The sequence below is a fragment of the Bos mutus genome, chromosome 13, assembly GCF_027580195.1.
Source record: "Bos mutus isolate GX-2022 chromosome 13, NWIPB_WYAK_1.1, whole genome shotgun sequence".
NCBI lineage: Eukaryota > Metazoa > Chordata > Mammalia > Artiodactyla > Bovidae > Bos > Bos mutus.
This window is the reverse complement of record NC_091629.1, coordinates 43,988,934-44,059,528: the sequence shown is the minus strand read 5'-3', so window position 1 is coordinate 44,059,528 and position 70,595 is coordinate 43,988,934. Positions and strand designations below refer to the sequence as shown.

At 44.2% G+C, this 70,595-nt stretch overlaps 3 protein-coding genes and 1 long non-coding RNA gene across 7 annotated transcripts in view; 2 read left to right on the top strand and 2 right to left on the bottom strand.

Annotated features, from left to right (window-relative positions):
• Nucleotides 1–11,577, bottom strand: part of AURKA (aurora kinase A) — a 15,860-nt gene extending 4,283 nt beyond the window's left edge. The window contains exons 1-6 of the mRNA XM_005887966.3: nucleotides 11,438–11,577; nucleotides 8,315–8,358; nucleotides 7,058–7,337; nucleotides 5,589–5,643; nucleotides 4,398–4,589; nucleotides 3,483–3,621 (exon numbers count right to left, since the gene is read on the bottom strand). Coding sequence (XP_005888028.1) covers nucleotides 3,483–3,621; nucleotides 4,398–4,589; nucleotides 5,589–5,643; nucleotides 7,058–7,337; nucleotides 8,315–8,353 — 705 coding nt within the window. The 5' untranslated portion in view covers nucleotides 8,354–8,358; nucleotides 11,438–11,577. The remainder of the gene's footprint in view (nucleotides 1–3,482; nucleotides 3,622–4,397; nucleotides 4,590–5,588; nucleotides 5,644–7,057; nucleotides 7,338–8,314; nucleotides 8,359–11,437) is intronic.
• Nucleotides 11,578–11,658: 81 nt separating this feature from the next.
• On the top strand, nucleotides 11,659–25,594 carry CSTF1 (cleavage stimulation factor subunit 1). Of its 4 annotated transcripts, XM_070381515.1 has the most exons (7): nucleotides 11,938–12,001; nucleotides 12,520–12,831; nucleotides 17,373–17,573; nucleotides 18,965–19,242; nucleotides 19,346–19,543; nucleotides 20,651–21,041; nucleotides 23,410–25,594. In XM_070381515.1, the coding sequence occupies exons 3-7, from the start codon at nucleotides 17,405–17,407 to the stop codon at nucleotides 23,667–23,669; spliced, it is 1,296 nt and encodes a 431-aa protein (XP_070237616.1). In that variant the 5' UTR covers nucleotides 11,938–12,001; nucleotides 12,520–12,831; nucleotides 17,373–17,404; the 3' UTR covers nucleotides 23,670–25,594. The 4 variants fall into 4 exon arrangements, with proteins under 4 accessions (XP_070237615.1, XP_070237617.1, XP_005888030.1 ...); XM_070381514.1 differs by lacking the exons at nucleotides 11,938–12,001; nucleotides 12,520–12,831 and adding an exon at nucleotides 11,659–11,796; XM_070381516.1 differs by lacking the exons at nucleotides 11,938–12,001; nucleotides 12,520–12,831 and adding an exon at nucleotides 11,803–11,821.
• A 5,801-nt stretch (nucleotides 25,595–31,395) lies between these two features.
• On the top strand, nucleotides 31,396–68,786 carry CASS4 (Cas scaffold protein family member 4). Its single transcript, XM_070381513.1, has 7 exons — nucleotides 31,396–32,002; nucleotides 51,412–51,828; nucleotides 56,946–57,047; nucleotides 58,792–58,872; nucleotides 59,984–61,294; nucleotides 62,170–62,247; nucleotides 65,565–68,786. The coding sequence occupies exons 1-7, from the start codon at nucleotides 31,967–31,969 to the stop codon at nucleotides 65,973–65,975; spliced, it is 2,436 nt and encodes an 811-aa protein (XP_070237614.1). The 5' UTR covers nucleotides 31,396–31,966; the 3' UTR covers nucleotides 65,976–68,786.
• On the bottom strand, nucleotides 31,891–36,916 carry LOC138990446 (uncharacterized). The gene is made up of 3 exons (XR_011466571.1): nucleotides 36,765–36,916; nucleotides 34,377–34,506; nucleotides 31,891–32,019 (listed from the first exon to the last, which is right to left on the bottom strand). It is a non-coding gene; the product is annotated as an uncharacterized lncRNA (long non-coding RNA).
• Nucleotides 68,787–70,595: the final 1,809 nt, after the last annotated feature.

The window sequence follows — 70,595 nt, the reverse complement described above, 5'->3', positions numbered from 1 at the left end:
ACTCCACTGGATTGAAGAAAACTGAGTACAAACATTACTTGCCAATTAAAGAAGAAACTAGCTTGCCTAGTTAATATTTAAAAAGCAAATAAAATAGATTTTTACTTATCCAAAGGGCAAATATTTAAGTTGAAATAGTATGTCCTCATTGCACAGACAGAACCAAAGCGGTCATTCACCAACAGTGCTGTGATTTCAGTAGAAGATAAAAGTAAAACCACTCCAATTTAATGCCATTTAGATCAAGGCCAAAAAGATAAGTGAACATACTACCCAGAGACCTCCACCAAGAAACAGAACAAAGTAACCACCATTCTATAGGCCCTTCATCTGCTAATTCAACAAAAAACAGTCCAAATTAAGACTTCTTCAAACAATTTTCACATTAATAAAGAAGAGTACAATCCATGAAAAAAAAAAAAAAGCAAAAACAAAAACCTGATATGTTGGATTTTAAGATTAAAAATGTCTGCCCATGAAAGACACAGTTAAGAGAAGGAAAGCACAAGCCACAGAAGGGGAGAAAATGTTTGTAAAACACATGATAAAGAACTCATATCACAAATACACGTGGATTCTTAAAACTCAGTAAGGCAACAACAAAAAAATTCTTAATGGGCCAAAGGTCTGAACCTGGGTTCGATCCCTGGGTTGGGAAGATCCCCTGGAGAAGGGAAGGCTACCCACTCCAGTATTCTGGCCTGGAGAATTCCATGGACTGTACAGTCTACTATACTGTAGTATACTGTATACTATACAGTACTATATATACTGTACAGTACTACACTGTAGTATACTGTATACTGTATACTATACTATATTGTACTGTACTGTACTACAGTACAGTCTACTATACTGTATAGTCCATGGAGTCGCAAAGAGTTGGACATGACTGAGCAACTTTCACTTTCAAAGGTCTGAACAGACCTCAAAGATGCTACAGAGATGGAAAATAAACACCTGAAAAGATGCTCAACCTTGCATGTCATTAGAGAACTGCAAATTAAAGCAATGAGACACCACTGTACACCTACTGGGAAGACTGAAATTGAAAAAGCACGACAGCACCACTTGCGGGTGGGGAGCCACAGGCACGCTCATGCGTGGGTGGGAATGCACAGATGGTAGGCATATCCACTGCAGAAGACTGCTGACAGTTTCCACAAAGCTAAATGTAGACTTACCATACAAGCCAGCAAGCACACCCCTAGGTATCTACCCAGCAGATAAGAAAACTTGTGTCCCACAAAAAGCCACATGCAACTGTTTATAGCAGCTTTACTCGTAATCAAAGACTACAAGCAACCAAGATACCCTTCAACAAATGAAGCAATAAACCAAGGTAGAGCCATATGATGGAGTATTATTCAGCAATAAAGAGAAATGAACCATCAAACCCTGAGAGGATACAGATGAACCTCAAATGCATACGGTTGTTCCCCACGAGGGTAACTGGTTAACAATTCTGACACCACTACACATGAACACTGGAATTGGATAAAAGGATAGCCGAAGCTGGAATCCAAGTTTCTCAGCGTTGGAGTGGAGGTTACAATAAGCAAGGGAGGAGGGTAAAATGATCCATGTGATAAGGGACTCATGTTTACTATAGATACAGGTGGATAATTATAAATGCTTTTAGATACATGCAAATACTGAGATTACAATACACACATCTCAATGCTCTCTTTCAGCTGAAAGCCCAGAAGTAGTAACAGTAGCAATGAGCACATCCAGCACCCAGATCAAGGCTTCTAATAACATTTTCCAATAAAAGGAAGCAAAGCTCCTGAGAGAAATAATGAATTCTAAGGCTTAGAAAATGTATAAGACGAAGCTGGAGCACCTTATAGCACCGACAAACAGAAAGTGCTTTTAAAAAAAACACAGGCCCACACTCCCCACAATGATGGGGACAAGTCAGAAGGACACAGGCACTGTGTAAAAGAGCAGCCGGTGGCCAAATCTGGAACAAGCAATGAGAGCAAAGTGCTATTAGATTAACAGCACCTCAAAGTATCAAGCATCTGAGTCCATACTCAGAAATATTTAAGTAAATCAATAAGGGAGAAAAGACAGCTGTGTGGTACAGAATTCCAAATAATTTATGTCGATACCCTGCCCTGTAGGAGAAGAGCTGTTCCTCTGAAAAGGGAGAGAGAGTAACTCTACAGAGGAGAAGCCTGACAAACACTACCCCAGCCGGGTGGTCAAGACCAACTCCTGGGGATGAGTCAGGTCAGTAGCTTGTATCCTTAGAGAATGCATTTCACCTCTGACCTCCCTCCCAAAACCCATGACCCTAATCTAAAGTTATGACCAACCTAGATAGCATATTCAAAAGCAGAGACATTACTTTGCCAACAAAGGTCCGTCTAATCAAGGCTATGGTTTTTCCAGTGGTCATGTATGGATGTGAGAGTTGGACTATAAAGAAAGCTGAGAGCCGAAGAATTGATGCTTTTGAACTGTGGTGTTGGAGAAGACTCTTCAGAGTCCCTTGGGCTGCAAGGAGATCCAACCAGTCCATCCTAAAGGAGATCAGTCCTGGGTCTTCATTGGAAGGACTGATGCTGAAGCTGAAACTTCAATACTTTGGCCACCTGATGCAAAGAGCTGACTCATTTGAAAAGACCCTGATGCTGGGAAAGATTGAGGGCAGGAGCAGAAGGGGACGACAGAGGATGAGATAGTTGCATGGCATCATCGACATGGGTTTGGGTGGACTCCAGGAGTTGGTGATGGACAGGGAGGCCTGGCGTGCTGCAGTTCATGGGGTCACGAAGAGTCAAACACGACTGAAAGATTGAACTGAACTGAATCTATTCATGAGAAACAAAGGAAATCTGAATCTAAGTGTGGATTTCAGTCAGTAGTTATGTACTAGTGGTCCATTAGTTATAACAGTTGTACCACACAGATATAAAGTAGTAATAGAAGTCAGATGTGCATGGAAAAAGTCAGTCTGCACTATCTTCAATTGTTCTGTAAATCTAAAACTAATCAAAAATACATTCTTCTCTTTTTTAAACAGGGTAACTATTTATATATATTTCCACAGAAACAGCTGTGGAAACCAACCACAAGATTTCATTTGGTATTTGGTTTTATCTGTATATAAGGTACACCTAAGCTACTCTGATTTTCCCATTTCCCATACTTGATCCTATTAAGCCAGTGGTCCCCAACCTTTTTGGCACCAGGGACCAATTTTGTGGAAGAGAACTTTTCCACAGACCTGGGGTAGGGCAGATGGTTTCGGGATGACTCAAGTGCATTACATTTATTGTGTGCTTTATTTCTATTATTACATCAGCCTGACCCCAGATCATCAGGCATTAGATCCCAGAGGTTAGGGACCCCTGTATTAAGCTAGCTTTCCATGAAACAAAGCCCCCTCTATTACATAATGAAAGGTACGGCGCTATGTAGGACAGGCATAGAGTAAACAGAATTAGTCCGGACAGTAAATGAAAACTCACTGTGGCAGTTCTCTGCTCATCAAACTTTGACAGTTTCTGAAGTTCTCTATAGACAGCTCCGAGGGGTGCATATTCCAAAATTAAGTAGACTCTGGTAGCGTCGTGGAAATAACCATACAGTCTGAGGATGTTTGGATGCCTGCAATGAAAGATGGACACTGGTATGGGGGGTCATCTGTACTGAGTATCAGACCCCTCATGTGACACCAGTGGTGAGAACTGCTGTTGGTCGCAGATCCCACCTTCTACTCCCCTTGAAAATGTGAAGCTATGAACCCACTGTAAGAAAAAGACGTACACTGCTATCAATTTACATGCATTTCAAGGTATTAAACCTGGACCTCAGGTTTAGTTAAGACTATTTCCTTCCTTCGGGAACCATCTGTATTCTTAGGGGGAAAGAATTCAGCTAAATATTAAGTCTCCGAAAATTTAAAAAAAAAAAAAAAAAAAAAAAGATGTGCCATTCCCACAGTAGTTTGAAACTCAAATACCATGAGACAGACAACGCAGACCATGTTCAATAACGGCAGCAGATGTGCTGTGGAGGACTTTGGACAGCTGAGCACAGGCTAGCTGAGAGTTTTTTTAATTCAATGAAAACAAAAAGATCCACTGGCCAAAGTCAACCTGTAGGCTACCAGTGTGCAACCTGAACTCAAAATAAGAGGTATCATTCCTTTAATCATCCACCAAAACAAAACAAAACTCATCCAGTAAATTACTCCATTAACAAAACAAACCTTCAAGCAATTTTTCCAAACCACAGCAGTTAAGTCTAGATAAATCTTTGAAAAAGTGATGAATTTAGTCATTCTTTGCAGTACTATGAAGCCAGCCTTCTACAAAGAAGTTCATAAACATTGAAGTCTAAGTTCTGTATGCCACTCTCCCGGACATCATCTGAAGACTTACCTGAGATGTGACTGTATTTCTACTTCTCTTCTCAGCTGATGCTCAACGCCTGCCTTCTCCAGCTGAGCTTTGAATAATACTTTAAGAGCCAGAATAAACTTGCTTTGTTTTTCTCTTGCCAAATAAACATTACCAAACTTTCCTTTACCCAGCGGGCGACCAATTTCAAAATCTTCCAAAGCCCATTGCCTTCTGGGGAAGAATTGAACATTTTAAAATGTAAAGAAAACACATCCTTTCTAATGAGATATATTAATGAGTAGCAGACATCCCAGTCCTATAAATAATTCTATACTCAAAGTTGTATTCAGCACGTATCCTCGGCAAGAACCAAACCACAGCCTCCTCTGAATGAGTCTGGACTTCTGGAGCTGACGCACTTGCTGGGAAGTGTCCTGAGACAGTACTATGCTCTGAGCACAGACCTATTAGCAATGATGCTAAGACCATAGGAGGATTAGAGAAGGAACTGGAGAAGGAAGAAGGCTCCAGAAACAACTGGGAGCCTCTTTCAAATGGACTCCTCTAGCCGTGGAGACGCCACCACTCTCTGGGGTGGAGAACCACTCTGGGAAAGCAAACAGGATGGAGCCTACAGGACAGTGGGCTGGGAACCACTGGATGAGACTCTCAGAAAGTTTCTGGTAGGCAGCTAGAGCAAAAAAGGCTGTGGGTTTATTCCTGTCACCTTCTATTACATGCTAGAGTCTAGACGGTTCAGAGACTGAGAGCAAGGGAAAATACAGCCAAGACCAATACAGTAATTGTATCAATGCTTTCAAAATACTCTACAGTCAAGTATTTGTCCATAGGGCTGCAAGAGGACCACATTTTGTTGTTTAACTTCCACCTCTTTATTAGAAGTAGTAGAGAAGCATACATAAACTGTAGGCAGTAGTTACTTCTGAGGGTAGAGAGGAAGTTTCACTTGATTTCTGTAACAGATTCTAAGTCAAATATGTCTTTTCTAAATGTGAAAAGCAGTAAGAAAAACTCGAGTCTCTCATAAACATCATTAAAATCCCTTCTCTCTTTGAAGATCTAGAAAATATAGATGTTTCAAATTTCCAAGTAAAAGTACAAAGGTCTATTTTTAACAGGCCGGTTCCTATAACTAAATTTGCAATTAAATGACTGAGTATGTTCTAGTAGAATGATGGTACAGAACTTTGTACATAAGATAAAACTTACTTTTTTGATTCTTCATTTTTTTGTTTTGATGCCACTTCCTTCTCAGGATTATTTCCTAAATAGAATAAGTTAACAGTCTTTGATTAGAGATGAATCGAAGAGTGGTCACCAAAATATCAGTGGTATGCCCAGAATTACAGATCTCGACTATTTTTGGTTTTATTTTAAAAAGGAAAAAGATAACTACACTGTAACCTGACTCCTGCCATTTGAAGTCTGTATAAAGCTTTGAGAGTAAAGATAAGCAGATACATCATAGGCCCTCAGATAATCTAAAAATTCAAGGCTGTGTAGATTCTCCCTGGAGCTTCGGTTTCTAAATGAAGAGCTTCTAAACAGAGTTACCAGTCTTCCCATCCATAACAACTCATCACCTCTTCCCCAGGAGGTGGGTCAGCATCAGACAATGTGCAACAAAACATGAGCCCGCCAGCACCCTCCTTCCACTGTGTTAGCAGCCGAGGGGAAATTACGCTGGACATTCCTACTTGCGTATTTCCAGCATGTCAACCTCCAACAGCAGCAGTTTGCTCTGGTGAGATATTTGAATTCAGGTCTAAACTGTCGTCTTTCCCTCGACATGATCTCGGTTTAGTGGTTTAATGCCAGCGGTATAACCACCATCCCCATGTCTGGCTTACCGCCCAATTCCGTCAAGTTGGCATCCTAAGTGAGCTCTCAGATCTGTCTCAGTCACTCTGCCCTGGTTGTGTCTGAGTAAGTTAATGCTTCGAAGTCTTAGCTTCCTCCTCCACAAAATCGAGGTAGAAACTATGGTTGCCTCTGTAGAGTGCTTACGAGGACATAATGACACAATGTGGATGAAGGAAGCCTGCTATGGAGCACTCAACAACTGGTAAATAGTAACTATTAACACCGACCCAGCTCAGGCCCCTGCAATACTGGAGCCAAACCCCAGTGGCCTCCCTCCTACCTGCTACCCCTGGGTCCAGCATTGCTATTCTTCAATTCATCCCACATATCCAGATAAGCTTTCTCTAAGAGGCAAGGCAGCCCCTCCTCTGCTCAAAAACCTATCAGCAGCTTCCCAGTACATAGGGGACAAAGCCCTGCTGAGGCTGACAGTGCCCACCCCGACCTCGCCCCGCCTGCCTCAGTCCACTCACTCCCCCAACCCCCAGCACTTCTCTCCACACTCCAGAACCTTGGAATTTTTCAGTTCTAAGTGTACTTGCTAAAAGAATCCCCTCTGCCCCAGTAAGCAATCCAAAGAACACGGGGCTGCTGTTGTGTCTTCCCTGGCTGCCCACCTCTTTAGAAGGGTGGGGGTCAGGCCTGGCCCACAGTAGACTTGTTACTCCACCCCGACATCAGATGCTGTCCCCATCCTCAGTAGAAATGACGTAAAAGCTAGGGTTCCAAATAGTAAACACACATCTGTATATGTGGTAGTTTTTTTTTAGCAAATAAAAGAATGGCTCTCCAGTGAGCCTAAGAAGACTGCTTACCAGGCGCTGGTGGCTGGGGTTGTTTGCTCTTCTGGGTGTTACTTGGCGGCCTGGTGACAGGACGAGGGGCACTGGCTGCCTGTGGTGGCTTCTGCTTCAGGGTCTGTACTGGTTTCTGGATGGAGACTAGCTTCTGTGCTTGTGAAGGAACACGCTGCGAGGAATTTGTGGGACACAGGACACGCTGAGCCTGGCCGCTGTTTACAGACACCGGATTCTGAGAGGGAAACTGCTGAGCTACTGGAACACGTTTTGGGCCATCACTAAGTGGAACTGCAGTCTAGATGGGGGAGGAAAAAGGAATGTGATGGTCTTCATAAAGGAAAGCTGAGTATCTTGAGAGTATTCCAAAGGTCTGTCTTCTAATACAGCAATATAATGACTGTCACTGGAGAAGGAAATGGCAACCCACTCCAGTATTCTTGCCTGGAGAACCCCAGGGACAGAGGAGCCTGGTGGGCTGCCATCTATGGGGTCACACAGTGTCGGACACGACTGAAGCAACTTAGCAGCAGCAGCAGCAATGATAACAGATGGACAGGGAAACCGACTGGAATCAGCACTTGCAGAGGATACACTTAGTATAGGGCTGAAATACCTGAATGACACCTCCTACCCGCTCCCCAACACCCTACCCCTAAAAGTCATGTCCCCATTAAAAAAATGTTCATTAACTAAACTTTTATCTAAAAAGTGAGTCATTAAACACTTTCTAAGAATTCTCAGTGACTTGGGAATTATTCTTTAGCAAGAAGCTACAATTCAGAAACTTTATACTAAAATCCCAATTCCACTGAAATTTCTTCAACAATACTTGTATTTTTTCAGTCTTTTCTCTAAACATATCAAATATTCAATAGTGATTATCTTTGCGTGAAGTTTTGTATTTGCCACATGTTCCACAAAAAGCTAATTATATAATTTTTTTAATAGTGATGAGCACAGTTTTAATGTCCCCAAAGCTAATTACTATTGATTTACTAGTGTTTCAGTTTCCAAGTACTCACAAAACGGATCTGAGGCAAAAGAGGAAACAAACATAGGCTCTTCAAAAACTTAGAGCAAAATAAAAGTTACACTGAGAGAAGCAACAGAGCCTTGATGAATGCTGAGAAAAGCAACGAGTTCCCACCCAGGGACATGGTGGAGGAACCACAGTCACATCTCAAAGGAAAGGTGAAAACAACTCTAGACTTGAACCCAGCTTCCCTTTGGGTTTTACAAAAGGGATCTGAGATTCCTGATTATTCAATTTACCTTAGGCCCTGAGATGCAGTTTTCTTTACATCTGTCCATGATGCCTGAAAAGAAAAAAGAACCACCTTTAATTTGTAAAAATCCATCTGCTTCAAAGTGTCACACTGGATCAGGGTTAAAAATCCTGATGAAAAAAAAAGCCTCAGCATCACCCAGAATTTTACATGATTTGTTGTCCAATGAAGGCCGATAAGGGAGCAGCATTTTCTCTTGTGATAGAGCATAAGTATGGGGCTTACATCAGGTTCAGGTGTGGGGCCTTTCTCTCCCCTCACTCACTGCATCCCATCCTCTCCCCTCCCTGGTACTCCAACCCCACTCCTGAACTGCGTTGTCCCTTTCTCCCATCATCTCTCTAATGAATCCCTTCCATCAGTCAACAGGCCGGCTTCCTTAAGTGCTGCCTTAAAAAAAAAAAAGTCCTCTTTACCCTTAAATTGACTCAAACTATGACCACATCTCTGGCTTCCCCTTTCAGCAGCAGAACTGGGCAACAGTTGTCTCAATCACTTCCCTCACCAGGCTGCAGGCTCCCTCCCACAGGGTTTTCATCCCCACCTGGCTCCAGGCTGACCCCACTGTTGCCAGATCCAAAGGTCAATTCTCAGCCTTCCCCTCAGAAGCATTCCCAGCATTCCAGGGGGTCCTGCACTCTATTCCTGCACAGACTTGTCTACTAGCTGTCCCAAAGCAAACACCTTTGCTGATGATCCTCACCTGTGCCACCAATCTCAGTGTCTAGGGTAACCGTGGAAGGGATTCCCCACTCTCTGTCTACACCTTCCTAGGGCCCCAGGGCTCTAAACATCTCTATTAGGAGAATGCAAATTGGTGCCTTCTGCCCTCTCCTCTCCTGCCAGGCTCTCTATCACCTGCTAAGCATGCCCCAGGAAAGCCTGCCAGGCATCTCAACCCAACACACCAAATGAAATCTCTTTTTCCCCCGGCTTTCAATACCACCCATAGGCTGAGGACCCCCAAATTTCCATCTCGAGCCCAAAGCTCTCCTCTGAACTCCTACCACCTGGTAATCTGAGTGGCATCTCAATCTTAACCTGTCCCCAAATGACGTCCTGCTTCCTCCCAATCCCCATTCCCCTTAACCTGCTCTCTCCATCCTGCCAGTTGCTCAAGTCTAAAGTCCTATAATCTTTTACATGGTTCTCCCTCAAACCCTGTATCTAAGCCATCAGCGTATCCTACAGGCTCTATTTTGAAAATCACTGCTCACAACATTTCCTACTCCCACCTGGTCAAACCACAATTTTCTCTCCCTTCAATTATTTGCAAAAAGCTCCCAGTGGTTACTCTGCTTTCACCTTTGCCCCATTATGGTCCATTTGCAACACCGAGCCCAGTGATCCCTCTAACAAGTCAGATATACGGATCCTTGGGCCAGAGAAACCTTTATCCATTTCTCTTGCTCCCTAAATTCTAGAATCCAGTCAGAAAGCACTCTTCAGACCCCACTTTCACATCTACTTTATAAGCAAATAAATAACTCCACCTGCAAGAGGAGACCAGACTAAAGAATCTGGAGTCCTTATATCAAACAGCCATTCAGAAATAGGCAAGAAAAGGAAATACATTCTCCTATCATGTGAACCATAATTTCACCCACGCTGTGGTGCCTTCTTCACTCTCCCTGACAGTTACAAGCAGCTGACTCATGAGATCACATAGCTCTACAGACACTAGTTTTATAGAAGCTATCAATGTTCATTCGCTCCAGGTAATACACTTTTCCTTCTCAGGAAGAATAACGGAACAGAATGGACTAAGTCTCTGATTCAGAATTCCGCAGAGAGCCACAGAAGACAGTGTCTCAGGTGATTCTGGACTCCAGCCAAGTTCGAGAGTCTCATGTCCAGACAACCTGCATAAGATCCCTGCACTTCAAACTGGAGATCCTACTAGTCTACATAGAAAAGCAGATTTAATAGCACTGTGGGTGGAGACTTTTCCTTCCTTCATCAAACCTGCAAATTACCCGCACATATGAAGGAGAGTGGAGAGGAAATGAGTATGCTCTGAAACACGTTTAATTCAAACAACAAGGAAGGTTAAGGATGAAAAGAAAACCGTGAAAGTCAAGGATGGTAGCCACATGTACATCAGGAGGACAACTGTTAGAAATGGAGACTTTGGAGCCCAACTCTAGACCTAACAAATTAAGACCCTGCGTTTCAAAGACATCCCCAGATGACCAGTATTCACCGGGCATACACCAGTTCTCAATGAAACATCAGAATCACCTGCAGAGCTTGATAAAAATACAAACACCTGAGTCCAACGCCCAAGCACTTCTGATCCCTTGCCTGCATGGGTCGAGTCTAACTCTGTGCAACCCTATGGACTGTAGCTCACCAGACTTCTCTGTCTATGGGATTCTCCAGGCAAGAATACTGGAGTGGGTTGCCATGCCCTCCTCCAGGGAGGGCCAGGGATCGAACCTGAGTCGCTTCCATCTCCTGAGGGTTCTTTACTACTAGCGCCACCTGGGAAGCCCCTCTTATCCCTTAGGTGGGTTTATATTTTTAACTAGAACGCTCAAGTAACCCCTATAAAGGTAATCAGGGTCTACGGTTTGAGAAACACTGGCTTCCAGGTTTATTTATTCACCCACTCATCCATGCTACCCGGACAAGGGCCTTTCCTGGCTAGTCTATTCAAACTAGCCCACTTCCTAGTACTCATCCCTACCGGAAGTTATCTTGCTAGTTTACCGTCTGTCTCCTCACCCCCCACCCCTAGAACGTAAATTCCAAGACGGCAAAAAACATTCTGCATTCTTTCCTACCCAGGTGCTCACTTAACATGAGAATCCCATCAGAAAGCACCCCCCCCACCCCCACAACCCCATTCACTCCGGGTGTTCAATAAACACCAGGCGGCATGTTACAAGGCATATCGGTATCCAAGCACAGAAGGGAGGGTGCAGGGAAAGCACGGGGGGCGGGGGAGGGGGTTGGGGAGAAGGAAGCTCTGTCGCCCCGACCTCCCCTCGTTGACCCAGCGATCCCCAAGACCGCTTCCCTCCCACCAAACCACAAAGGCCACCCTGGGTCCGCCCGCCCGCCTGCCTGCCAGCCAGCCGCAGAGAAATGCCCCAGGTCTACGCACCTGTGGACTCCCACCTCCGACCCAAAGAAACCAAGTCCTCCCGAGAGCTCAGCCGTTAAGATTCAAAGTCTTCATTTTAAATAAGAGTTAAACCCTCTATTCCGAATGCTGATTGGTCGGGGCTAGAGAGGCGCTGCCTTTTCATTGGTTCTAAGCCAACTCTACAGCTTGTGTCACGCGCAGGCGGAGAAGGCGCGCAGGCGCACTTGCTGCGTAAGGCCCCGGAAGTGGTGGAGCCAACGGCCCGACACACCCGTGGCCGTTCTAGCGCCCGCGGTGTTCTCTGGATCTGACATTTATCCATAAAGCACCAGTTACTTGGCGTCAGGGTTCTCGCGGAGTAGATAAAGTTGAAGTAGGTGAGCGAGTCTTTCGATCGTGCCCGTAAGTAAGATGGCGAGAAGGGCAGGAACAAGTTGAGGCGTGCGGATCGATAGCGCAGAGCTCAGCGCGACGCCCTTTGCGCGTGCGCAGTGAACGTGCGCACGGAGCGATTGATCTTGCAGGATTCGCGCCTCCATTTTTCTAGGAGAGAGCGGGAGACGGAGAGAGCGGGACCAGCGGGTATGGGGAGCCAGGGTTGCGTGGAGAGTGTTGGTGCGGTCGGCTGGGACCCTTGGGGGACCATCGGGAGGACTAGGGCGGGACGGGAAGGGTCATTAGTGAGCGAGGTGGCGTGCGCCCTGAGTTGCTGGGCTCGGCCTGCACTGTCCCTTCTTTTCCTTAATGGACTTGCTCCCACTCTCCCTTCCATACTTCGTTGGCCTCTAGGTCGGGGTCATAGCGGAGCGTTCGGTGAGGGGGCGTCTGTGTTCTCGCCCTGGTCCTTCTTCCAGCTCCAGGTACAACTTGTCCTGCACTGGGGTCTTCCTGCCCTCGGGCTGTAGCCCCTTCATCTGCCAATTTGAGGATGGTAATTACCTGCTTACTAGCCCAGCGAGTGAACGTTCTATGGGAGTTAAGCGGGGTTCGTCCTGTCTTATTTAATCTCTTGGTACGCCGGTTGATGGGCCTAACATAAGTGAAGAGACAGGATGACAAAGCCACATTTTCCTTGCAGTGATCACTGATTTCTTTGACAGGCTTCATCATGTCTGTTGTGTCCTAGTGTTTACACAAGCATGGATTTACATGTCTGGAAAATCCCATGGACGGAGGAGCCTGTTGGACTGCAGTCCATTGGGTCGCTAAGAGTCGGACACGACTGAGCGACTTCCCTTTCACTTTTCACTTTCATGCGTTGGAGAAGGAAATGGCAACCCACTCCAGTGTTCTTGCCTGGAGAATCCCAGGGATGGGGGAGCCTGGTGGGCTGCCGTCTGTGGGGTCGCACAGAGTTGGACACGGCTGAAGTGACTTAGCAGCAGCAGCTCAACCCCCGTCAGAACAGCACGGTAAGAGCACAGGCTCTGGGTTAGGATCCAGGCTCCGCCGTTTACAACCTGTTGAATCCTGGGTGAGTTAACCTTTCTGGGCCTCCAGTTGCCCAGCTCTAAAATGAGATTAAATGAGGGTTGAATGAGGTATGCATATTTGTTGTTTACACACAAATATGTGTATTACGTACTATGGCTTGGCGAGCATGCTCAGTCACGTTGGACTCTTGTGATCCCATGGACTGTAGCCTGCCAGGCTCCTCTGTCAATGGGATTTCCCAGGCAAGAATACTGGAGTAGGTTGTCATTTCCTCCTCTAGGGGATCTTCCCCACTCCAGGATCCAACCTGGCAGGTGGATTCCTTACCTCTGTGCCACCTCATTATATGTTGTACTGAATGTCTAATGGATTTTCGGTTCAGTTCAGTCGCTCAGTCGTGTCCGACTCTTTGCGACCCCATGAATCGCAGCACACCAGGCCTCCCTGTCCATCATCAACTCCCGGAGTTCACTCAGACTCACGTCCATCGAATCAGCGATGCCATCCAGCCATCTCATCCTTTCTCATCCCCTTCTCCTCCTGCCCCCAATCCCTCCCAGCATCAGAGTCTTTTCCATTGAGTCAACTCTTTGCATGAGGTGGCTAAAGTACTGGAGTTTCAGTTTTAGCATCATTCCTTCCAAAGAAATCCCAGGGCTGATCTCCTTCAGAATGGACTGGTTGGATCTCCTTGCAGTCCAAGGGACTCTCAAGAGTCTTCTCCAACACCACAGTTCAAAAGCATCAATTCTTCGGCCCTCAGCTTCCTTCACAGTCCAACTTTCACATCCATACATGACCACAGGAAAAACCATAGCCTTGACTAGACGGACCTTTGTTGGCAAAGTAATGTCTCTGCTTTTCAATATGCTATCTAGGTTGGTCATAACTTTTCTTCCAGAGAGTAAGCGTCGTTGAATTTCATGGCTGCAGTCACCATCTGTAGTGATTTTGGAGCCCAGAAAATAAAGTCAGCCACTGTTTCCACTTTCCCCGTCTATTTGTCATGAAGTGATGGGACCAGATGCCATGATCTTCGTTTTCTGAATGTTGAGTTTTAAGCCAACTTTTTCACTCTCCTCTTTCACCTTCATCAAGAGGCTTTTGAGTTCCTCTTCACTTTCTGCCATAAGGGTGGTGTCATCTGCATATCTGAGGTTATTGATATTTATCCTGGCAATCTTGATTCCAGCTTGTGCTTCTTCCAGCCCAGCGTTTCTCATGATGTACTCTGCATATAAGTTAAATAAACAGGGTGACAATATACAGCCTTGATGTACTCCTTTTCCTGTTTGGAACCAGTCTGTTGTTCCATGTCCAGTTCTAACTGTTGCTTCCTGACCTGCATATAGATTTCTCAAGAGGCAGGTCAGGTGGTCTGGTATTCCCATCTCCTTCAGAATTTTCCACAGTTTATTGTGATCCACACAGTCAAAGGCTTTGGCATAGTCAATAAAGCAGAAATAGATGTTTTTCTGGAACTCTCTTGCTTTGTCCATGATCCAGAGGATGTTGGCAATTTGATCTCTGGTTCCTCTACCTTTTCTAAAACCAGCTTGAACATCAGGAAGTTCACGGTTCACATATTGCTGAAGCCTGGCTTGGAAAATTTTGATCATTACTCTACTAGCGTGTGAGATGAGTGCAATTGTGCGGTAGTTTGAGCATTCTTTGGCATTGCCTTTCTTTGCGATTGGAATGAAAACTGACCTTTTCCAGTCCTGTGGCCACTGCTGAGTTTTCCAAATTTGTTGGCATATTGAGTGCAGCACTTTCACAGCATCGTCTTTCAGGATTTGAAATAGCTCCACTGGAATTCCATCACCTCCACTAGCTTTGTTCATAGTGATGCTTTCTAAGGCCCACTTGACTTCACATTCCAGGATATCTGGCTCTAGGTCAGTGATCACACCATCATGATTATCTGGGTCGTGAAGATCTTTTTTGTACAGTTCTTCTGTGTATTTTTGCCATCTGTTCTTAATATCTTCTGCTTCTGTTAGGTCCATAGCATTTCTGTCCTTTATCGAGCCCATCTTTGCATGAAATGTTCCTTTGTTATCTCTGATTTTCTTGAAGAGATCTCTAGTCTTTTCCCAATCTGTTGTTTTCCTCTATTTCTTTGCATTGATCGCTGAAGAAGGCTTTCTTATCTCTTCTTGCTATTCTTTGGAACTCTGCATTCAAATGGGTACATCTTTCCTTTTCTCCTTTGCTTTTTGCTTCTCTTCTTTTCACAGCTATTTGTATGGCCTCCCCAGACAGCCATTTTGCTTTTTTGCATTTCTTTTCCATGGGAATGGTCTTGATCCCTGTCTCTTGTACAATGTCACGAACCTCATTCCATAGTTCATCAGGCACTCTATCTATCAGATCTAGCCCCTTAAATCTATTTCTCACTTCCACTGTATAATCATAAGGGGTTTGATTTAGGTCATACTTGAATGGTCTAGTGGTTTTCCCTACTTTCTTCAATTTAAGTCTGAATTTGGCAATAAGGAATTCATGGTCTGAGCCACAGTCAGCTCCTGGTCTTGTTTTTGCTAACTGTATAGAGCTTCTCCATCTTTGGCTGCAAAGAATATAATCAGTCTGATTTCGGTGTTGACCATCTGGTGATCTCCATGTATAGAGTCTTCTCTTGTGTTGTTGGAAGAGGGTGTTTGCTATGACCAGTGCATTTTCTTGGCAAAACTCTATTAGTCTTTGCCCTGCTTCATTCCGTATTCGAAGGCCAAATTTGTCTGTTACTCCAGGTGTTTTTTTACTTCCTACTTTTGCATTCCAGTCCCCTATAATGAAAAGGACATCTGTTGGGTGTTAGTTCTAGAAGGTCTTGTAGGTCTTCATAGAACCATTCAACTTCAGCTTCTTCAGCGTTACTGGTTGGGGCATAGACTTGGATTACTGTGATATTGAATGGTTTGCCTTGGAAACGAACAGAGATCATTCTGTCGTTTTTGAGATTGCATCCAAGTACTGCATTTCGGATTCTTTTGTTGACCATGATGGCCACTCCATTTCTTCTGAGGGATTCCTGCCTGCAGTAGTAGATATAATGGTCATCTGAGTTAAATTCACCCATTCCAGTCCATTTCAGTTCACTGATTCCTAGAATGTCGACATTCACTCTCGCCATCTATTGTTTGACCACTTCCAATTTGCCTTGATTCATGGACCTGACATTCCAGGTTCCTATGCAATATTGCTTTTTACAGCATCGGACCTTGCTTCTATCACCAGTCACATCCACAGCTGGGTATTCTTTTTGCTTTGGCTCCATCCCTTCCTTCTTTCTGGAGTTATTTCTCCTCTGATCTCCAGTAGCATATTGGGCACCTACTGACCTGGGGAGTTTCTCTTTCAGTATCCTATCATTTTGCCTTTTCATACTGTTCATGGGGTCAGTACCCAGTAAATGTTAACTGTTCTTATGATCAGTAGCCTCAGTAATTCTGCAGAGGGCATTGTGTAGTTAAAGACATTATCCCCACCCCTTTACTACAATCTCCCACTTTCAGAATTAGTAGTGCAGCAGTACCAGGAGGTACTGGTGTTAATAGGCTGTTGACCACCCTTCTTATATTCTCTCTCCTGTGGTCTGTCTTTTAGTTTTCTTCTCTGCCACAGCCACTTGTCTGCCAGTGACTTATTCTTTATTGTTGTTTCCCATCTCTGGTGTCTGTACAGACCTACACATATGTACAGAGGTTGATATTTGTAATCAGATTATCTAATCATGTTCACCAGTTGGAGTTCTTTTTTTTTCCCCATAAACTCAAAAACTAACAATTATTTACAATTTTCTCTTTTGCTTTCTGAGACTGAGAACTTGTAAATCAAAGTGCACAGTCCTTCCAATTTTTCCATTTTTTTAAGTAGTTGTTTCCGCCATATCCTGTTCACAAATATTTTATTAAGCAGTGCTTTCCAAAGTGTTCAACTTGACTTAGTTTTCATTACATGATAGCTTTTTTGCCCTGATGTTTTGATTTACTGTGTAATTAAATTATGTAACATAACAAGCTCCATTGTCTTAAAAGGTGTTTTAAGAATAACCATAACTGACCTTAGTAAACGTAACAGCTTAGGCTGGTGGAAACAGTAATGTCTGGGCATCTACAATAGCAGCTCTCTTACCTATTACAACATTACCAGTGTTTTATTAGCAGAACAAATGGAAGATTCTGGGGATTGCAGTGAAAAATTAAAGTCGCAGGTGGCTAATTTGGCAAAGAAACAACGATGAAGAGAGGTCTAGCTGTAGATGTTGGCTGACATATTTTGAGCTGTCTGTGTGCCAGTGTGCACAAAAGAATCTACATGCACCATCATATTTAACCTTCACTGACTTTTGAGAGCTGAGGGCCCTGATCTCAGAGAAACATAGTTGCCAACCAAAGAGAATGCTGGTAGAGCTGGGATTTAAACCCTGGAAAGTCTGACCAGATTCCTGTGTTGCTTCTGTGGTTTACTCCTGCCTTTGCCCTTCATTATCACCTGTTTTCTCTTCTTACAGCTGGCAGAAAAATTATCTTCCTCTTCTCCAAGATGTACAGAACCAAAGTGGGCTTGAAGGACCGCCAGCAGCTGTACAAGCTGATCATTAGCCAGCTGCTCTATGATGGCTATATCAGCATTGCCAATGGCCTCATCAATGAGATCAAGCCGCAATCTGTGTGTGCACCCTCGGAGCAGCTCCTGCATCTCATCAAACTTGGTAATTTGTGAATGCAAGTTCTTCATTGAGCCCATGACAGTTTCAGATGTTTTTCAAGATGATTGCCCTTTCGTTTCAGTGCTAGTATGTATCAAGTACAGTGCTAGATACTGGAGGAGTAAACAAAGTCCAGATTGTGAAGGTTTTGAGCTGATTCTGTCTAGCCTCTGGATCTTTATATGAATTATCTGGTGCTTTCTGCTGTTCTGTTTATTATTGCTTCAAATCTCAACTCAAATGTCATCTCAGAGTCTTCCTCATCTCTTCTAAAATAACTTGAACATCTTCCCCATATTTCCCCATTTGCTCTGAAACAACAGTCCTATTTCCTTCATTATAGAATCACTGTCTGAAATTTTCTTTATTGTTTAGAGTTGTCATTTCCCTCACAATCCTTACCACCCACTGGAAGACTGAAAGTTTAATGAAAACCTTGAACCTTGTCTTGTTCAACAGTGTATCCTGGTGCTTGCCTGTGTCATAGGAAGCAATAAGAATTACCATACATGTGTGTACCCTTTGACTTGGCAATGTAAATTGTGAGATTAGCCTGGGGAAATAGAATGATTTCCACTGAAATGCCCAGCAATATGGAATTGGTTATAAAGGTTCTCGTATCCATAAAATTGGGTCCAATGGTGTGATGTGGATGAACATTTATTAAACTGACCAGGTGTTTATTCTGTATGGTTAAATGACCAAGTAAGTTACCATGTTATATGGTGTGGTTTTATTTTTAAGAAATGAAACAACTGTGTGCATGGAGAAAGGCTCAGAAGAATTCATATCACCACGTTAGCAGTAATTATCTCTGGGTGATATATATCATACAAGATTATGTTTTTTTGTTCATCTGCATTTCTGATTTTTTCTATACTAATCAACATTGTTTGTACAATGTCAAGGTATTTTTCAATTCAAAATGAATATTCTTGATTGACTTTATTCACAGCTTAACACTTTTTCAAAGGTGTTTCACTAGTGCTACTACTAACACTATGTCTGACTTAATGAGCTCCAAAGCTGCTAATGACAGATCTCGACATGCAAAGTATTAAAGTTCAGCACGGGAAAAAGTGAGCGATTTAACTACAGAAGTGCTTTTTTTCAGCTTGTATAGTTGTGGTTAAAGTAGAACATTTCGGAGACAAGTATCTGGGGAGAGGACTTCACCTAGTGGAGCCTAAGCTCCCACAACCCACATTGCCTTACAGTCTCGTCACTGTGTGCCCCCAGCTCAACATACGTGATTCTGTACAGTAGTAGTGTCATGTGGCTCCAAGAACTAATGCATTGACATTGGCAAACAGCATTCCCAGTTTGGATCAAGAACTTTGCCTTGTCCTTTTAAAATACTGTTTTTCCACGCCTTTCATTTTTACTGCTTTCAGGAATGGAAAATGACGACAGTGCAGTTCAGTACGCAATTGGTCGGTCAGACACAGTTGCCCCTGGCACAGGAATTGACCTGGAGTTTGATGCAGATGTCCAGACCATGTCCCCAGAAGCATCAGAGTACGAAACCTGCTACGTCACATCCCACAAAGGACCCTGTCGCGTAGCTACCTATAGTAGAGATGGGCAGCTAATAGCTACTGGATCTGCTGACGCGTCCATAAAAATCCTAGACACAGAAAGAATGCTGGCCAAAAGTGCCATGCCGATCGAGGTGAAGATCCCAGTCACATCTTACCGTTTATCTTCTGTTGTCCCTTCTTGGAAGAATCAGAGTGAGTACACTTAGAGTTTCTCTTCTGTCCTTGTTGGCCTAGGTCATGATGAATGAGACCGCACAGCAGAACATGGAAAACCACCCAGTGATTCGAACTCTTTACGACCACGTGGATGAAGTCACGTGTCTCGCCTTCCACCCAACAGAACAGATCCTCGCCTCTGGTTCAAGGGATTATACTCTTAAATTATTTGATTATTCCAAACCGTCTGCAAAAAGAGCCTTCAAATACATCCAGGTGAGGAATGTTTGGAAAGGAGCTTCTTTTTTTTTTTCTTAAATACAGTGAGCTGATGTGTGACTCTTCTCTTTCTAAAAGTTGTCTCAGTGGTCATCCTATAAACAACAAGGAGGATGCACTGCCTGCCACAGATGGCACGGTTCTCATGCTGTCAGGCACCAACTTCCTCTGGCCACTCAGGACAGCTGGTGGTCAGAGAGATGGTTCAGAATTCACATCACTCTTTAAAGGTTGCAGATTCTTGCTTAAAGCCAAAATATAACCAACTTCTCCACAGTGTAACTTATGAGAATTACAAAATTATTTAGTTGAGACACTCAGGTATTTGCCGAAAAAGCAACATTTGGTTGCCTTATTCTGAATACGCAGTTCAGACGTTCTGGTGTTTTTGTAGTGGCTTCCACCTCAGTATTTGGAGCCCTGGGACAAAGAAGCTATTCTTTTTGGGGTGGATCTTAGTTCCCTGACAAGGGATCAAATCTGTGCCCCCTGCAGTGGAAGCAGAGAGTCTTAACCACTGGACTGCTAGGGAAGTCCTAAGGAGCTATTCTTAAAGTACAGTTGTTTATCTTTATTGACTAATTGTATATGAAGGTATCATGTGTGTGTGTTAGTGTCTCGGTCATGTCCATTTCTTTGCAACCCCATGGATTGTAAATATAACCCGTCAGGGTCCTCTGTCCATGGAATTCTCTAGGCAAGAGTGCTGGAGTAGGTTGCCATTCCCTTCTTCGGGAGATCTTCCCGACCCAGGGATTGAACATGGGTCTCCCGCATCGCAGGCAGATTCTTTACGGTCTGAGTCACCAGGGAAGCCCCACAAATGTATCATAGAATGATAATATTCCATTCTGAGTTCACCCATTGTTTATTTGAAAATAGTGAAGCTCACTTCTATGTTCTTTGGAATAATCGTACAAGTAAATAGTTTTGGAAATCTTTGTTTAAATGATTCTCTCATTAAGTTCTTGTTCTTCTCGTGCCTGTGTAATATCTGGTCATTGTTTTATGGATTCTCTGCATTGGCCAGATATTCTGTGCATTTCGTCTAGGTTTAATAGTGGTTTCTCCCCCCAACCCGTTCCTCACCCCCTCTCCTGACAGGAGGCTGAAATGTTGCGCTCCATCTCCTTTCATCCTTCGGGAGACTTTATACTTGTGGGGACTCAGCATCCAACACTTCGACTTTATGACATCAACACATTTCAGTGCTTTGTCTCTTGCAACCCTCAAGATCAGCACACTGATGCCATATGTTCAGTGAATTACAATCCTAGTGCCAACATGTACGTGACTGGTAGCAAGGATGGCTGCATCAAATTATGGGATGGCGTCTCAAATCGATGCATCACAACGTTCGAGAAAGCACATGATGGCGCGGAAGTTTGTTCTGCCATCTTTTCAAAAAATTCTAAATACATTCTGTCAAGTGGAAAAGACTCTGTAGCTAAACTTTGGGAAATATCAACAGGACGAACGCTGGTCAGATACACAGGTATGTAAGAGGTTGATATCAATTCACGTTTCTGAGATGTTTTAGTTTCCAGACCTCTCGAAACAGATCCACACAATAAATCCATGTGAGTCAAACAAGAGGCAGAGCTGGAAGTAGAAGCCACAGTTTCTTAACTTGGCTCATCTCAGTATGTTAACAACTAAAATTAGATCTGATTCCACGCAAGTAACACTTGAGAGTTTGGAGGTTCATTTGTTTACCCACGGCCTGCCTATTGCCCACAAAACATGGACGTAGTGCAGAGAAAGCCCTCAGTGAGTGAGAGGGAAGGTCTTGGCGTGTGCCTGAAGAGAGGAAGCCCCCAGAAGAGACCCCAAGTGTTCTGGCCCTATATAAATACACGATGATGTTAGTCTGATTGTCTGATTAATTCACATTGGTCTCTGGTTGTAACAGTTGTCCCAGAGCTCTTTTTACGAGATCCATTTAAATGGATCCTAACCCTAGCAGTCAGTGTTCAGATTTAACTATTTGATAGTAAGTGTTAAAATATTGTGTTTCATCCTTTTGATCCTCGTAGCAGCAAAGGCTGTTTGGTAGAAAACCAGCTGGTTTCCTCTGTTGTGAGCTGTTTGTGTCACACACTGAAATTACTGTGACCAGAACTTAAAACTCAAAAGAAAACAACACTATCGTAAGGGCTGTCCTGGGGTGCTAGTAAGTGAAGATTGGAGAGTTAGTGACCTGGGAACCGCTAGGGTGCAGCATAACCTACCTTAGGATTATCTCGTGGTGACCAGCGTCAGCTTCCTTCTCGGCTTCCTCTGTAGCTGGTGCAGCACGGAGGAGTCATTTTTGTTTTAGGAATGTTTGGAACATTTTTGTAGTTACATGTGGTTGATTGGTTGGTTTTGCTGGAGAATTTGGATTTGGTTTTTAAATGAGATAATACTGAATTAATATGCAAATTCCCTTTTTTCCTAATTCACAGTTTAAGATCCCTTCATGTCAGCACTTTTGGATCTGTTTTTCCAGTTTTAATGTTTAGTTAGAATTCAAAGGGCTCTTGAAATAATGAAAGAGAAGGGAAAACTATCAAGTAAATATTAGACATTTTGATATTAGAAGTTAACTTAAAACACTGTAAACAAAATTAAAATGCTGGACTTCGGAGGAAACATCCATAGCATATGTAATAAACATGTCAGATATTGGTCAGTGAACCCAAGAAAAGGTGGCCAACTTCACCAAAAAACCTAAGAAACAAAAATGGAAGTATCCTTTTCTTGTTCATCAGATTTTAGGAATTTCAAAGATTGGTATTGTCTAGTATCAATAAACATTTTGGGAAATCACGTATTGTTCGGAATATCGATTGGTAAAATATTTCTGAAGGGCAGCTTGGTGTCATAGATCAAAATTTTAAATATACATATATTTTTGACCTGCTATACCCACTGTTAGAAATTTAAGAAGAGTCTTGGGAAGCATGCACACACACTCAGTAATGTTTGTTGAACACTGAGCCTGCCAAGTGGACTGGACATCATACCTCCTTTTAATCCCCGCAGCATCCTGAGGACAGGTGCTCTGATTATCCCCACAAAACAGATGAGGCCTGGGGAATGTTAAGTCATTTTTTGCAGGGTCATGTCCAGAATAAGTACTGAGTCCAGATCCAATACCACAGTGTGTATTTTTACCCATTGAACTATATTCCCCTCTTTGTAGGTCACCACATGTAGTAGGCTCTGACTTATATAAATTAGAAATGAGTATACAGTGCACAGAGATATTTGGAAAAGTTGCTTATCAAAATGTTAACCCTGGGTATAAGGTTATCAGACAGATTTTTTTTTTTGGTAATAGTTTATGTAATACTTTAAACATAAAATACGGTTTTTTATTCATGGTCATTATAAAGCATTAAACTTCCTTCTGGAGAGTGGCTGCTCATACATCCCAGTGCTTCTAGTGCTGGGAATTTAATCGCAAAGAAATAATGTATTCTCCACCAAGGATGTTTATCTCAGTATCGCTATTGGATACAAAGTGAATGCGTGGCAAGAAAAGGATCGTTAAGTAATGGTGCTTCCAAACAGTGGGCTACTTTGCAGCTAGGAAAAAAGCATGGAGAAGTGTACCCAACGTGAAGTTAGATAATGTGGCACCACTTGTATATTCTTTTCCTTTTTAAGGTGTTTTTAAGAGTTTCCAAAATTGAACAATAAATGTATTACTTCAACAATTAATACTGTGTTTATATCAGTACAGCTAATAACAAAAGTAGAACTGGTGTCTAAGTCTGGTGTCTAAGTCAAAAGTAGAACTGGTGTCTAAGTTCCAGATGTGAACTTGGAAAGCTGGCCCTGGCACCCAGGCCCCTAACCTCTCGGTCTCTGCTCAGGCGCTGGCTTGAGCGGGCGGCAGGTGCACCGGACGCAGGCTGTCTTCAACCACACAGAGGACTACGTGCTGCTGCCCGACGAGAGGACCATCAGCCTGTGCTGCTGGGACTCGCGCACGGCCGAGCGCCGGAACCTGCTCTCCCTGGGCCACAACAACATCGTGCGCTGCATTGTGCACTCGCCCACCAACCCCGGCTTCATGACCTGCAGCGATGACTTCCGGGCACGATTTTGGTACCGGAGGTCAACCACAGACTAGAGCTGCCTGTGCTCAACAGGGTTCTTTTCTCAAGGACTCTGCCCTCTTCTCCACCAACCCCCTCCTTGTCCATCACCAGCCTCAGTAGTAAGTCATCGCTCCCTCTCCGGCGGTTGTGCTGCCACCTCTACATCCTTCCGGGATTTGTATGAAAGAATCTTTTTTTACCTTGATGGAGAATCATGGTGGAAAAAGTTGGAAACACAGATCTGTGCGGTTGTTCTGCGCTCACTGATTATTACAGTGTGATTTTCATCAGTTTTGTAAATACAGGACTGGCTATTTCTCTAGACTCTTGATCACTTGAAGGATAGGGTATTAAAGTGCTTTCTGGATCCCACGTGGATCTGTCATGAGGAATGTGCATCCGGATATTTTTGTCAGCTTCTGTGCCTGTTCTGCATCCTCCTTGTATATTTCCAAAATACATTTTGGCAGATATATAGGCATACAGCTCTGAGAATCAAGGGTTTTATGCCATATAAAGTTCATTTTAGAAAATCTATCAATTCTATCCTAAAATGCCGTCATTCTGATAATAAAGCTCAGACCTGCAACTTTACTGTCAACACACGTTTCACTTCAGTGAAATGAGCGGCCAGCTTTTTTCTGAAGATTCGTAGGAGGTGTGTGTCCCAGCACACTTCCCTCATAGTCCTTGCACAACCTAAAACGCTTATCTTCAGTAAGATAACCTTGTTACCCTTTGATGGGAAACATGGACAGTATAGTCGATCTAATCAAAATTAGGTGAACCGCCTCCTGCTGTCAGGTGTTGCTCATCATCAGGAATGATCTCTATCAACTGACTTTCTCCTCACGTGATTTCAAATCTTAGCTTTCAGTTCCCTGCAGCATGTACCATGACTACTCATCTTGGATGCGCCCAGCAGCGGTGTTCTCAGAAGTTTTTTCCTTTTTTTTTTTAATTCAATTAACCAAATAATACAGGTTTTCTTATTCTTAGAATTTTTTATATAGCAACAGTACTTCTCTGGATTCAATTCTAGCCTCATCAGAGAGCACTGAGCTGCTCTTACCAGATAGATGTTCTGGTTTATCCTTATCCCCCAATACAGATACCTCATGATCTGAGTAGGAGTACCTAGAAATACAATCCGGGATCATTTGATAAAGATACTAAATAGACTGATTGTTTTATGTTATAGAAATTAATTTATAGTCTTCTGAAGTTTACTGTTTAAAACTTCTGCTTTAGACGTTATCCTTAAGGATCATTTTAACTCTTTGATCTATAAAACTATTTTCATGTTAAGTCACAGGTTATAGTTTAGGTTTCCAAAGAGCTATATTTTTGGGTCCATAGTGAGTTTAAATTTATTTTGTTTCTTGATTCTCCAATATTTGAGCTTGGCCATCTGTGGGTGCCGTTTTTATAAGACTGAAAGAAGCCTGCTGAGCAGAATAAAGGATAACCAGTTCTACCCCAGAAATTACCAACCAAAACTACCCACATTTTGCGACTTTGAGCCTTCGAAACGGTGAAGTCGAGGTCTGAGTTTTCTGCTGCTCTCTGGGAGGCACTAGGATGGGCACACTACACTCTTGATGCTGGTTCCATTGGACCTTTTTAAGTGCTCACGAAATGATAATGCCCACTTTTTTTCAGCTTTTGGAATGGTCTCAGCAGTGTGTCTGTAGTTTCAGGACTTCTGTTTACAAGATCAAGATGCTTCCACGTGTGTTTCCAAAATAACTTCTTTTTAAAATTTTTCTTCTTTTAAAACTCACATTCATGTTTCGAACTAGTGTAAAGGGACTTGGTTTCCTCACATCCTTAATTATACCACAGAACACCTTGACATGCAGAGGGTGAGTAACATTCAGTCAAGATCAGAACTTAAAACTTCAATGTTATTTTTTTTAAAGATATGTGATTTCTAAAATAAACTTTTTATATATAATGATCATTTAAAGCTAGTTTGTTTTTTGGGGGGAGTTCTCTTGCATGTTTCTGTGTTACAACATAAGGTCTTCAACAGCCATTGTGAGTTTGGATTGATACCTCTCTCGGTTTCTCTAGTGTTTTGTTCTGGAAACCAGACTTAATCACCTGTAGATGTGTATCTTTGCTCTTTTATGAATTTAAAATTTTGAGTATAATCTGTTCCTTTGATCATTCAGAGGAATCTACCTTTTGTCTTAAGTTTTGGTTTCCCTTGCATGCATGCCTACATTCTCAGTTGCTCAGTCATGCCCAACTCTTTGGGACCCCATGGACTGTAGCCCGCCAGGCTCCTCTGTCCATGGGATTTTCCAGGCAAGAATATTGGAGTGGGTTGCCATTTCCTTCTCCGGGGGATCTTCCCAACCCAGGGATCAAACTCAAGTCTCCTACATTAGCAGGCAGATTCCTTATCACTGAACCACCCCAAAGAAGAGATTGTTGGGGGGAATCCCAAGTCTCAGCTCGCTTAAGGAAAATCATTTCCCTTCCAGGCAACAGTTTCCTTTTCTGTGATTGAAGAGCTTATCAAAGTCATCCCCAACATGCACTTCCATCAGTGAAGCTCCTTTTCTAAAAACACATCGTGATATAAACAGAATTGGGGGAGGGGGAAGACACTGATTTCTGAGGGGAAACCTGCTTTTGAAAGAAACAGCGGGTCAGGATCCTCTGAGAACCCCTTTCACTACAAACCTGAACAGATTTCATTTTTAATCACTAAGTAGATAGGTGAGCTGGCAAGAGAGCATGGGAGTTCCTGAGGCAGACCCCACCACACAGCCCACATCCAGAGCACTGATAGTGACAGCTGCTGGTAACACCATGGACATTGGGAGTCCCTTGTAGCCTAGACTCCTTGCGCTCTTGAGTCTTCACAAGGTAGGAACTTTGATCAAGACCCAGAAAGAAAACCCAGAACCCAAAAGGTGCTTCCCCCCACAGCTAAAAGGTGATGTTGACAAAATTCCCACCTCAGAAAGAGGAATCCCACCTACAGCACTGGCTCAGGTTTGTGGAAGAGGGTCTGTGGTGTACCAACACAGGAGAAGGCTGTTGAGAATCCCCTGTCCACAAGCTGTTGGCTCCTTGAGCAAGGCTAGAACAAGTCATACTGCTTAGTGGTTTAGAAAAACCTCTGTGTGGTTTCAAGCTGAGAATTTAAAACAGCTCCAGCTGGTAGTGGAGTGTCAGGCTTGCACCTCTGTACAGCTGGGGTCCCCAAACTCCAGGATCTAATGCCTGATCTGAGGTGGAGCTGATGTAATAATAATAAAGTGTACAATAAATGTAATGCACTTGAATCATCCTGAAACCACCCCCCCACCCCCACCCCAGTTCACAGAAAAATTGTCTTCCATGAAACCCATCCCTGATGCCAAAAAGGTTGGGGACTGCTGCTCTTCAGAAGAGCACATCTTAGCCCCAGGCCTCAATAACTTCTCCCAGAGAAACTGTAAGAATTGTTTTCAGGGGCTTCCCTGGTGTCTCAGTGGTAAGGAATCCACCGGCCAATGCAGGAGACTTGGGTTCGATCCCTGGTCCAGGGAGATCCCATGTGCAGCCGGGCAACTAAGCCCATGTGCCACAACTACTGAAGCCCAAGTGCCTAGAGCCCATGTTCCACAAGAGAAACCACTGCGACGAGAAGACCCCACACCGCAACTGGAGAGCTGCTCCCACTCGCAACGAGAGCAAGGCCATGCGCAGCGATGAAAACCCAGTGCAACCAAAAACATGAGTAAATGAATCTTTAAAAAGATAATCACGTGTTCTCGAGTGTAAGAAGCAGCCATGGTGATGAGAATCAGCAGAAACGAGTCAGACAGTGGAATTAGCAGGTGCATGATAGCTAAGCATTGTGTAGAATACGTCTGAAAAACTAAAACAATAAAATGGGGTCAAGGATCAAGAGACTTTAACCGAGTAGATTTGAACAACAACAACAAAATGAGAAAAACTTTCAGCATTTTCGTAGCTTTCATACCTCTTGTCTGGAGAGGGCAATGGCACCCCACTCCAGTACTCTCGCCTGGAAAATCCCATGGATGGAGGGGCCTGGTGGGCTGCAGTCCATGGGGTCGCTAAGAGTCAGACATGACTGAGCGACTTCACTTTCACTTTTCCTTTCACGCTTTGGAGAAGGAAATGGCAACCCACTCCAGTGTTCTTGCCTGGAGAATCCCAGGGATGGGGGAGCCTGGTGGGCTGCCGTCTATGGGGTCACACAGAGTCGGACACGACTGAAGCGACTTAACAGCAGCAGCAGCAGTACCTCTTGTCTTTGCCCTGTGCCTTTGTCTTCCTTTTCCCTTTAGTAGGTGTTATCATCTATGAAGACTCTTTCCCAGTCATTTTCTGGCCAATTGTCTCTTCCCTTCCTGGTTGCACCTCCATAATGACTACTGGCTTGTGGCATCATTTTCTGCATTCAGCCTTGCCCTCCAGCTTTACAGACCTTTCTCCACCTGTAGCATTTCCTCTACAGTGTCCTTTTTTTCAAGTCTTGCTCTGATTCCTTTTTCCTGTCAACCTTGGGATCAAAATTCAGGCTAGTAAGCTGAGCTATCGCTAATTATAATACCTTCAGTATTTCAGTCTTCCCCGTATTATTCCTATACTCGGGTTTTTAGATGAATTTGTTGGCAATTTATGAAATCCTACTTTGACCAAAGGAGCTCTTTTGAGTTACCTTCTTGAGGTTATAATCTGCCGATAATCAGGTGATTTTAAAGCAGCACAGGGGATTCCCTGGCAGTCCAGTGGTTAAGACTTTGACTCCCAATGCAGGGGGTTCGGGTTCAATCCCTGGTCAACGAGCTAGGATACCACATGCCTCCTGGCCAAAGAACCAAAACATAAAACAGAAACAATATTGTAGCAAAACCAATAAAGACTTCTAAAAAAATAAAGCAGCACAGTCTGAAATGTCCTGCCAGGACTTTAATGCTCTGGACATTCTGAGTCTGGTGTTCAGCTGGACTTTAATGTCAGGTATTGAACTGATACTCATACAGCCGAGTGGCTGAAAGTCCACACGAAAACAGTATAAAAAAGCATATGAAAAAGAGCTCAGTACACAAAACAATATGCCTTCCTGCACATTTTTTAGGAGTTATGAAAATGATCAGACTCCCTAAGTTCTGAAAAGAAACTCAACTCAAAATTCTGTTCTCGGGGACTTTGCTGGTGGTGCAGTGACTAAGACTTCACACTGTCACTTGCAGGAGGCCTGGGTTTGATCCCTGGTCAGGAAACTAGATCCCACATGCCACAACTAAAGATCTGGCATGCCTCAATGAAGATCGAAGGTCCTGTGTGCCTCAACTAAGGCCCGGCACATCCAAATAAATAATAAAAATAAACAAAAAACACTGTTCTTAGCAGCACATTACTTAAGAGAAGGGGAGATTATCTTATTAGAAGCTTTCTCACTTAGTTCTCTTAATTCTAGCTGTTTCAGCCTTTGGTCTGTGGGATATTGCGAAAACAACCCAGTTTCCTAGAATAATCAACTCTCGCAATGTTGAGTTAAAATGTAAATATGAATGGACCGCAGCAAAATGTCTACAGCTTTCCATTCAGAAAAATTCTAGCTGATCAAACAGGAGTCAGAGAGAATGAGGAGTCAAGCCCCTCATTTAATACCACACTGAATATCTATGCAGGGGTGAGTATTTAATTTAGGGTCAAATCCTATTAGTTTTGTTTTTTGGTTCAGACTATTTTTCCTTGAAAAAGACATGCAAATGACATCATTCTAATCTGCATAGGGACCTTCAGGGTCATCCCTTCAGTACTGGGAAGAATTGCTGTCTGGAATTCGCCAAGGTGATGGGAACCATCCAAACTTGAACTGGCGTGAAATCTATCTGTTGTCTTTTCCCGGAGACTTGGGTTCAGAGTCTGTATCTGTTCATCACTTGAGCAAGTTTGTCCAGCCTTTCTACCTTTTTTCAATACAACAGAAAACAGTGGTTGTAAGTGTGGAGAGGAGAAAAAGGAGTGACTGCTGATAGGTATTGTCTTTCTCATTGGGGTGATGAAGAAGTTCTGAAATTAAATAGTGGTGATGGATGCACAACTCTAAATATACTAAAAAAAACGCTGAATCGTACTTCTGTGGTACCTTAGAGTCAGGTAGTGAAAGTGTTAGTTGCTTCAGTCAAGTCCGACCCCTTGCGATTTCATAGACTGTAGCCCATTAGGCTCCTCCATCCATGGAATTCTTCAGGCAAGAATACTAGAGTGGGTTGTCATTCCCTTCTCCGAGGGGTCTATGTGAATTATGTGCTAATAAAGCTGTTACTTTTTAAAATTCAATACAGCAGTACTGTACAATGAATCCACATGGATCCATGACTCAGACTCCCCAATTTTCAGCTCATGGCCAGTATTGTTCTAATTACCTCTATCCACTTTCCCCTTGAATTATTTTGAATTTTCAAATTTTGTCTGTAAATATTTCCTCTCTGAGAGATAAGGGCTTTTAAAAATGCAATCATAACATCATTCCATTTCTGTACATAAGAGGCATCAGAGTTTGGTTCCTTAGATTCCCTCTTTAGCTGGACAGCGCTTGCCTCTTCCTTATAAGGTGCTCCATGACCTGAGGTCACCGACACAGAGGAGCTGGTAAAGCCAGAAGAAAGCAGGAGCAAACGGGTACACCTGAGAGAAATGTCCAGATTCATATTTAAAATCATCTGCTATTTTTTAGTGGCCTTTGCCTCACAAATATCACCTGCAGTAGTACCATTTTAACGATTTGTCTCATCTGTAGAGACAAACAGGATAAACAGGATAAGTACCTGTAAAAGATAAACAGGTACATCTGTTAGTCCAGGCTCTACACTGACCTGCCCCTGCTTCTCATACCTTGCCTTCCATGTGAAGACTTTCCTAGATTATTCCCTCTTCTCCTGTCTCTGCCCTCCTCTCTATGGATCTCCACCTTAAGCTTGTTGCTCAGTCGTTTTGTGACGGTTCTGTGTGATCTTTGTTCCTTCCCTCTTATTTGCTCTCATCTATAACATGTCAACCACTTGGCCAGGGAAGTTCCAACAAAGGTAACAATTTAGAATATAGATTGTCTCCCACTGGAAATCAGTGAGCTCTTTCCACCCATAAATCCTTCCTGGTGCTCAGACAGGACAACCAGCAGATAAGACAGTAAGTGCTGTAATCACAGGATGGGAAGAGAGAGAGAGCTCATTGGAGACGGAACCTGAGCCCGGCTGGAAGGATGGACACCAGTTTGTTTATGTGAAATAAAAATGCCAACAAGCCTAGCAAGCCATTTGCGTCCCTGTAGGTCCTCTCTGGATATTTAGTCTGAATTTAAGGAAAGTGGAAAGAATCTGCCTGCAATGCAGGAGCCACAGGAAACTCAGGTTCGATTCTTGGATGGGGAAGATCCCCTGGAGAAGGAAATGGCAACCCTCTCCAGTATTCTTGCCTGGGACATCCCATAAACAGAGGAGCCTGGTGGGCTACAGCTCAAAGGGTTGCAAAGAACTGGACATGACTGAGCAACTAAACACGCGTGCTCACAACAAAAGTGGAGCAATTTAGCAAGTTGTCCTGAATTGCATGATGAACTAGCATTGTGGCTTCAAGTTCAGATGGTGGGTGGGTGAGATTTGAGAGATAATATACTTGTATTGACAAGTGCTCAGCATAGCCCTGCTGCAGAGACAGCACCCAAAGACCAGGGGGTGGGCAGTGGGGGTTGGAGCAGGGGGAAGTGTGTGCCTGACCCAGAAAGATGTGGGAGGAGGTCTCCTGGATACCGCTCCCCCATCCCCGGACTCGTTTTCTCTGGCTGTTGCAGGGCAAGTTTTAAGGGGCGAGAAGGAAGAAACACTGACCACTATCAGAAATTTGTCCTGGCGGCCTCTAATCAGAGAAATAAGTTTGATCTGTCCAGTGGGAGTTGTTCCACAGCGTTCAGGGAATGAGACTGCCGTGCGTTCATACACTCAGCTTTTCAAAGTAGGAACTTCACCCTATAAAGGAGAAGACTATTTTTTTCCCCTTTTGCGGTTTCTCAGAGCAAATGTGTGACAGTCTCTACTCATAGACGTTAGGCATTGAGGAGTGAGGGTGGCCTTGATTTCTTATCTTCCCTCCTTCATTTCTTTTCTTCTCCTCCTTTCCAGAAAGTCTGCCTTCTGGGAGAACCATTCTGACAATTTCCTGTGCTGTCAGATAGCTCCATAGAATTCAGTTTCTGAGAACCAGCCAGAGGCATGCAGTGACATTGCGTAACCGCTTCTGAAGTCAGAGATATTAGCCGCCGGGCTCAGAGGAGCTGGTTCACACGAGCAACATGAAAGGAGCAGGCATCCTGGACGGAGCGCCCAAGGTGAGTGGCCGGGCGGTCTGCAGGGGCAGAAGTTGGAGGAGTCTGGGTTAAGGACAGCGGCTGATTTCAGTGCTGAGTTTCTGATGAAGTAAAAAATGTAACAGTAACATGTAAGCTCTAGAGGAGAAAGTTTCATGGGAGTTTAAGTGCAGAAAATATATGTGCTATAAAGCTCCTTACCAGTCTGACTCAGAGATGGATGCAAATTATTTTCTAGCAAAACTCAGTGTACATGACTGATAACACAACCCACCTCTTTGTGCCCATTCACCTTCTAACACATTTCTGAGCAAGACATAGGTCTCTGCTCTGGCCCTGAGCCCTCAGCAGGCTTTCCTATGCTGTTTTCATGCTGTTTTCATGATACCTTCTGTACTGATTATTCCTGAGCAGAGCTCAAGTCTGTGGCAGGGATCAAAAAGGTTTTGCTATTTAGAAAGTTGAAATAACTGCTTAAAAAAGAAAACAAAAAGACTGCTCAGACACAAGGAAAGTGAAGGTCAGGGTTATTTTGCTACATCTTTTTAAAAATTCTAAGTAGAACAGGAAAAAGAAATGAAGCAATTATGAAATGGGAAGCTTGCTTATATGATTAAATATGTGATATTTATTATTATAATAATAATCATAGGTGTCATTAGTGAAAGTTACAGCTGAAAAACCCATGACAGCCTCTCTAATGTATATTAGCTATCCTAGAATTTTGTACTCAACTATTTTCTTTGAAAAAAATTTAAAGCACTGGTAAAACAGAAAAAAAAAAAAATGCAGTAAACTTGTGCATTATCCTTTACCTAGATTCACTGATTCCAGGCACTTTATCACATTTGTGATCTATTTATATATTTTTTATATATAAACCTATATATATTTAGACACAGGCTACATTCACATTTTCCAGAAATCCAAAAATATCCTTTCTATCTTTTTTGGCTATTACTATGTCTTTGTGTATGTGTGTGTTTGTTTTTCTAACCCCAAACTCATTCCAGGATCACACATTTTGTTTGTTAGGTCTCTGTCAACCTTAATCTAGAACAATCCACTACTTTTTATTTCTTTCATAACATTGACATTTTCTATGAATATCCAGATTTTTTTATAATTTAGACTTATTTTTATTTATGGGCCGCTAAATCTGCCCAGTTTCTACAGCACTTTGTAGCATGTGATTAACATATATATACATGCGTGTAACATATATTTGATAGTCTCAGCAGTCCCATAAAATTCTATTATCGATATTATACAGATAGTAACAGCTGACCCTTACTGACTGTCCATCTGCCAGGCCTGGTGCTGAGTTTTCTGCTTGCTTTTCATTATATCCTCTCGACATCTCCATGAGGTAGGTGTGTTACTCTTATCCTCATTTTACAGATGAGGAAAGTAGACCAGATGACCTTGAAACAACTTGACAAGGTCATTTGCTAGTTAGTAGAATGCCAGGTACCAACCAGGCAGACTGACCCAAGCCCCAGCTCTTAACCACCTCACTATATCCTGATCCTTAGGCAAGAGGTCCACACTCTTTTCATAAAGAGCCAGATAGTGTTTTATGCTCTGTGGGCCACCTCTGATCTCCAGTGCATATTCTTGTTTGTTTTTACAACCCTTTAAAAATATGAAATCATTCTTAACTCTTGGACCGGTCATGCAGATTTGGTCTAAAGGCCCTAGATTGCCGACCCAAGTCTTAGATGAATGACATGTGAACTTGTTCAAATGCCCCCACCCAGTAAGGGCAGTCCCAGGGCAAGAACCCAAGTCTTCCACTCCCAGTCCTAAGGCAGCCTCACCTCACGGCTTCCCCAGCATTCCTATAAAACCACCAATACACAAAGAAAATAATATACTTTTTAAAATGGCTTTACAAGAGCGGGAGCAGTAACTGAATATCTGTGGGGCTTCTTGTCTTTCACAGTGAAAATTATGTATTAGAATGCTGTCTGTTTTAGCACTGTTGATCTACCTCAGTATTTTTAATGCCTACATTGCTGTTTAGGTGCTTCTGATTTGATGGTAACACAGTACGTGAAGGGGTCATGCCATGGGAGTGGTCCCCCGCATCGGGGCATCTGACTTTAAAGCAACCCTGCTTTTCACTTGGGTGACCCGAGTGTTTCCCCAACGCCTCTCATGTCCCGATGTCTGCCTGTGCACGTCGGGAGGCGAGCAGAGCCCTCCCAGGCTGTTCCCCAGTGTTGCTGCTTAACAGCCAACCTGGACTTCCTCGTCACTAGAATTTCACCTGTGTGCACAGCAGGCTCTGTGTAATTGTCTGACTTTTATTAAGTTTCCCCAAACTGTCTTATTAAATGAAGAGAAAAACTGAAAAATAAACGTGATAAAATTAGAGCTAGGAAACACTGACCTCAAACAGTGTGACTGCAGCAAAAATAGAGACCATGATGCGTTGGCAAGTTGGTAAATCCAGCCTCTCAGTGGACTGTAGCTGACGGGCTCCATGTTCAACTCATTCAAGAAAAGCTAGAAAATCAGGTCTAAAAGACAAGATGAATAAGTGGTTTTATTAAATGTAATGCAAATTGTGTTTACTTCTGAGTGTGTGTGTGTGTGTGTGCGTGTGCGTGCACACGTCCACACACTTAGAAGTGATACTGAAAATAGCATCTTTGTCTCCCTGGAGTGAATGTCCAGAAATCGAAAGAGGAATCCTGGGTCAAATAAGCATGGTGGTTATTTTCCATCATTTTCTGAGAATCTCGACTATTTGAAAACCTACTTTCTGTAGTATTTTCTCTACAGTCTAGACGTTCTCTCTTATGAGTAGAGCTATAGGCTGTTTGCTCACTTGGTTTTCTGAAGGGAATTTTCAGACAAGTGTCTTCATTGTGTTACTGAAAGGTGGATGGTCCAGAGAACTGACTTAAATCATGTTTATGTTTTAAGAACTTTTAAATGTCCTGAAATGTTCTCAGCATTTCAGATTTCAGCTTCAATTGAAAAGCAAATGGTCCTGCTTCATTGCACCTCTAAGTGAAATGGTTCCAGAATCAGTCAAGCAGGGTCTATAGTGAAGACTTTGAATTGTTTTTTTAAAAAAACCACCAACATTCCCAGGGTTGGTTTAGACCCTGATAGACTAGGGTGGCATCAGAGTGTCCACCGGTTGCTGAGACTCTCCTGCTCTGGTGCTTCTGGGCAAGAATGCTCACTGAGGCTTTGTTTGTGAGTGGGGAACAATTTCAGGCTCTCCTTATACCTTTAGAAGCTCTGAAGTATAATGATCCACTCCCACCAGCTCCCCCACTGGAGCTGAATTCTTCCCTGAACGAATTCCTTCCCCTTCTCCCCTGCCATTCCTGGCCTGGCATGCTTCTCTCTTCCTGTGGCTGGACCACTGGGTACTCCTATCAAGCATCTCGCCAGCCAAAGGCCTCTCTGCACCACCCTGTCTAAACCGCCTCCCTTTAGACACCCACTGCATCATCTCACCATCCATCTCAGCCTCTCTTATCAAGATGGGAGATTGATTGTTTCCTGCTCTGGAAAGTCAACTCCATTAAGGATAGATCTGGGCTTTCTCATTCGGCGCTACAACTTTATGTATTTATTTATAGCTGTGCTGGATCTTCATGGCTGCACAAGGACTTTCTCTAGTTGCAGAGAATGGTGGGGGTACTCTCTAGTTGTGGAGTGCAGGTTCCTCGTTATGGTGCTTTCTCTTCTTGCAGAGCGGGGGCTGTAGGTGCACGGGCTGCAGTAGTTATGGCTCCCAGGCTCTAGGCTCAATAGTTGTGGCGCACAGGCTATGTTGTCCGTGGCTTGTGGGATCTTCCCGATCAGGGGCGGAACCTGTGTTTCCTACATTGGCAGGTGGATTCTTTACCACTGAGCCACCAGGGAAACCCTCAGTGCTGCATCTTTAGTGCCTACACACAGTAGGTATTCAAGAAATACCTAGGTGTATGTGTGTGTGAATGAATGGGAGGTTGACAGGCGTGCAGAGCCCTTGCAAAACAGCCTTGAGGACAGGAACGGTACTTCCTGCTTACAGATGTCTGGGAACAGAGGTCATCCCTGACTCTCAGCTCTCCTAAGCCCTCCCTGGCCCCAACCTGACCCACCTCTTAACCTAGACACTTGAGAATCACCTGCTCCTTCTCCCGTGATCAGATGTTGCCTTATCTCTGAGCCTTTGCAACCAAAGTCATAGCCATAAGCACTGGTGGCCTCCCTCTGACTTTATCCAGCGCTTGACCCCTTCACCTGCCTCCCAAGGCAGGACAGGCTGACACAGAACCCAGTGGAAAACATAGCTCATGGTTCACTGTCATCCTTTTACCCAACACATAGTTATCGAGCTCTGGGGATCAGGGTGATCAACAAAGAGCCAACGTTCCTGTGGGGTCAGAAGGTCAGTTAAGTCAGTAAAGGGACGCAATGATTTCAGATGCTGCTAACTGCCCTAAAGAAAACAAAACAGGGTGACCTGACAGAGGTGGTAGACAGAAAGGACCTCTCTGGAAACCAGAATGATGGGGAAAGTATTCCAGGCAGAGGGAACAGCAAATGCAAGGGCAGGAATGAACTGAGCAGAGCAGAGTGTCGGTGAAAAGGCCAGTGATGTTAGAGAAGAGTCACAAGGGGAGAAAGTGTCAGCAGCAACATTTGAGGGGTCGGCAGTGTCCTGTGCACACTGGGGCTCGTCGACGCTGGAAGAACTTGGACTGCGAACTTGGACTGCAGCGGAAACCAGTGGCCTGTTTAAAGCAGGAGGTGACACGGGCTGTCTTACCTTTTAAGAGATCACTCAGGCTTCTGGGTGCCCATGGACAGTCAGTAGGAGACAGCAGAAGCAGGAGGTGATTCAGGAGACAGAGCAGGGCTTCCTTTTCCATCTCAGATGGTACCCTGCTGTTCTCAGTGCACACGGAGAAGAATCATTCGCTCTGCCTTTTGAAAAAAATAAGACATTTGGTGTTCAAAAGTGTCAGGAGATGTGAACAGAAGGAAGATTAAATAAAGGTATAAATAGCTTTTAGTGAACTGCGTGTGCTAAATAGTTTTCTTTTTAAGGAACTGATTTTTTTTTTTAATTTTTAATTGCAGGATAATTGCTTTACCATAGAACAGTGTGAATCAGCCTTAAGTAGACATATATCCCATATATTCCCTTCCTCTTGAACCTCCCTCCCACCCAACCCTGATTTTTTTTTTTGCCACACTGAGTGGCCTGAGAGATAAGTACCCAGAATAGGGATTGAACCCTTGCCCCCCTGTAGTGGAAGCTCAGAATCTTAACCACTGGACCGCGAGGAAAGTCCCAAGAAACTGATGTTTATTTTCACCAACTTTATTTCCATTTTCTGTTGAAAATCCTTTCCTTCATTCCACAAATATTAAGCCAGATGCTGCTCTAAATGCCACAGAGAAAAAAGGTTTGGTCCCCTTTTTCAATACTTAATAAATCATCATTAGCATTAACAATCTAGTACAGAATATTCTTTCCCCTGTTTGATAACCTTTAATTCCCTTAACAGAGTATTTACTAAAGAGCTCACTTTGCTGGGGGGAGAGGGGGTGGGATTGAGCGGGGCGGGGCGGGGAGGAAGCAAAACAGAACACCATCGAGCTTACCCTTAAAGTTAAAAACGCCTATTAGGAGACTTTTCAAAGGAAAGTGGCCTGCATGATAATGGAATGGGGAAGTGGCTGTAGAAACATGTGTGGTCATCTTGGAACCGTGATGACTCAGAGAGGAAATGACAAGAGGGGAAATAACTTCAAAGGAGGAAGGTGGGAGGCTAGTAACAACAACAAAAAATGCCCCTATAAGTGATACTCGAAGACTTCAACATGAGTTGCAAAAAGGGGAAGTCATCTGTTAGGAACCATTTCCAAATGCAGTGCTCATGAGCCATGTGTTTAGCAGAATGGGAGAGGGCTCTTGTGTGCTCATGGCCAGGACAGAGTTAGGACCTAGAGTGCAGCATGTGCGCCTGCGCCGGAGAGGTCACTCCTCCCAGGGAGGCTTTGCCAGTTCTTAAGGCAGCTCAAGGAAGTGTTAATCCTGGGCAAGTCCAGGCGACCCATCTGCCCATTCAGAGTGGTTTGCCATGAGTTTATAAATTAGTGAACCGGTTGTTCTTTTTCTTTAAACCATTGCTTCTCAAGACTTCTCTGGTGGTCCAGTGTTAAGACTCTGGGCTGCCAGGGCAGGGGTCATGGGTTTGATTCCTGGTCAGGGAACTAACCTTTGCTTCACAAAAGCAACAGCAGTTTTGTTTGTCACACATTTGTTACAGCAGCCTATCATTTGGGGTTGGCGTTGGAGACAACTGGGGTAAGAAAGCAGTAGGATGCTTCTCTCTTGGAGATATTTGACACCTGGTTAACAAAAGCTGAAAGGTGCTTGGTGGTCCAGTGGCTAAGACTCCAAGCTCCCAGGGCAGCAGACCCTGGTTCGATCCTTGGTCAGGGAACTAGATTCTGCACACCGCAACTAAGACCTGCTGTAGCCAGATAAATAAATAAATATTTTAAAAAAGAATGTTCACTTGGGTGCAGAATTTAAACTCACAGGTTGAAAGAGCATGAGAGTCAATTACTAACAGCGGAAACATCAACTGGCTTCTATACTTTGGGAAACACCAAAATGAGGGGATCAAGAAATCAACAGGGACAGTTGCAGAGCACATAGTCTATAACCTTCCTTGTGGTGTCTCCTGTAAGGCTAGCAATTGGTTTGTCTGTGACTCATTACTAACAACAAAATGAATAAACCTGGTAACCTGGAAAAAAATTCCTGCTAACAGAATGGGAGAAGAACTTAACAGGTAGCTTGTTGTTTTCCTAACAACGCTAAATATGACCCTAGGCAATGGAGAATTCCGTGAACAAGTATGAACCTTCACTTATTTCTCTGCAATCTATTAAATAGCTTGGACCAGTTTTGAATTCTTCCTGATCAGTCAAATGGAAAAACCACACCCTACAGGGACTTTGACCTCAGTCACACAAGATTATTTTAGGTGTGGTTCATAGATGGGACATTTGTTAATGTTAGCTATGTATTCTAATGTGCATTGGGAAAAAACTAAGGCTGGCTTATCAAATTTTTTATTTCATAGGTCATATTGCTTTGGGAGAGTTTTTTTTTTAATTGGTTTAATTTAATATTGTTCTTTAAGTTAGAAAGTATACGAACAGCACACAGGGTATGACAGGAAGCATGCAGTTAATAGTCACCCTTCCTGGTGGCTCAGATGGTAAAGTGTCTGCCTGTTACGTAGGAGACCTGGGTTCGATCCTGGGTCAGGAAGATTCCCCTGGAGGAGAAAATTTCCACTCCAGTACCCCTGCCTGGAAAATCCCATGGATGGAGGAGCCCAGTAGGCTACAGTCCATGGAGTTGCAAAGAGTCGAACACAACTGAGTGACTTCACTTTCCTTTTTTCCTTTCCTATGCAGTTAATAGGACACGAAGTTTAAGAAGCACAGTCTTAGACAAAGCTTTCCCCTAATAAGGGTGGTGTAATTGCTTCAGACTGCTCAAAGGCCATGAAACACCTTCTTTGGTCTCCATGCCATTCCTTCCCTTTACCTTTCAAAGCAAGAAAAAAGGAAGAAAGGAAGGAAAAGATGAGATAGGAAAAGATCCCACCTGTCACTTTCTTTAATTCCTCTGATGACTTTCACAAAATAGGAGATAAGAATAAGAGAAGAAACTGTGCAAAATGCAGTGGGGAGTGGGTTGGAGCTGGATGGGAACCCTACACTTTCAGATGAGGGTCCTGTCCTGAGATCCAGGAAATTCTCAGCTACTTGCCCTCCTCCCTCCACAAGTTTCTCACAAGAGAAGGCTGAATCCCAACCACTTACCTTGGCCCACCTTTGCTCTCAACAACTCTTGTCCCCAAACCAAGTATCTTAAACAAAAATTCAGGGACTTGTCTAGCAAGGAATGAACTTCGAGGTGGGGAGGGGCTTTGGGGAATGGATGAACAAATATGCTGTGTCTCTAGGGCACTACAGGCTACAAAAACAGTTTGGTACAACACCAACCTGTCTTGGGCCACATCCAAAAAGATCAATTACTTAGAAGACCCGGGAGATCTTCATTGTTGCATCATTTCAACCCTGAGCTTAGACTAAGGAAACTTGTTCACCTTGCTCCCCCTAATACACATCAGACGTACAGTTGGTGCTTAATAAGTGTCAAATCAGTGAAGCAGGGAAAGCATATTTTAGCAAAGTTCCCATGAATAGGGGAAGTATATTCAAACATCTGGGTCTGGTGAAGACCCAAATCTATTGGATAACCACACTATTCAGGCATCAGGGAAGAAAATGCCTCATTTCCACTCAGTGGCTTTGGAATTTTTTTCTGGCCACTGTCTCTTCCTCAAACTCTTATTAGTCGACAATGCCTTCTGCGGCTACAGAAGTCCCCGTGTGAGAGACTTTTACATCTGAACCATCAGGAAGAATTCAAAGCTGAAAAGATCAGAGTTCAACATTATGATGGAGAAATCAGTTAAGGTTTGTGCCTGTTCATATAGTCAGGATCATTTTTAGAGATGTTGAGAAAACAAGGAAACTTTCTTTTATTTGTTTCTATTTTTTTCTTTTAATATTTTTGATGCATTCTTATCATGCTCTTTCTTTCTTTATTTGGTTGTACTGGTCTTCATTGCTGCTCTCAGGCTTTCTCTAGTGAGGCGAGTGGGGGTTATTCTTTGCTGTGGTTCACGGGTTTCTCATTGCGACGCCTTCTCTTGTTGCAGAGCATGGGCTCTAGGGCAAGCGGGCTTCTGTAGTTGCGGCTCTCGGGCCCTAGAGCTTGGGCTCAGTAGTTGTGGCTCACAGGCTTAGTTGCTCTCTGACATGTAGGATCTTCCTAGACCAAAGATCAAACCCGTGTCCCATGCATCGGCAGGTGGATTCTTTACCAACGAGCCACCAGGAAAGTCCTGTTTCTCTTAATCTGGAAAAGTGTATTTCAATATCTCAGCTAAATAACTTCAGATGTTCTCTGCATTCTGGAGTCTTTCCATCCAGAACTTTTCAACTTTTTCCTCAAAGTAGAGTGGAAGCCAGTTATTTTCCTAGCCCATCCAAGCAAATTAATATTAAGCACAAGAAAGACAGCAGTTTTCCCTCAGCATCTCTCATTTAACTACTTTGCAAAGTTAAAAAAAAAAACAAAACTCCAAGAGAAACTACTCTTCTTTATACTGTGGGGATGATGCAAGAAATTACTTAGCTCTCACTTCATTAAAAAAAAATCTAAAAACTTCTGAAATTGAAATGCAGATCATTGTAGCCACGGTGTCTCAAGTTCTGCAGCACCCATGTTTAGGCATGACACATTCAAAGGAAATAATTTAATAGAGTTGCCAATCTCCAGGCAAGTTCTGGTTGCGAAATGTACCATCTTGCTATGTTAAGTGACTCTCGGTTCCCTGTAACTTGTGGAATTTTACTTTTCAATGTAATTGTGGCTACAGAGAGCTGCTGAAATTCATGAAAGGAAAGAAAAGTTAAGATAACTTAAAGAAGAGAAAGAAGAGGAGGCCCGATGGCCTCGTAATACAACTCCATTCACAGGGAAAGTAACAAATGGTTAAACTAACACCTTCCCGGGTGTTAGACGCATGAGCAGCTGCAGCGTCCTGCCGCTGTTCATTTCTGGTCCTGGGAACAGTCCCCTCAAAGGAGGCCTCCCTTCTGGTCCAGGTGTTTGTGCCCAGGACATGTCATTCTGCAGCTGACCACAGGGGAGGGGGTATGATGGGGACAAACGCAGCCTGCCTCCCCCTTTTTCCTGGAGACTCATTCCATGCCTCTCTCACTTGCCTGGGCCAGCCCAGAAAAACCCTTCAGGCTTCTTCCAGACTAAACTTCTGTGATTTTTTTTTCCGATTTTGTTTATTTATGGCTGTGCTGGGTCTTCGTTGCTGCCCGCATGCTTTGTGGCGAGCACAGATACTTTCTAGTTGCAGTGTGCGGGTTTCTCATTGCAGTGGCTTCTCTTATTGCAGAGCATGGGCTCTAGGGCACGCAGGCTTCAGTAGTTGTGGCCCACAGATCTAGTTGCCCCGTAGCATGTGGAATCTTCCTGGACCAAGGTTGGAACCTGTGTTCCCTGCATTGGCAGGTGGATTCTTCACCAGTGGACCACCAGGACGTCCCAACTTCTGTGATTCTTAACACACCTGCAGTTAGACCCTGTTGCATTTATTTTTAATATTATTTATTGATTTTTTTGGCCGCATCGGGTCTCAGTTGCAGCATGCAAGAGTTTTCATTGTGGCACACAGAGTCCTCTCTAGCTCTGGCACACCGGCTTAGTTGCCCAGTGACATGTGGGATCTTACTCCCCAACCAGGGATCGAACCCGTATCTCCTGCATTGGAAGGCAGATTCTTAACCAGTGGACCAGCAGGGAAGTCCCTGACCCTGTTGCATCTAAGTGGTAGGTCTTTGTTGCCTTCTCTGGGGATCTTCACGCTGTAGTCCTACTCTCAAGGAGCTGGGGAGAAAAAAACACTGACAAAATCAGCCAGTTCTCGACAATGGTCCAAACACTTCTCAGCATCTTTCAAGATGTAAATGGTCCTCTGAATGGATGGACAACGAGAGTGCCATCGATGGTGTGAGTTATCCTGGAAGTTCATGAAGCATCTCCCCAGGTGTGAGATGCTTTTACGTGACAAAATGCTTTTGGCTGAGATGAAGACTGGCTTGGTCAAGGTTCCCATCTAGCAAATCTGGAAGTAGAACAGGGATCATGACAAGCAGAAGCACAAGTTTACCAACACAGAAGCCATTTTCTTCCAACAGAACAGAACCCTCTTTACACTAGATTATTGAATTGAAAAATCAAAACATGCACATGTGATTTAAAAAACTGAAACTGTTCCAGTAAACATGGACTGAAAGCATGTTTTCCTTTAATCCCAGATCTCTAGGGTTTCCTGGTCTCCAGTTCCCCAAACCAGAGGGGGAGCCCAATGACTTAGGTCTTCTTCCAGAAAGATGCTGTCCTCATAGAAGCCTACCATCTGCAGTTTCTCATCTTGCATTTAAAAATATTAGCATTCAGGGATTTTCTGGTGGTTAAGTGGTTAGGACTCTGAACTTTTGCTGCCCAGGTCCAAGTTCAACCCTTGGTCAGGGAGCTAAGATCCCACAAGCTGCATGACAGTCAAATAATAATACTCTGTTTTTGAGACTGTTCCACTTCAGCTCATATAAACTCTACCTCATTATTTTTCATGACTGTATAGTATTCCATTATACAAATGTGTCATTATTTGTCAGTAATTACATTGAAGCCATTGTCTGAATTCTAATGCAGTATCTAATTCTGATGCTCTAACCATGCAACTTATCCAACTGTGTTAAAATGTTTTTTATCAGATTGCCATCCCTCTCTCCTGAGGCACCCTTGGTCATTTCCTCATCCAGAGAAATGCACATGACATCGTGTGATGGACAGTGTGATAGACAGTAACCACTATGACTTGTAGGCTAAAAGGAAGACTCCAGGGTCAGATTTGCCTGTGTGCCAATCTTGGTTCTATTCCTTGCCTCTCTGAGCAGCTTTAGACTACTCACTCACCCTTTCTGTGCCTTAACTTTCACATCTCTTAAATGGGACATTAGTAACAGTCCCTGCTTTATGGAATTGTGACTACCAAGTGAGATAATCAATACTAATTACTTATCCCAGTGCCTGGAACTGAGTTGAAAAGCTATGAGCAATCCTTATGAATGAGGTACTGGCTAAATTAGTAAACAACAGCATGAACATGACTCAATATACCTCCGGAAGATTAGAGAGAATTTTTTTTCTCTTTGATTAATTACAGGAACTCAATATTAGCTGACACACAGTGTGTACGAAGTCTGCATTGTTATATGGACTTTGCAAAGTGGGGAGCCTCCCCAGAGAGTCTTTGCAGTGACTCCTTGAAAGCCTGTCTGCCCCTCCCTCATCTCTTCTAAGGTTACCTCGCAGAATGTTGTCGCTCATCAGCATCTCCCATGAAAAGATGTCATGTGGATACTGTGCTTCTTCCTCAGGGTTGTCCTTCTTCCTCTCTCTTTCTTCCCTTTTTGGAGAATGTGGGTGGGAAAGGAAAAATGGAGGTGGTAAGGGGATTTTTATTATGCTTTTGGAAACTTTTATTTCTCTCTCTCCTTTTTAAAAAAAAAATTATGCTTTAAAATTTGATGGAAAATAAACAGTCACAAGCCAACAGATAGCACCATTCTCTCTGCTTTGATCATTCTAAGCCTGTCTATGTATTTATATGATTTGAAATACTTCCAAGTACATTGAAGGGGAGACCTTTGTCTTTAAAGATGATCAAAGAGCTTTCTCCACTCTGCATTTACTCCTGATGTTCTGAGTCTGGACTCAGCAGCCTCATAAAGATGGATGAGAGAATACTGCATGGATCTCAAAGAAGTTCCTACATCCAGGAAAACCTTCATGAACCTCAGGGGTTCACATTTCCCATACACCACAGGATTTGAAATATTTACAGTATATGTGGTTTTAAAAATTGTGACTTCTGTATAACTGTTCTCTCTCATGGCCCTCAGAAGGGAAGTATGAACCATTCCATCACCTTCCCCTAAAACTAACTAAGAATTCTTGGAAGTAAGTCATGGAATCTGTGAGAAGGAAGCCAACATGCTAAACATGGACACTTTTCAAAGAAGGATTTTAGTAGAAGAAAAACACTCATCTTGTTAATGGGGTTCCATGACATTGTACAGAGCAGGGACCCAGCAACCACTTGCTACTCAGAGTTCCTTGCACATTTATGATCTCTATTTCTCCTTGTTTGTGGCATTTGTTTATTTACTACTTCCTGCTGTGTGCTGATGCCCTCATGGTATAATTACCTTCCCAAGGAAAAAAATCCTTTTCTAGCTACTTTAATGGAAACATCCCAGGATCCTTACTCTCCTATCCCCTGCCACTAACTCTGTAATTTCAGGTGTACAAGAGTCTGGGAGTGGAGGGAGACTTGTGAAGGATAAATCGAGGAGGGAGCAGGATTGGGCTGTGATGCTGCTGATCAGACCCTTGTGGAGGGAGAGAGGGGAGCCAGCAGGGGAGGACAGAGAGAGCCTCAGACTGTGAGCAATTTGCACATAGTCATGGATAACATAATGGGATGGGTGGGAGGCTTCAGAACAGAATGTCCATTAGAGGAGTCCTGCATTGGACATAAATGCTCCTGCGATCCCTAGTTTTAATGCCCGGTTTGCAAAGGAAGCCAGGGTGAGGCCTCTAAGACCCAAGCAGTGGGCTGGACTCAGCAGTAGAGAACTTCATTTGACCCCAGCATTAATAGTTATCTTTTGAAATCTGTCTGACCATGCCAAAGTCCCCACCACTCTCAAATGTCTGACACCTGGCCTTCCTCCCTGACATACACATACTTCTTTCCCTGGTTCTTATGATCATTTGAGTTTGCCTCTCCTGCCTATGGCTTCCCAGGTGGCTCAGTGGTAAAGAATCTGCCTGCAAATGCAGGAGATGCAAGAGACCCAGGTTTGATCCCTGGGTTGGGAAGATCCCCTGGAGTAGGAAATGGAAACCCACTCCAATATTTTTACCTGGAAACTTCCATAGGGAGAGAAGCCTGGTGGGCTGCAAAGTCCATGAGGCTGCCAAGAGTCGGGCATAACTGAGAGACTAAGCACACATGCACAGAGACTTTGGCAGATTAGAATAGGAATTGACTTGGACTTTGGGAGGCTGTGCAGTGAATCAGCCGTAGCAGGCTTCAGAGTCAGAGAGACTCGCATTTGGATCCCTACTTTCTGCCTGCCGCCTTATGACCTTAACCTCTCCTAGACACAGGCAACATAAAGCTCTGAAATATGGCAAAAGAATAGATGAGACCCAGCTAGAACATTCTGAGTTTCTGCCACTTTGCTCTTTCAAGTGAACTGAAGAAAAGTGGAAAGGCAAGCAGGAAGGCAAGCTGGGCTCTCGGAGAGCCAGTGTGGGGCAGTCGCCGAGGAGCCCATCCTCCTGGTCTAGAGAGGAGCTGACCACCCTGGCAGTGGGAATGATGCAGAAATAAAAGTCGGTAGCTTCAGCAGGTGGCATTTCTACAGGCTCCTCTAACCGGCCTCTGCTTAGAACTGTAGCTGCTTCTGCCAGCTTTTACATCACTGCAGAAGACAAAGTATGGGACCAAATCTCTCTCTCTGCCTCTTACTTCCCCTGATCCACAGTGCAACTCTCTTTCCTTCTCAGCAGTTATAACCCTGCCCTTCTTTCAAGACTCACCTCAGGATTACACACAATCCCTCAGCAGCTCCTCCCAACTGTGCTCCTACAGCCAACCACCACCCTCCTCTGAGCCTCAGGCCTCTCCCACCTGGACTGGACCACCACTGGCTTTGATGAGCTTCTTTGGCTTCACACCAGCTCCATCTAATCCCCTTCCCATCCAGAAATTAGAGAGAAGCGTCAGCCAATACGGAAGGAAGCTCTAGGTTTTTGTTTACTTCTTTCCAGACAACCTGGTCAGGGCTTCCATGATAGCTTAGCAGTAAAGAACCTACCTGCCATCGCAGGAGACGCAGGTTTGATCCCTGGGTTGGCGAGATCCCCTTGGAGAAGGAAATGGCAACCTGCTCCAGTATTCTTGACTGGGAAATCCTATGGACAGAGGAGCCTGTTGGGCTACAGTCCATGGGGTCGCAAAAGCATCGAACACAACTTAGCGACTCAATAGCAACAACAAGACAACCTGGACATCTTTCAGTTTCCCTGACTCACCATACAATTCACACAAATGCACAAACTCACTCCCTCCCTCACCCATTTCTCTTCCTCTGCCTGGATGATTTCTCCCCCTTTCTCAATCCGACTAATTTCTACTCACTTCCAGATTGCAACTTCCATGGCCAGTTCTCAGGAAAATGTTCTCTAAGCCCTTATCCATCCCCACTTCCCAACTGTACTCAGAATTCCTCATAACTTTCTGTATTTTTCTTGGCTGCACTTAAGAGAAGTAGAAACCCTATGTTTATTTCTGTTGTGTGTCTCCTCTGTTAGGATATACACCGACATAAGATCAGGAACTATTTTCTTCACCACTTTATCTCCCCCAAGCGCCAGACATATAATTGATGATCAAACTTGATGTATGAGTAAATGAAGATAGTTAATTACTCCCGTGGCTCATTGCCAGTTCAGTATGGATTAGCACTTTGCATCTGGCCATGTGAATGTCTCCCCAGAGAGAGAAACTCTTATTCTTTGCCTCTGTTTCCCTAGTCTCCTTTCCCTTCTCCCAACTGTTGTATGAAGATGGGCATTTGAGGGAAAGGTCCTTTTTGGAAATTGGCAAGGAAGGTTTCTTCTGTTGTACCTAAGATCTAACTGTCTTTGTGCCCAAAGAGAATAAAAATATAAATATATGCCTTCCTTCATCTCTTGTCTACACAAATGTTCCCAAATTAATACTACCCTGAAAGCCCCTGATCTCACCTGATCTTGGAAGCTAAGCAGAGTTGGGCCTGGTTAGTACTTGCATGAGAGACCACAGGCATACCGGGTGCTATAGGTCTTTTGGGCTTTCCCAGTGGCTCTGAGGGTAAAGAATCCTCCTGCAATGCAGGAGATGCAGGAGACACAGGTACAATCCCTGAGTTGGGAAGATCCCCTGGAGGAGGAAATGGCAACCCACTTCAGTATTTTTGCCTGGGAAATCCCAGGGACAAAGGAGCCAGGCAGGCTACAGTCCATGGGGTCTCGAAGAGTAGGACACTACTGAGCATTCACACACAAAGAATAACTTGGGGGTGGCCTCAGTGGTGATCTTGGTTGTAATCAGAACGCTGTTGTAGTAGCCCATCAGTCCCTTCGGTCTATTGTCTGCAAAGCATTCAGTGCAGTATCAGGGACATAAGAGCTCGATACCTGTTTGCTGAGGCTGCTATTTCTTTTTTTGTTTAATTGGATTAATTAATTTATTTTTATTTTTGGCTGTGCTGGGTCTTTGTTGCTTTTCTCTAGTTGAGGCAAGCAGGGGCTACTCTTCAGTCGCAGTTCGCGGGCTTCTCATTGCAGTGGCTTCTCTTGTTGCAGAGCACAGGCTCTAGGGCATGTGGGCTTCAGTAGTTGTAGCTCCCAGGCTCTAGAGCACAGGCTCAGGAGTTGCAGTGCATGAGCTCAGTTGCATGTGGGATCTTCCCGGACAAGGGGTGGAAGCCATGTCTCCTGCACTGGCACGCTGGATTCCTCACTCCTCAGCCACCAGGGAAACCCAAGGCTGCTATTTCTCATTCTCCCCACACTGCCGTCCTGTCCATAAAAGTCTGGCTTGGTCCCAACTGGGTTCTTTCTTAACATGCCCAGAGGGCCCTCGTCTCCAAGTCCCATGCATGCACATGGAGGAGGAGCCCAGCCTTCCCGTGTGGTCAGGGACAGCTTCTACAGGAAGTGACTTGAGCTGAGATCTGAAGGATGAGGAGTCAGTTGTGCAAATATATGGCTGAAGAGTGTTCAGGGCAGGAGGACTCACAAGGGCAAAGGTCCTGAGGTGGAAGTAATCAGTGCGTCAGAGAAAGAAAACGAGGCAGCTGGAGGAAAATTAACAGAAGAGAAGCACTAAAATTAACAGGAGGAAGTCACTCAAGCCAGGCAATCAGGCAGAGAGTTTAGGTTTTGTTCTAAAGGTGGTTCTAAGCAATTGGACATTTTTAAACAACAGACCAACAGTCTGATTTATGTGTAAAAAATATCATTCTATACAAATCAAAACTGCAATGAGGTATCACATCGCACCAGTCAGATTGGCCATCATTAAAAACTCTACAAAACAATAAATGCTGGCAAGGGTGTGGAGAAAAAGGGAAGCCTCCTACACTGTTGGTGGGAATGTATTAATAAATTAGTACAGCCAAAGGAGAACACTGTGGAGGTTCCTTAAAAAACTGAAAATAGAGCTACCATATGACCTTGCAATCCCACGCCTGGCATATATCTGGAGAAAACCGTAATTCAAAAGGACACATGCACCTCAGTGTTCATTGCACCATTATTCACAATAGCCAAGACATGGACGCAACCTAAATGCCCATTGACAGAGGAATGGATAAAGAAGATGTAGTACATACGTAGCATGGAATATTACTCAGCCATTAAAAGAGTGAAATACCATCATTTGCAGCAACATGGATTATCATACATAGATATTATCATACTAATTGAGGTAAACCAGACAGAGAAGGAGAAATGTCATATAAAATGTCATTCTGATTGGTGTCTAGAGAATGAATTGGAAGGAGAAGGGTGCAATAATGGATGTGAGGAGAAAACGTCGAGTCCATGGGACCTCAGACAAGTCATCTGATCTCTCTGACCCTGTTTCCTCATCTGTAAAATGGGAAGAAGAAAACCCACCTCTGAGGCACCTGAGAATTCACTGATATCATAGCTTCAGTGTCCCCAACACAAAATAATTCCCCATTCAGTATAGTCTACTGTTAGCTCCCTTTTCTGGGAGAGGAATTCTCCAAGATTTCTTACATGTATTTAATTCTTTTATAACGTAAATATTGATAGTCTTTGTTATCAAAGCTTTGAGACATTAATTGACTGCAGGAGGTGTCTCTGAACCAGTTGTAACAAAATACTATTTTGAGGGGAATCCTGTTCTAGCAACATAGTTAGGGTTTTCCTTTGCTGTGACTATATGCCCTTTAGGGTGTGGACTGCTGCTCTGAAGATTGCAGATTTTTCTATCCATTCAAAGTAAACCATGTCTCCGTAGCAAGACTGTCGATGTCCATTTTGGACAGTTGTGGGTGCCTGATCAGGCAGGTGATCACACAAGGCAATTATTCTCTAGACAAGTATCCCTTTTTGCAACAGGCAAGTCCACCAGCTAAGCTGCTGCCAATCTGGGCACTTCCAAGCAGCTGCCATGTTGAAGCAACTGCTCTGCCTAAACACACACACTATCTTATTTCCAGACAAATGCAAGCACGTTTCAGATGATGGGTTTTTTCTTCTCAGACTGTGTTAGATGTATTTCATGGGAATTGTGATGATAGATTGGAGACTGTGTTTTGCTTTCCGTTTTTTCCCCAGTATGAACAAAGTCTCATTTTCAAAAAGGTAAAATCATAACTCTCATGCAAATATGAAATGACCTCACGTCAAGGATTTTATTAAACTGATTAATTGATGAGGGAACCAGAAAAAGGTTAAAATCAGGTCAAGGGGCATTTGAGGAACTAGGTATTTGTAGGCAGTACAGTACCATTGCTGTCATTATAACAGGTGGGGTTTTTTTGTTGTTGTTGTTTGGGATTTTATGAGAACCATGTAGCTTACAGAAAGAGCATGGGCCTGAGAATTAGGAGATTGTTTATATTTTGATTCCGGCTGTGTAGACCAGTCACTCACCCTCTGTGTCTTTATTTCACTGCATGTGAATAAATGATCATTAATAGAGCCTCTGCTCTGAGCCCGGGTCCATGCTCAATGCTGCAAGAGAACAGCAAATCGAGCAAGATGTGATCCCAAAAGTCATGGAGCTTCCAAGGCCAGCCAGGAGAAAAGCAACAACCAGGCAAAGAGCAATATAATCGTTTTGACAGTTTGCAGCCAAGCTTTACTGAGCACTTACAAAGTGCCAGGCACTGTTCAGTGAGCTTTCTATACATATCAACCCATTTAATTAATAACTTTGTGAGGCAGAGGTGGCGCTAGTGGTAAAGAATCTGCCTGCAGTGCAGGAGATTCAAGAGACTTGGGTTCAGTCCCAGGGTCAGGAAGATCCCCCGGAGGAAGAAATGGCAACCCACTCCAATATTCTTGCCTGGAAAATCCCATGGTCAGAAGAGCCTGGAAGGCTACAGTTCAAAGGGTCGGAAAGAGTCGGACATGACTGAGTGACTGAGCACACCTACATGAGGTAGATAGCACTATTATTCCCATTTTACAGACAAGGAAACTGAGGCCCAAAGATAGGGCTAATTTACTTAAGGGCACAGAGCTAGGAAGGAGAGCCGGTATTTCAACCTAGTTCTGCGCTAGGCTGCCGTCTACCATATAACTCGGGTGGGTCATTTGTTCAGTCACTCAGTGGTGTCCAAGTCTTTGTGACCCATGGACTGCAGTATCATCTCCTGGATCTTGCTCAAACTCATGTCCATTGAGTCCATTAAGACTACCTGGAAGTTCTGACATTTCACCTGAGACTCTCCTCACCTCCCCAAGTATGGCTAGAAATAAATCAGGCAAACAGCAGGGACAAGGGTCTCTGGGTGGTGGGGAGGGGAGGAAATGAGATAAAGGAGCAGCTGTGACTGTGTTCTAAGCTAGTGGCGTGGCAGTCTTGGTCCTTGGCAATAACAATGACTGTGAATTCTTTCTCTCCCATCTCCAGACTCTCTTGGCCAAGGCACTTTACGACAACCACCCCGACTCCGCTGATGAGCTGGCTTTCTGCAGAGGAGACATCCTGACCATTCTGGAACAAAATGTGCCAGAAAGTGAAGGCTGGTGGAAGTGTCTGCTCCACGGGAGGCAAGGCCTGGCCCCTGCCAACCGCCTCCAAATCCTAGCGGAGGCCTCCACAGACAGGCCTCGTCCCCCTTTCCTGAAAGGCCTAGACAATGCTCCCGCCATCTCCCAGGAGACCTATGAGGTGCCCACCCTGCTCAACCCCTCATCTCCTGTGTATGAGCAGATGAAGAGTTGGGTGGAGGGACCCCCACCTCCCACAGTCCAAGTCTACGAAGTCCCTGACCCACCTGCCTGTGCCAGAATCGTCTGTGAAAAGAACCTAAGCTTTCCAAAACAGGTAAGTACATTTCCAGACAGAAGAAATAGGTCAAAAGGTAGGCAGCACCCAGGGCCTAAATACCCTTGAATTGTGGGTGTCCATCAGGAGAGCAAACGTACAGGATGGGAACCAGACAGTTGGGGTGATTGGGTTGTCGTTAACACTCTGGGTACCCTGGTGGTTCCTGGCTTGCCAAGACGCCCACACTTTGCAGGAAACTGAATGCTTAGTTGAGCTGAGTCTGAAAGAATGATAACATTCACAGCGGTCTCTTTTTACACTAGGAAGAAACATTAGTTAAATGAAGGGGTTGAATTTCCATGGGTCAAAGGCAAGAAATCATTCATCAGATTTAAAATATGTGTTCCTTTCAACCTAGAAAGGATTTCCAGAATTGTTGCAAAAATATACAAGAAGGCAGAAGTATATCTGAATGAGAAAGTCATAGCCATTACAGTATTATTTGTTATAGGGAAAAATTTCAGTTGCCTAAAGGAATGTTCATGGAGGATTGGTTACATAAGTTTTGGCAGTACCCTAGGACGAGCCACTCCGTGTGTGTGTGTCCGTGTGTGTGTGTGTGTGTGTGTGTGTGTACTGCAGTTGTGGGGAGAAAAAATGAAATTAGTTCTGTAACGATGTATAAGGGAGGGAGAAAGAGCCATTTACATAAAAACCTAACAAACAAACCAAAAAAAAACCTTTAAAAAGTATGTGTGTATATGTGTGCATTGAAAAGAACACACACTAGCAGTGGTCACCCTTAGGAAGTGGAACTGGTTAAGCAGAAAGTGGAAGAAGTCATTAAACAGGGATCTATACTTTATTGGCTTCTGTGTCCCCTGCACCTTGGATGTGCCTCGCCTGGGGTGGGCACTTGATAAATATTTGATGAACAAAGAGACTAAGAGGTTGATTTGTGTGTTATATAGAACATGTATTACATCTGTAATTTTTAAAAAGTAACATTTTTTTTAAAGCCGAGGAAAAGAAGCACTTCATAAATGTATAATGAAACATTTTTTTAAAGTAGGAGAGGAAGGGACTTCCCTGGTGGTCAAGTGGTTAAGATTTCACCTCCCAATGCAGAGAGTGCAGGTTCAATCCCTGGTTGGGGAGCTAAGATCCTACATGCCTTGGGGCTAAAAACCCAAAACGTAAAATAGAAGCGATATTGTATCAAATTCAATAAAGACTTTAAAAATGGTCCACATCAAAAAAAAGAAGAAGAAAGAAGCAGGAATTTAAAAGAAAAAAAAAAAAAGTAACTGCACTGTTTCCCTCCAAGCCCTGGCCTTCATGAGGTGTTAAGAATGCAGCACAGTCTTGCACGATCTTCAGTCACTGCAAGCATTTCCTGCCATCACACACTTTGCTTTCAGCTCGATGACACATCCCACCTGGCCTCAGCTCTGCACAGAGGTCCTGATGAGGCCCTAGGCCAGGAGAGGCCACTTCTCCCATGTATGTGCTGCCCCTCCTCCCAGGAATGTCCCACTTACCCTGCAGGCCTCCTCCACACCAGCTTCTTCTTTGATTCCTTAAGAGACTTATTTAAAGTCTTTATTGAATTTGTTACAATATTGCTTCTGTTTTATGTTTTGGGGGGGTTTGGGCGGGGCACGTGGGATCTTAGCTCCCTGACCAGGGATGGAACCTGCTCACCCTGCACTGGAAGGTAAAGTCTTAACCTCTGGACCATCAGGGAAGTCCCTAAGAGATTCCGAATCCTGCAGATTGCCTGCCTCCCTGGGCTGCCAGGCACACGACCCGTGTTACACAGAACAGCTGCCCCTCTAGGCACCGACTACAAACACCAGAAAGAGGTGGCTGATTGTCCTTCAGCCATCCGTGAGGTGGACCTGAAGTCCCTTTTCTGGAACAACTGGCCCAAATCTAGGCCTGGCACGCTCAGCTGTCATCCGAGCAGCTGACCCAGAGTGGGGCCTGGGTGCTGGCTCCTCTGAGAGCGAGTGGTCTGGGCTGAAGTTAATTGAGTTGCTCCCTGATAGCTCAGTTGGTAAAAAATCCGCCTGCAATGCAGGAGACCCCGGTTGGATTCCTGGGTCGGGAAGATCTGCTAGAGAAGGGCAAGGCTACCCACTCCAGTATTCTTGGGCTTCCCTTGTGGCTCAGCTGGTAAAGAATCTGCCTGCAAAGTGGGAGACCTGGGTTCAATCCCTGGGTTGGGAAGATCCCCTGGAGAAGGGAAAGGCTACCCACTCCAATATTCTAGCCTGGAGAATTCCATGGACCATATAGTCCATGGGGTCACAAAGAGTTGGTCATGACTGAGCAACTTTCACTTTCAAAGGAAAGAAAAAAACAAAATCAAAGGCCAAATGGGACGAACTGAAGAGAGTAGCATTTATGTGTATACACTGCTGCTGCTGCTGCTAAGTCATTTCAGTTGTGTCCGACTCTGTGCGACCCCATAGACGGCAGCCTACCAGGCTCCCCCGTCCCTGGGATTCTCCAGGCAAGAACACTGGAGTGGGGTGCCATTGCCTTCTCCGGTGTATACACTACCATGTGTAAAACAAACAGCTAGTGGGAAGCTGTTGTATAGCACAGGGAGCTCAGCTCAGTGCTCTTTGTTGACCTAGAGGGCTGGGATGGGGATGGGGGTGAGAGGGAAGCTCAAGAAGTAGCGGATACATGTATATAGATAGCTGATTCATGTTGTTGTACAGCAGAAATGAACACAACATTGTTAAGCAATTATACTCCAATTAAAATTTTTTTTTGAAATCTAAGGTCATTTTCCCCACCCCCTAAAAGCACAGCAGGTGCAAAGTCTGCGGTTTGCTGGGGATTCTGAACCCCCAGGACCATGCTAGGCTCCTGAGAGATGCTCCATAGACATTTGTGGAATGAATGAAATGACCAGATCCAACATAATGGGCTCACTGTCAACTTCTAGACTGATGTTGGTATAAAAGGAGAGATGAGTCGACCATCCTAACTTAGAAAAGAGTCAGGGCGCTAGCGTAAGATTTGTCCTTGACATGAAGTGTGGAGACCTCACTGGTGCAGGCTGTGGCCACGGCAGAAACCACAGCCACTGAAGGGGATTTCAGAAGCCGGGAGCTCCTCACCACTCAAGCAGGTCTTGAGGTGGCCCCAGTAAAACACTTGGGGAACTTTCCTGCCTTTTATTCCTGCCTAAGTTCCCTCCATCACTGCCCTATCTATGTTTTGGCTCTCTCCCCATTCCCTTTTTCATCGCCTTCTCTGTGCTTGAGGGTCTTTTAAAGCAAGCAATGTCATCTGCAGCTTAGAAATCAGGAATCCAGGTTCACTTGGTTTCTGCAGCAGCCACTGCCATGCTGGGTGACTGGAGACATCACAGCACCCCTCTAGACTTCTCTTTCTTGGTCTGTATCAAGAGAGGGTTCAGTTCAGTCCAGTCACGCAGTCGTGTCTGACTCTTTGCAACCCCATGGACTGCAGCACACCAGGCTTCCCTGTCCATCACCAACTCCTGGAGCTTGCTAAAACTCATGTCCATTGAGTCAGTGATGCCATCCAACCATCTTATCATTTCTGAGTTCACCTCAAACTAGTTTTTGGTGATTCTGAGTAATCTTGCTTCTTCCTCTACTACAAGAAGGAAGGAGCTAGAAGGATGCAAGATTATAATAACTTAAGAATCTTCTGATCCACAGAAGACAGGCATCTTCTCCCTACTTGGGTAATCCAGTGGTGAGCTTTGAGTCTGAGACGGCTGAAAAAAATAACATTCTGAGCAGAAGCAGACATTGGTAAAAATAAGCAAGCCCAGCCACTAGCTTTGAGCTGTTTTCCAATGGGCAGTTCACAGGCTTGGCACACAGCCCAGGGGATCCATCTAAAAGATTCCCTTTATACTCAGGTTGAGCATCTCTAGATTTATGTTAGCCAAAAATTAAAAACCAAGAAGGTGAAAATATGTCCCTTGTCTCAAGTTGTCCTCATCAGGGACTCTGCATATTTCTAGCTGGAAGAGACCTCTGTAGATCTGAGAGAAAAAGAGACCTCTTTAGATGAGAACAACTCTTCATTTTACAAATGAGGAAATTGATTCCCTGGGAGGTGAAAGGCCCATCCAAGGTCATATCCTGATGAACACCAGAGACTAAAGTTTCCTTGTTGTGTCTGTGTCTGTCCATACCCCTGGCCTGCCAACACCCAAAACAGAGCCCTTGGCATGCTCTTGATCTAGTTTGCCTGGCTCTGTGGCTGATACTATCTATTAATGTTTTATTGAAGTTTAACCTCTAGATCTTCAGAGTACACTGTTCAGTCACTAGTATCCGAATCCAGAAACACAATGAAACCAGCAAGCCAGAAGCCCCCTCCCACCTCTCCCAGCCACTTCCCCCCAGGGTAACCACGATCTTGAGCTTTGTTTTACTTTTTATTCCAACTTCCTTATTATAATACACTGGCCTCTCTTTAAAAAAAAAAAAAATGACCATACAAAGAAAGTATTTGATTTTGGTTTAAATTCAGAAAGGGTAATCTTTTGTATTTCAAGTAAAAAGATCAGATTTCCTGATGAAATCTGCTTTTAGGTTTAAATTGCTTATAGACCATCTAGTTCTTGAACTAGAGTTTCTTTCTGTCCCCTAAACCTTTCAAAACCATATTTCTCAAAAAAATGTTCCTTAGTTCCCATCTACGTTTTCCAAGAAACAATGGGCCTTTCTGAACTGGCTTCTTTCCACCTACAATTCCAAACCAAGGAAAGTCCCATCCTAGGCTGTAGGTTGTCTCTTGGACAAGTGTGGCCCACAAAGTCAGCTCCACAAATAAAATTCTGAGAACATCAGAATCACCTGGGGGCCCTGACAATAATGCAGTTTCCTAGGCTCTCCGTCAAGACTCAGAGATTCCGTGCAATGCACGCGGGGCCCAGGAATCTGCATTTCCAACCCACTTCCCAGATGAGGCTGATCCACATGGTGAGGAAGATTGCCCTCCATCACAGACCTCCCCACCAGCATCCTGCTGTCTCCAGTCTCAGAGCAAAGGGTCTCCAACAAGAGGTGCCCAGAGAATGTCCTAGCATGATGGTGGTGCCTTTGCTGTTTCGTGATCCATGGATGCGGTGGTAACATTTCTTTTCCTCTGTTCTTCTTTTTCTCCCCAAGGCTATCTTCATGATTCCTAGACATGCTCGGACCTCATTACCAGCCCTGGGTTGCCAGGTGTACGATGTGCCTGCCCAGAGCCGGTGCCCACCAACTCTGAAGGTGAGCCTCATCCGTGGCCCTGCTCCGCCCCGGTTTCTCCATCTAAATTGTTGGCTCTCAGCATCACGCTGACCTTGCATTTCAGTTTTACCATTGAGAGATCTTTGGAGCTTCAGTTCTGACTCCAAGGGACCCATCACCACTCAGAAACCAGCTTTGTGCCCAGGGAACCCAGACATGCTCAGAAGAATATTACTATTATTTGAATTCTGAATATTTAAAAAATTTTTACTTTGCATTTGTAATGCTTTATATCCATGCATATATACGCACTGGAGAAAAGATTGGCAACCCACTCCAGTTTTCTAGCCTGGAGAATCCCATGGACAGAGAATCCTGGTCAGCTACAGTCCATAGGGTCACAAAGAGTCGGACACGATTGAGTGACTAACACAATATATACACACACCTGTATACACATATCTGCACTTTTTAAAAAGTAATAGTAACACGAAGGATATACATCATAGTCTTAACATTATTGTTGGTTATCTTAACACTGATTATCTCTCGGGGAGGAAATTTCAGAGGTTTTTTGTTGTTTTTTTTTTTTACCTTATTTGAATGTAACTGGTACATCAGTTTTGTAAGACATACTTCCTATAATCAGAAAACAACTTCACTCACTTCTTAGCCCATCAGAACTGCCCCATGGCCATGCTCTCCCCTGCCCGCCACTCACAGGGGAATGGCCTGGATGCTTCAGCCATGCCTGCTTCCTGGAACCACGCCCAGAGACTCTGAGGTTTGAGATCTGGGGTGGGCCCTGGGCAGTAGGAATTTTAAAGCTCCCAGTTGGTTCTAAATTCAAGCTGGTTTGGCGACTTCCTGGTCGCTCCCAGGTAGTAAGAAATCTCCGTGGAGGAATTTAATGTTCTGAGCAGGCTGTACCAAAATTCCCCCTGCCTATAAAGTGAAAGGAGGAGACTTGGAGGAGACTCATAGCCTGACTCTCTTCAGTGATTAGGACTCTCACTGCCGAGGGCCCGGGTTCAATCCCTGGTCGGGGAAATAAGATCCCACAAGTCATGATGTGTGGCTTAAAAAAAAAAAAAAAAAAGCCCAAAACAAAAACCCTCTCCAAATTTCAGCTTCTTTTCTCTTTCTTTGAAAAACCTGTCTGGTGCTCTCACCTTACCTTGGAATATGGAACCTATTTTTCACGTCCTAATATATGTATTTCCTAATTGTTGCACCTCCCCACAAATGTCTATTATCTCTAGAGATGCCATGTCTTTTGCTCGTTACTGGGTGTACATGTCATTTAGTTCAGTGGCTAGTCATTAGTGGGCACTTAGTAAATATTTGCAGGATTAATACATGAGTTATAAGCACAGGAAAATTTCTACTGGGAAAAACAAGAAAGAAAAAAGACATAGTAAATTCCAATCTTATATTTAGTCTTCTTTGATTCAGTCTTAAGGTGAACTTACAGAAGGAAATGAACTGCTGTTTTTAACTCAGACAACTGCAGCTAATTCTCTCTGTGGTTTGTCCCCACCTTTGATTGAGAAGGTACCTTTTTTTATAAAACACAGAACCCATTGTTGAAAATATACTCAGAACAGCACACACTTGTACCATAAAACCATCATGACTGAAAGTCCCAAAGTCTTCAGTGATTTGTGTTTTCACTTGGGAAAAAAAACAAAACAAAACAAAATACCAGCGTTGAGACAGTTTGTGATGTGCTGTCACCAGGAAGGAAAATTTCAAGTTGACCTTCTTCATGGTCTTTTCCCAGGAGCCAGGCACGCAGCAGCTATATGATATCCCCCCCAGCCCCCAAAAGGCAGCACTGGGTCCCCCGGCCAGCCAAACAAACGTAAGTATGATCGGCACTGAGATCTGAGACTGTGCAAACCTGAACCGCCTCTGGGAAATGTTGTTTGCTTGGTCAAAATTAGGAACTCAAATCCCTCATAGCAGAATTTACTTCACTGGAGGCAAAACTTTTAACTGCGACAGTGTTCAGGAACCAGACAAGTCATGTGGTCTAGATAAACCCTTTGACTTCCGTACACCTCCGTTTCTCTTTACAAACTTACTGTGAGAATTGACATAATCCCTGTGAAGGACCTAGTACAGTGCTTGGCACAGAGCAAGAGCTCAGGAGACTTGAGATAAATGCTTCTTGCAATCTACCTTGGAGACATGTTGTGTTGAGGTAGGTTTTTATTTGTATGGAGGGGAGATGACTTAACTTGAAATCTGTAATCCATGCTTATCAATGGATTCTGTCACATGCATACAATAAATACACCTATGCCCAAGGTGGGCTCTCCAGGTAGTGCTAGTGATAGAGAACTTACCTGCCGATGAGGGAGACATTCTCTCCCTGGGTCAGGAAGGTCCCCTGGAGGAGGGCATGGCAACCCACTCCAGTATTCTTGCCTGGAGAGTCCCATGGACAGAGGAGCCTGGCGGTCTACAGTCCATGGGGTTGCAGAGAGTGGGACATGACTGAAGTGACTCAGCACGCATGCACTTATGCCCAAGGTGGCTTCTCAGCAGTGTCATGAGGGATGCACAGGAGTTTGTTAGATGGAAGGCAGGGGTTGAGTGGACACTGAGAACAGAGGAACCAGCTTGGACAGAATTGAATATAGCCGTGCAGGAGAGCATTTTGGGTTCAGAGAAAGGTAAGCAGCCTGAGTCGCTGGACCTTGAAGGAGGGGAGTGCCACGTGTGGTGGCAGAGGCAGAGAGCGAGGAGACTCAAAAGCAGTCTGGAGCCAGACTGTGAAGGGCTTGAGTGGTGGCGGAAATGGGAAGCCACTGCAGAAACTTGAGCAGAGGAGTGACCATCAGGCTTTTAAGATGCACAGTGCCCAGCGCTTGGTGGCTCCTCAGTATAATACACATGCATCCCCCGAGTCACTCACACTGTCTTTTCCTTAAACTAAATAACGGGTGACTTTGTGTGGTTCTTCACAGAGGCAGAATATTCCCCTGACATCAAGCATCGCCTTAAGGAGGGGTGGTTGCAACACACTGCCAAGCCCTCAGAAATCGGAATGGATTTATGACACACCAGTGTCTCTGGAAAAGGCTGATGTAAGAAATGCATCTCCAAGTAGCTCTGTGGAAAAATCGGGGCACCATGTCCTCCCCAGGTGTATGTCCAGCTTCCACAGCCCTCCGAGCAGCAGAGCAGGGACTCTCAGTCCACACCCGCAGAAAAACATGCCCATGCAGAAAAAACTCAGCCTTCCAGAAATTCCTTCTTATAGCTTTCCACTAGCCAAGGCTGCATTCCCTTTGGATGAAGCTGTCAGCTACAAGGTTCCTTCAAGTTTTCTGATCCCCCGAGTGGAGCAGCAGAACACCAAGCCGAACATTTACGACATCCCTAAAGCAAGGCCAAGGGACCCCCAGGCTGGGAAAGAGCTGGGGAAAGCCAACGTGCCTTCAGAGAATTCCTTGGACCATAACTCCCCGTGGTTTCCTAGCCAGGCAGCATCGCTGTCCCCTGAACCAGACAGCTCGTCTGTGTCCAGCTCTGACAGTAGAGCCAGCATTCTTTCCTCCTGCTCCTCCACATCCACTGACTCTTCGTCCAGCTCCTTCTCAGAGGAGTCAGCCAGAGAGCTCCCCTTGGACCTGGACTTGGCCAGAGAGACGGTCACAGTTCTGCAGCACAAGGTGGCCAACTCCGTCGGGAGCCTGATGCTCTTTGTCAGTAGGAAGTGGAGGTTCAGGGACTCTCTGGAGGCCAACATTGATGCAATTCGCAGGGCCGCTGACCGCACAGAGGAATCCTTGAAAGAATTCCTGGATTTTGCCCGAGGAGTCTGTGGGACCACCTGCAACCTCACCAACAGTAACCTTCAGGCCAGAATTAGGGATCAGCTACAGACAATCTCCAACTCCTACCAAATCCTGCTTGAATCAAAGGAAAGTCTGGAGAGCTGCGATTGGTCCCTGGAAGTCCTTGTGACTGACAAAATCCAGAACAGCCCGGATGACCTGGAGAGATTTGTCCAGGTGGCACGGATGGTTCCGGAAGATGTCAAGAGGTTCGCCTCCATCATCATTGCCAATGGGAGGCTCCTTTTCAAGCCGAACTGTGAAAAGGAAGATCCCGTGCAATTGACCCCAAGTGCAGAGTTTAAGCTTGCCAAATCCATCCAGCTTCCCCAAAGGGAGATTGAATCCTATCAAAGGAACACTCCTTTTCATAAGCAAAAAGAAAGCAAACACTCTCCTGAACTATTAGAGAAGAATAGGACAAATGTTTGTGAACAGGTGAGTTCAGAGTTCCACACGGTATTAATAAAATATAAAGGGGCTTTCCATTTTTATCTGGAGTGGTCACCCATAAGTTAGATGCTGAGAATCTACTATTTCATCTTTGGGGAGGCATGAGTTCCATTTTCCAGAAAATAAAATTCATGAAGGTAAAATTCTATATGAAATCTTACTAAGAAGAAAGATTAATATTAAGACAAACAGGATGTCTTCTGGACATTTTAGGGTTTGGGGCTTACTTCTGATGCTAGGATAAGAAAGGATTCTGAAAACCTTTTGAAACCTGTTTTTTGAGCAAAATTTTTATCTCACCATCAAGTTTCCTTGCACTTTGGAAAGTTATAAACTGAGTCATTGTCAGTGTGCTTCTTAGGAACATAAGAGGAAGTATAAATACTCTTCCAAATTGTCCATGGTCCTAGCAGCCTCCAGACTCTAGTTACTCTTAGAAATACTTTCCTCCATGAGATGAGGCACTATAGTAAGACACCTTTAGTTCAAGAATTGCAAGTTGCAGGAGATGCAGCAGATAACAGGGGCTGTGTCACAGGATAACTTGGTGCTTTCGGCCCCAGTCTTGGGGTTTTCTGCTGACATGCCTGGTGGTGCAAGAGCTTTAACACACTCCAGAGAAGCTGGACATTTAGATATTTTTCATTTCTGGTTAAACTCTGTGTCCTTCTATTAGGTTGTGTTGATAGGCAAAATTCAGCTCTTCACCTGCTAAAATCTCCTTTGTTGGCAACAGGTATCATAGGCAGAACCTCAACAAAAGCATAAAGAGGAACGCTCAAGTTTTAAAGTGGATTAAATAGCTATACAGTAGGTAAAGACCGTTCTGGTTGGTAATTCGAAGGGATTGTATGTTTCAGAAGTTGCCTCACCTGGAAGAGAGAGAAAAGCCCATCTTGGAACAAAGGTCGGATGAAAACAGCGACTTGGAAACACAGGTAAGTGATGATGCTGACTGACTCTCCAACCCTTCTGATTGACTGAAACGCTTTATCCCCAGAGACATCTCCTGCTGTGAATAATTCAATATCACAGCCCTGACCCACCTGGGAGGAGACTTGGTTTTGTCATAGTTCTTCCTTATTTACAATAGAAGGAACCCTGGAGATGAACTAGCCCAGTGAGCCCCCAAGCGTGGAACACGGTCCTTTGACCATTAGTGAAATAATTCTAGGTCCTCTGCAAGTTTATCAATGACCTGCCATTAAGTCACATGGCCTAACATTCTTTTTTTTTCCCCCCACCCCACCTTTGGCTTAAACAATAGAAATTTATTTTCTCACAATTATGGAGGTTAGAAATCCAAAATCAAGGTTCGTTTCTTCTGCGGCATCTCTTTCCCTGGCTTGCGTGATCATCTTCTCATTGTGTCTTCACTTGATCTACCCTCTATCCGTTAGCGGTCTGACATTCTCTTTTAATGTTTCTGATTACAACAGAAAAACCATTTTGGTTTGAGGCTTGTGTACCTTCAGCACGTCTTTGACATATGATGTTCTTTTTTTTTGAAATCAAAGATGTTATCATTGTGCTTAATTTTAATTGGTTACCTCCTATTGCTGGCAAACGATACTAGTTTTCCATTTACCAATTTAAACAGTTTTAACTTAAGTAAAAACTGGATCGTTTAAAGACAAATATGAAGCCAACTGAAGTCAAGAGGAAGGTAGAAACTTCATAGCGTGTGAAGGTTTTCTTTGCATAACTGGAGCCTGGGAACCAGTGAACCCACTCAACTTTCTGGTTGGGGGATCAGGGTAGGCAAGAAGGGTCAGAGTTATTCAATGATATGGATAAGATTGCTGCCTTTTCAGAGGCCAGCTAGGATAATAACCCAGGCCTCCTGATGCTTAGTTCTGCAAACTCCAAACCCCAAACTTAGTGGCCTGTCACATTGCTAAAAGTCATGCTATTTTATTCAACATGAAGTCTGTCTTGGACTAGCAGTTCTCAAATTTGAGAGTGTGTCACAGTTTCCTATAGGGCTTGTTAAAACCCAGAGAATTGGGTCCCACCCCAGTGTTCAGGATGCAGTAAGTCTAGGGTAGGGCCTGAGAATTTTCTTTTCTAATAAGTTCTCAGGTGCTACTGGTGCCGTGGTCCAAGGACCACACTTGGAAATATCCTGCTTTAGACTGACTGCTTCTTAGTGTGGGTAGAGGGACCACTGACCATTGGGCGGACAATTCTCCGTCATGTGGGATGGAACATTGAGCATCCCTAGCCCCCTGACTGCCGGTATTCTGTGGTGCTCCCTCATCAGTGTGACAGCCAAAAATACCTCCAGAGATTTCCAACACCTCAGGATAAAAGGCAGTACTTTGTTTCCCTACAGGTAATACTCTCAAGCTAAGATGCCAACATTCCTATTCCCTAGATGGTTGCTTCTCATTTCTAGCCTCTGATGTGTTCTTCTCATGTTTCCTGCCCCTCCAAGAGTCTACCACAGCTAACACTCCAATCTTTTCTTCATCACTTGTCCTTGTTTATGCTGCTACAACAAAGTACTGTAGTCTGGGTGGCTTGCAAACAAGAGAAATTTATGTCTCACTGTCCTGGAGACTAGGAGTCTAAGATCAGGATGCCAGCATGATCAGGTTCCGGTGAGAGATCCCTCCCAGGCTTCAGACCTGGCAGAAGACACAGGTGGGAAGCAAGCTCTCACATGACCCTTATAAGAGCACTAATCCCCCACCCTGGGGGCCGTGAACCACCGAGGAAGCCTTAATTCTAGTCACCACCTCCCAAAGGCTCCATCTCCTAATACCTTTACCTTGAGGGGTTAGAGTTTCATGATACAGATTTTAGGGAGACACAGTCAGACCATAACGCAGTCTGAGTGCTTCTGAGCTGTGAGTTTTGAGATCTTAGATTGATAAAAGGGTGCAGTGTAACAAAGAATGAGAATTTCAGACTTGCTGACTCGGCTTAGAGCTCCAGAACTTTTTTTTCAGTATTTATTGATGCATTTGGCTGCACCAGGTCTTAGTTGTGGCGTGTGGGATCTAGCTCCCTGACCAGGGATTGAAGCCTGGGTCCCTCCATTGGGAAGGTGAGTCTTAACCACTGGACTGCCGGGGAAGTCCAGCCCTCCAATCTTTATTTTGCTAATTGAGTGACCCTAGGTGACCTCTTCTCTTCTGGGATACTCAGTCTCCTCACCTATCACCTAACAAAGGGGATTTTGATTGTTACCTGGGGTGGCTGACACTAAATTTGATGCAGAGAATCTTTCACTAGTGAATAGGCTTTGGTGCCACACTGCAGAAAATAAAATTCACGAAAGTAAAATTCTAAATGAAACTTTAACTAGTAAGTAAGATAAATATTTTAATCTTAAAGCAAATAGGTCAGTATGTTTTGATTTCTTCTGGAAATTTGGGGGAATTCAAGTTTACCTCTTATACTGGAATTAGGAAGGATTTTTTAAAAATGCTTTAAAATCTGTTATTTCAGTAAATTTTAAAATCTCACCATCAACTTTCCTGCATTTTTTTAAATTTATAAATTTAGGGGACTTCGCTGTGGTCCAGTGGTTAAGACTTTGCCTTCCAGTGCAAGGGGTTTGGATTGGGAGCTAAGTTCCCGCATGCCTCAAAGTAAAAAAATACAAAACAAAATGCAAAGCAGAAGGAATATTGTAACAAATTCAATAAAAATGTTAAAAAAGGATCAACATAAAAAGAAAAAACTTTTTAAAAAAAGGTATAAATTTAGTCATTGTCAGTAAGTTTCTTAGAATGGGTTTCTAATGGTTTATTGAGAGGATTGACTATAATTTTATGTATATTTAATATGAATGATTATATATAACACAATATATAAGATTATATTTATAAGGAAGCTTTAAAAAGGGTTTCCCTGGTGGCTCAGCAGTAAAGAAACTTCCTGTCAATGTAGGAGATGGCAAGGACCCAGGATTTGATCCCTGGGTCGGGAAGATTTCCTGGAGGAGGAAATGGCAACCCACTCCAGTATTCTTGCCTGGAGAATCCCATGGACAGAGGAGCCTGGCAGGCTACAGTCCATTGGGTCACAAAAGAGTTGGACAGGATTTAGCAACTAAACAGCACAACATGCTTTGAATTAACATGAATTTGTTAGGCAGCATGTTGCACCTGCACGTGGGGCTTCCCAAACAAAACTATACTTTTTCTTATAAAAAGTCTGCAAATTAAGCAAAAACAGAAGAGAGACAACCACAGCCTGTTGCTCGTGTCTCTCTCTAATCTGTCATCTTCTTCCCCTTCTCTAGAATCCTAGCTCCCTGGTCCCCAGGCCTTTGAGTCAGCAGAATCCCGAGAAGAAAACCCGTCTTTCTGAACATTGCCGCCTCTATTTTGGGGCGCTCTTCAAAGCCATCAGCGTGCTGAACAGCAGCCTCCAGAACAGCCAACCCCCCGAGACCTTCATCACGCAGAGCAAGCTGGTCATCACGGTCGGGCAGAAGCTGGTGGACAGGCTGTGCCGGGAGACCCAGGAGCGGGACGTGCGCAATGAGATCCTGCGGGGCAGCAGCTGCCTCTGCAGCCTACTCAAGGACCTAGCGCTGGCCACCAAGCACGCCGTGCTCCAGCACCCCAGCCCCACTGCCCTGCAGCACCTCCTGGCCGAAGCCAAGAAGCTGGAGCAGCACGCGCAGCAGTTCAGGGGGACGTTGGAATAAGCCTCGTTCTCCCTGTTAAACTCTTCACTTCAGTTGCACACCCACAACCTGTGCAAGTCTGTCCTCTGGGAAAAACCAACCTGGGGGTGTGCAATGGATGGCAATCGTCATGGTGCCCAAACCCAGTGTTACCGAGGGTCTGGGCAACTCCAGGATATTGGCTTATCCCACAGAGTCAGGGAGGAGTTAGGTGTGAAGAAAGGACCTATGGTGTAGGGCCAGTGTATGAAATGAGGTTGTGGAATCCAGTTTTTTATATTAGCCCAATGTGTGCCTGTTTTAAGTTCATTCATTCATTCAGTACTTATTTATTGGGTACCTATTGTATGTTAAATTCTAGGTGCTGGGCATGTAGCACAGAATCAGACCAAGGCTTTGCCCTCAGGGCATTTACAATCTAGTGGGGAGACAGACAAATGATGGAGAAATACATACACAATATATTAGGTGCTAGGGAGAAGCCTACTTTTGGGCTTCCTTTGGGGCTCAGTGGTAAAGAACCCACCTGCCAATGCAGGAGATGTGGTTCGATCCCTGGATTGGGAAGATCCCCTGGAGAACCAAATGGTAACCCCCTCCAGTATTCTTTCCTGGGAAATCCCATGGACAGAGGAGTTTGGCAGACTACAGTCCATGGGTTGGCAAGAGAGTTAGACATGACTGAGCGACTGAACAACAGGGAGAAAATAGAATATGAGAATGAGGGCAGAGACTATTTTCAAGTGATTAATTTCTGTTGCATCTACTAGAAAATGCAGTATAATTTTCAGTTTGGATAGAATTAATTCTGTGAGACTGGTACAAATTCTGTATCTGTGACTTATACCACACATGTATATATATATATATTTGCTGTTTTATCTGAACAGAGTTAAACAAACATGTTATAAGTAGTGGTAAATTTGCAATATAACATGTTCTATTGGGTTCCCTATTTATTTTGTACATTATAGATTCTGTGTTGATAAATTCAACACATGGATTGAGCATTTAGTATGTTCAATCAGAAAAGGTTTATACCTCAATAGTCTCAAATGTGTTACCATTTATAATATTATGTCAATACAGTCATGAATTGAAACATCCTTTGCACCAATCTTTTCTTTGGAAAGATGTTTGATCTGTGTCACTTGGGTTCTGGTACCAAAGCAAAATGTTTATTTGTGTCACGCAAATGCTTCTCCCCAAAGTGTGCAAGGAGAGGAAGTAGAGGCCAAGTTTGCACATGCAACGCTAGCTCGGGAAAAGTAGAGCCAGGAAGTGTGGTATAAACAGCAGCCCTATCACTGGGCACAGATCTGAGAGTGGCCCAGAATTCCCCCCCACTCCCCCACGCCAAGTCAAACACCTCCTCTTCCTGTCCTTGCAGCTGGGGCTTTAGTTCATGTTTCTATGGTTACATCATCACTTCAAGGGGAGGTTCATGTCTTCTATGTGTCCCTCTGCCATGAGCCATCTCTAGGCTGGAAATTACCTGAAATGGTACCAGCTGCAGTTCCTATCTGCTACTCTGCACTTTTAAATTGTTGACTACCAAAAGACTGATAGTATACATCAAGTTACTCTCAGAGTCCCTAAAGAAGGATCCTGTCCTGGTGAGGCTTGGTTCTCTGCACTAGAATGGAGACATTTTCTGGGAGCAGCCGTGATCTATGTCAGTTAGGACTTCTTCTGATACCATCTCTCTTAAGCAATAAAAGGAATTTATTGACTCAAGTATCTTAACATAATCCAGGGTCAAGCCGGCTTCAAAAACAGCTGCTTTGAGTACCCCCAGCAGAATCATCAAGGCCCAATTTCTGAGTCCCACTTTCTCTGTGTTAACTCTCATGGTTTCAAGGTGTCTGCCATGAGTTATGGTCTTTATTGGTCTGTGGCCAGAGGGGAAGAAAAGAGTCTTAGATCAGATGTCTGCCCCTAACAACTCCATGGTAAGATGGGTGTATAATACCCAAAGTGTCCTAGACCTGGGATTTACCCCTACACACGGACACACACAGACACACAGACACACAACACACACACACACACACACACACACAGCCATGAGTTCCTAGACAGATAAGGAGATGGCTCTAGCAAGAACTGTGAAATTACTTCTTCCCTTACTTCAAAGTAACAAGTCAGCCTGCCATAATCTCATGGATGCTGAGAGAAGACATGAGATTCTGGGGTCAGAGACCATGTCGGGGGTACCCAAGACCGCCCTGAGGCCCCCTGATTCGGTAGGAAGCTTCACAGGATCCCACGTATAGTGTCTCACCCCTCCTATCTATCACAATGAAAGGAGACAGAGCAAAATCTGCAAAGGGAAAGGTCACGTGGGAATGAAGCACCAGGGCAGGCTCAGGCTGCCAAGAGTCCCCTCCCGGGGGTTACCTAGGACCCCCTTAACTCCCCCAGCTGGAAGCCATGACAATATACAGGGAGTGTTGCTGGCCAGAGAAATTCATGACAGCCTGGCCTCCAGGGTTTTCACTAGCGTTGATCATGTGTGAGCCTCTATGTGGTGTGGACCAAAGTCTCAGACTCTTTGAAGGGAAGCAGGTGTCCTGTATGAATCACATTGTTTGTACAAACAGTTTAGGCCCTGCTCCATTCTTATCAACTCAGGGATGGTGGAAACTCTCCCTGAAACCAAGTTCCTATACAACCGCCAAAGCCAATCTTGCCAGCAGGCCTTTCTAAGGATATTAGTCAGACCTGTTATTATGTCAACTCTCCTACACAGAGTCAAATGGCTCCTCTTATAGCCTCACAAGTGGTTACTGATTCATTTTTAAAATAAAAAAAATTATTTATTTATTCCTAGTTTTGGTTGTGCTGAGTCTTCATTGCTGCTCGTGGGCTTCCTCTAGTTGCAGTGAGCATGGGCTACTTTTGTTGCGGTGCACGGGTTTCTATTGCAGTGGCCTCTCTTGTTGCAGAGCACAGGCTCTAGTGCTCATGGGCTTCAGTAGTTGTGGCACAGGGGCTCATTAGTTGTGGCTCTCAGGCCCTAGAGCGTGCAGGCTCAGTAGCTGTGACTCCAGGGCTCTTGGTTGTGGCGCACAGGCTCAATTGCTCCATGGCACATGGGATCTTTCCAGACCAGAGACAGAACCCACCTCCCCTGCATTGGCAAGACGATCCTTAGCCACTCTACCACCAGGGAAGTCTGCTAATGCTTCATTTTTACATCATTTCCCCATACCCCTCAAGTCCCAGAGGCAATGCAAAGGTGTGTGTATGTGATGCTGTGCACACAAAGGGTTTGCATCAAAGCCATAAAAAAACCCCTGAACCTAGGAAGCTCCCAATCTTTTATAGCAGTCTCTGTGTAAACCTGACCAAGCTTTGCCTCAGAGGAAGACTTTATGACACTGGACAGCAAACAATCCTGCCATTCTTCTCTGGAGGGAGATGTTGTCTCTGTCTTCCAAGGGGTTTGCTACATACATCCTTGACAAGATAGTCTGGAACAAAATATCAAGCCAATGCCTCTGTTCAGAAGACATGCAGAAACACGAGAGACCCCTGGAGTGCTGTGTCCCAGCCGGAACCCCTAGCAAAGTGAGAAATGGCACTGTAGAGAGGAAGGGCTGCTCCAGGGAGACACCAGTCAGTGTTTGCCCCAGGAGGCAAAGTGATGTGTTACACACTAGTGATAGCAACGGGATGTATCTATTTAGTGATTACTACATTTCAGATACTGTTCTAATGCTTTAGATGTTTCAACTCATTTAGTCCTTTATAAGTGACCTAGTCTCCAGGAGGTAATGAACAGGTCCCACATGGTTTCAGAACACTATGTAAGTATGTACCTATGTGTGTAGAGAGATAGAATGACTGAGAGAGAGCCAAAAAGAGAGACAGAGACACCACAAAGAGACAGACATCTGGAGCTATATCTATCTATAGATATTTCTTTTTTTGAGATCAGTTTAAACCAGGGATCTTTGGCAACAAAGTATAAAACCAGAACCACTGGGTTCAAAATATTGAAAACCGCTGCTCCTAGCTAAATGAGTTTCCTTCCTTTTTTTGAAAGAGAGCAGTTATGGGATGAGTTTCCACTGATTGATTTAATAGGATAATTACTTCTGAAAAAGTTGTAAAGTAGATAAAATCACATTTTTCAGGTTTCAGCAGCTTTTTGCTAAGTCTGTTTCTTCAATGTCCAGAATTCTGTACTGTTTCCTCTCCAGGTAGGAAGAGGAAATGGTGGGTGTATGGTGGTGGTGGTGGTGGTAGCAACCTGACCTCAATTAAGTTAAATTTCCTCAGGAAGATGGAAGTGGTGAGAAGCCTCCTTTAGAGATCTTTCAATGTGATAGGCCCTGGGGGCGCCAAGAACCCAGGTGGGTGGCAACTATTTTTCTTAACAAAGCATCTTTTAAAAATGTTATGTTCTCCCCAAGTACGCACCCCAGGTCTCCCGAAGCTTTCCCTTTGCAAGTTGCCCATATTTGTAGGTTATTTGCTAATGTCCTTTTCCTTTCCTTCATTCATTTAACAATCGTTTATTGAGCATCTCCTATCTGCCCAGGCCTCTTCTGATCACTAGACGTGCTGCAGTAGACAAAACAAAGGGTCTCATCATGCAGCTTTCTTCTCAGCTCAGGGAGATGGAATACCAGG

Coding starts and splice junctions, on each gene's coding strand:
- CSTF1 (XM_070381514.1), top strand. CDS start 17,405: ATGTACAGAACCAAAGTGGGCTTGAAGGACCGCCAGCAGCTGTACAAG. Junction 17,574..18,964: donor CCTGCATCTCATCAAACTTG/GTAATTTGTGAA, acceptor TACTGCTTTCAG/GAATGGAAAATGACGACAGT. Junction 19,544..20,650: donor GAGCCTTCAAATACATCCAG/GTGAGGAATGTT, acceptor CTCTCCTGACAG/GAGGCTGAAATGTTGCGCTC.
- CASS4 (XM_070381513.1), top strand. CDS start 31,967: ATGAAAGGAGCAGGCATCCTGGACGGAGCGCCCAAG. Junction 51,829..56,945: donor ACCTAAGCTTTCCAAAACAG/GTAAGTACATTT, acceptor TTTCTCCCCAAG/GCTATCTTCATGATTCCTAG. Junction 62,248..65,564: donor ACAGCGACTTGGAAACACAG/GTAAGTGATGAT, acceptor CCCCTTCTCTAG/AATCCTAGCTCCCTGGTCCC.